The 60,948-nt window shown below is 41.8% G+C and overlaps 6 protein-coding genes and 1 pseudogene across 8 annotated transcripts; 2 read left to right on the top strand and 5 right to left on the bottom strand.

Moving 5' to 3' along the window:
* The first annotated feature begins 666 nt into the window (after window positions 1–666).
* Window positions 667–7,095, top strand: mcm6 (minichromosome maintenance complex component 6). Its single transcript, XM_086272846.1, has 18 exons — window positions 667–1,026; window positions 1,199–1,345; window positions 1,491–1,601; window positions 1,848–1,935; window positions 2,028–2,189; window positions 2,269–2,434; window positions 2,526–2,674; window positions 2,762–2,912; window positions 3,020–3,161; window positions 3,310–3,451; window positions 3,569–3,676; window positions 5,189–5,344; window positions 5,485–5,613; window positions 5,707–5,871; window positions 6,058–6,184; window positions 6,270–6,464; window positions 6,575–6,714; window positions 6,817–7,095. Exons 1-18 carry the CDS (start codon window positions 929–931, stop codon window positions 6,925–6,927), a joined length of 2,487 nt encoding a protein of 828 aa, XP_086128972.1. The 5' UTR covers window positions 667–928; the 3' UTR covers window positions 6,928–7,095.
* A 305-nt stretch (window positions 7,096–7,400) lies between these two features.
* On the top strand, window positions 7,401–10,988 carry LOC147308900 (uncharacterized). Its single transcript, XM_086271586.1, has 3 exons — window positions 7,401–7,459; window positions 7,671–7,911; window positions 9,690–10,988. The coding sequence occupies exons 1-3, from the start codon at window positions 7,417–7,419 to the stop codon at window positions 9,859–9,861; spliced, it is 456 nt and encodes a 151-aa protein (XP_086127712.1). The 5' UTR covers window positions 7,401–7,416; the 3' UTR covers window positions 9,862–10,988.
* Window positions 10,009–20,379, bottom strand: LOC147308899 (protein lifeguard 3-like). The gene is made up of 12 exons (XM_086271585.1): window positions 20,071–20,379; window positions 16,710–17,021; window positions 16,261–16,328; window positions 13,989–14,053; window positions 13,853–13,906; window positions 13,712–13,762; window positions 13,573–13,612; window positions 13,062–13,099; window positions 12,884–12,971; window positions 12,689–12,784; window positions 12,547–12,600; window positions 10,009–12,427 (listed from the first exon to the last, which is right to left on the bottom strand). The coding sequence occupies exons 2-12, from the start codon at window positions 17,014–17,016 to the stop codon at window positions 12,278–12,280; spliced, it is 1,011 nt and encodes a 336-aa protein (XP_086127711.1). The 5' UTR covers window positions 17,017–17,021; window positions 20,071–20,379; the 3' UTR covers window positions 10,009–12,277.
* A 1,228-nt stretch (window positions 20,380–21,607) lies between these two features.
* On the bottom strand, window positions 21,608–28,677 carry casp8 (caspase 8, apoptosis-related cysteine peptidase). Of its 2 annotated transcripts, none has more exons than XM_086271241.1 (12): window positions 28,303–28,677; window positions 27,432–27,573; window positions 27,122–27,297; window positions 26,932–27,037; window positions 24,289–24,418; window positions 24,126–24,190; window positions 24,003–24,045; window positions 23,805–23,869; window positions 23,599–23,710; window positions 23,317–23,444; window positions 22,509–22,894; window positions 21,608–21,874 (listed from the first exon to the last, which is right to left on the bottom strand). In XM_086271241.1, the coding sequence occupies exons 2-12, from the start codon at window positions 27,540–27,542 to the stop codon at window positions 21,739–21,741; spliced, it is 1,458 nt and encodes a 485-aa protein (XP_086127367.1). In that variant the 5' UTR covers window positions 27,543–27,573; window positions 28,303–28,677; the 3' UTR covers window positions 21,608–21,738. The 2 variants fall into 2 exon arrangements, with proteins under 2 accessions (XP_086127367.1, XP_086127368.1); XM_086271242.1 differs by having other exon boundaries at window positions 24,132–24,190; window positions 28,303–28,672.
* Window positions 28,678–28,836: 159 nt separating this feature from the next.
* Window positions 28,837–32,385, bottom strand: LOC147308897 (ciliogenesis-associated TTC17-interacting protein-like). 2 transcript variants are annotated; one of them, XM_086271245.1, is made up of 9 exons: window positions 31,958–32,385; window positions 31,629–31,811; window positions 31,484–31,539; window positions 31,286–31,372; window positions 30,882–31,049; window positions 30,669–30,793; window positions 29,518–29,594; window positions 29,356–29,423; window positions 28,837–29,255 (listed from the first exon to the last, which is right to left on the bottom strand). In XM_086271245.1, exons 1-9 carry the CDS (start codon window positions 32,073–32,075, stop codon window positions 29,067–29,069), a joined length of 1,071 nt encoding a protein of 356 aa, XP_086127371.1. In that variant the 5' UTR covers window positions 32,076–32,385; the 3' UTR covers window positions 28,837–29,066. The 2 variants fall into 2 exon arrangements, with proteins under 2 accessions (XP_086127371.1, XP_086127370.1); XM_086271244.1 differs by having other exon boundaries at window positions 29,356–29,426; window positions 31,958–32,382.
* Window positions 32,386–35,045: 2,660 nt separating this feature from the next.
* LOC147308896 (caspase-8-like) lies at window positions 35,046–41,797 on the bottom strand. The gene is made up of 7 exons (XM_086271243.1): window positions 41,525–41,797; window positions 36,922–37,077; window positions 36,453–36,796; window positions 36,336–36,352; window positions 36,108–36,210; window positions 35,482–36,025; window positions 35,046–35,393 (listed from the first exon to the last, which is right to left on the bottom strand). The coding sequence occupies exons 3-7, from the start codon at window positions 36,787–36,789 to the stop codon at window positions 35,255–35,257; spliced, it is 1,140 nt and encodes a 379-aa protein (XP_086127369.1). The 5' UTR covers window positions 36,790–36,796; window positions 36,922–37,077; window positions 41,525–41,797; the 3' UTR covers window positions 35,046–35,254.
* Window positions 41,798–54,010: 12,213 nt separating this feature from the next.
* Window positions 54,011–56,253, bottom strand: LOC147308895 (uncharacterized; annotated as a pseudogene).
* Window positions 56,254–60,948: the final 4,695 nt, after the last annotated feature.

Below are 60,948 nucleotides of genomic sequence, written 5' to 3'. Positions count from 1 at the left end.
ACAGCATGAGGTTGTGGCAGAGAAATATGTGAGGGTGGTGCAAGACATGTAAGACAGCAAGAGAGGGGTGAGAGTGACAGATGTGTTCAAGGTGGGGGTGAGATTACATCAGGGATTGGCTCTGATCCCCCTCTTGTTTTGATGAGGTCAGGCAGGAGTTTCCATGGAATATCAAGTTTGCAGGTTTGCAAGTTTGCACTGGGACAGTTTGTTGGGATTTTCACTGGGAGTGACCAGAATGGACACGATCAGGAATGAGTATATCAGAGAGGCAGGGCGGGTTGATCGGTTTGGAGACAAAGTAAGAGAGGCAAGACTGGGATATTTTGCACATGTGCAGAGGAGGGAGAGCAGATATACTGGGCAAAGGATGCTAAGTATGGAGGAGGCAAGCAGAAGGAAAACAGACGATTCATAGATGAAGCTGGATGATCCAATGAGGAAGAAAGAAGGAAGAAGAAGAAGATGATGATGATGATGACGACATACTTTTAAATTGCCCAAATATTTTGGCCGGAAATGGCTCAAGTGCTAAGTTCACTGTGACGCTGTCAGCATTCTTCATTTATAGCCTATCTGTTTAACGCACGTGCTCGACAAAGACACGCGCACACTGAGATAACAGCTCGGTCTCTCCCCGGGGTCTACAGCTTAGAACAGGAAGCGTACCGCGGGAAAACGGGCAGCAGGGCTCCGCGTCAATTTACGTTTCCGCTTCTAATTGGCTACGAACTCAGAGATATTTCCATAACGTCGCACATTGGTCGAAAGCGGCGCGCCAAACATCACGTGGTCTCACTTTTCGCGCGAAACCGGGCTCTGTTGTCCGGAGCTGAGCGTGCTGTGTGTCAGAGAGGAGCAACTCGTGTCTGTTTTGCAAACTTGTTTTTGTATTATTTTTGTTGTCGCAGTTTGACGGACTTGCAGCATGGATGTCGCCACAGCCACCGCGGAGACTGCCGGGGCGATGGTGAAGGACGAGCTGGCCGAGAAGTGCCAGAAGTTATTCCAGGCTTTCTTAGAGGAGTAAGTGAGGCAGCAGCGACGGGGTCGTATTGTTGTCGGCCGAAACGTGCTTGGCTTGACATCGCTCTTGTAATCAGCAATTATAAGGATCGAGTGCTACTTTGATCGGCTGCTATTGGTGTCTTTTCACTGCTTTTCTTAACTCTCGCCCGATTCCTGCGTCACCCTGCAGATTTCAGAGCGGGGATGGGGAGGTGAAGTATGTCCGGGAGGCCGAGGAGCTGATCAGGCCTGAGAGGAACACCCTACTGGTGAGCTTCACCGACTTGGAGGGTTTCAACCAGGAACTGGCTACCACCATCCAGGAGGAGTACTACAGGTGAGCAAGCCCACCAAGTCATAGGTGCTTCCATCATATCTCATCTAAATACTGAGGTGGGAGAGTGCGCTGCTGCATTTCAAACCATCAGTTCAGTGCTGTGGAAATAAGCTGTGGGGTAACCTGAAGGATTGTCTGTTTCCAGAGTGTATCCCTACCTCTGCAGAGCAGTGCGCAACTTTGCTCGGGATCACGGGAACGTCCCCCTCAACAAAGAGTTCTACGTCGCTATCGAGGAGCTGCCCACCAGACACAAGTAAGACACTGTTAACCAAACCACCATGTACATCTCCATTTATCTGGTCTGAGCTGCCATTTATGCAGCTAGATTGCTTTAGTGCAAAGATGGTTGTAGAAATTTCTGCTTGGCTTGAATCAATTGGAACAAAATGGTGTTTAAGTTGTGGTGCATAAAGCAGGAATGATGCATCTCTCACTGGTAAATGTTAATGGGAATGAAATGCCAAATCTGATCCTTTTCCTGTGTTAAATAAATAAATAGGATCCGTGAGTTGTCCTCCATGCGTATTGGCAGCCTGGTGAGAATCAGCGGTCAGGTGGTGAGAACGCACCCAGTCCACCCTGAGCTGGTGAGATGTTTATATCAGTGAAGAAGACACAAAGTTCAGTTGCGTTACGCTTGTCTTTTGTCATTAAACCCATCCTGCTTCCTTTGGTGCAGGTGAGCGGTACCTTCCTGTGCATGGACTGCCAGGCAGTGATCAAAGATGTCTCTCAGCAATTCAAATACTCTCCTCCGACCATCTGCAGGAACCCCGTGTGCAACAACCGCTCCCGCTTCCACCTCGACACGCACAAATCCAAGTTCATCGACTTTCAGAAGGTAACTGTGATAAAGGATGTCTGTCTGCATGGATGAATGAGTCTGATTTTGACCCTGTGTACCCTGTTTGTGTATCCAGGTGCGTATCCAGGAGACGCAGGCGGAGCTGCCTCGCGGTTCGATCCCACGCTCTCTTGAGATCATCCTGAGGGCAGAGGCTGTGGAGACGGCTCAGGCTGGAGACCGCTGTGACTTCACTGGGACCCTGATTGTCGTGCCGGATGTCTCACAGCTCAGCACACCTGGTACTTTTTAAAATTTTAACCATTTATGGTCAAAACTATGTCTTGTGGTGTTTTGTTTTGGTTCTCATGACTGTATGGATGTTACTTCCAGGTGTGCGAGCAGAGACCAGTACCCGTATAGCAGGAGGTCCTCAGGGCTTTGAGTCTGATGGTCTGAGAGGACTGAAAGCTCTGGGAGTCAGAGAGCTGTCATACAGGCTGGCCTTCCTGGCCTGCAACGTGGCGCCAACCAACCCACGGGTAAGAAGCGCTCGCCCATGTGTCTAAAAATGCAAACGGCTACAAATCTTGCTGTGTGATTACAAATGTGTGCCGTCTTTATCACAGTTTGGCGGTAAAGAGCTGCGGGAGGAGGAGCAGACGGCTGAAAGCATTAAGAGCCAGATGACAGAGAAAGAGTGGGAGAAGGTTTTTGAGATGAGCCAGGACAAGAACCTGTACCACAACCTGTGCACCAGCCTCTTCCCCACCATCCACGGTCAGTGATCGAACCCCCCGTCTAGCCTTTTTCTCCAATGGAGGACGCTCTCGTAGTTCTTTATCAAAGCTGTGACTTGTGAGTTAAACGTTAACGTGATGGTGCAGGTAACGATGAGGTGAAGCGCGGCATCCTGCTGATGCTCTTTGGAGGCGTTCCCAAGACGACCATGGAAAGGACCTCGCTCAGAGGAGACATCAACGTGTGCATTGTGGGAGATCCGAGCACTGCCAAGAGCCAGTTCCTCAAGTACGTTCCACAGTTTCCACCTTCATTGATTAGCTTTGCATAAAGCTTTTCTTTGTTCCATCTTCTGGCACAAACACTTTTCAGTGCTCTCTTTGCTGTAGACATTTGTTGTACAGCAGTGTTGATTTGAGTGTGTGTGCCTGTGTAGGCACGTGGAGGAGTTCAGTCCCAGAGCGGTGTACACCAGCGGCAAGGCCAGCACTGCTGCAGGTCTGACGGCGGCCGTGGTCCGAGACGAGGAGTCACATGAGTTTGTCATCGAGGCTGGAGCTCTGATGCTCGCCGACAACGTGAGTGTCATGAGTTCTGAAGAACAGTGAACAGTGTATTGTTATATTTAAAAAAAAACAAAAAAGTTTCTTTATGTAATTAGTGCAAGTAAAACTTGTTAACTGGTTTGATTTCAGGGTGTTTGCTGTATTGATGAGTTTGATAAGATGGACCTCAAAGACCAGGTGGCCATCCATGAAGCCATGGAGCAGCAGACCATCAGCATCACCAAAGCCGGAGTCAAGGTGACGCTTTCAAAGCTTTGCGCTTTAACCCCTGGAGGGTCTTGGGTCGATTTGTGGCTATTTTTCGGCTATTTTCAAATTTTGATTACCTGCCATTTGCACAGTGTTGAATGGAATATAGCGAAAGTCTGCAAAAAAAAGTTTGGTCACATTTACTGTTAAAATTTCAGTATGACTTCCGGAAATTAGCTTCAGGGGCTAAGCTAGCGATAAACTTACGCTATTGATCCTAGGGTCGATTTGTGCCCCATTGAAACCCATTATAAACGCTATTTTTCACGGCAAAAAAAATACGGTCAAATCGATCTCGATCGGTAATGCTTCCGCTTCCGCTTGCAGTACTGGCCTTGGAGTTGTAATTTTTTTATTTGTCCACCGGGTGGCGCCCTTGCTCCACATTTGACCCGGGGCTGGAAAACAGCGGGCTGCTTAAAGAGACCTGCGGGAAATGACGCCTCTTTTCCGGCGTGCTGCAGCGGTTTCGCCCGCTGATCGGGCGGGACAATTTTCGGCCCCAGGACCGTTTGAGGTTGGATTTTTTTTTTAAATCAACAGGAAATGACGTATTTGTTGTGACGTGGTACCGGATGTGTGTGTTGGAAAAAGAGGTCCGACGCAACATGCCCCGGTCATCGTCGCGAGTCAACCCGGGAGCATGCACCGATTCCGGGCTAGAGGAGGAGCATTTGCCGCCTGGAGACCATTTTCTGGTCCTGAAAAAAAAAATAAAAGGCGATCGAAATGACTGTTTGTGCCAATCTTTAGTCCATCTAAAGGCCTAATTATAATAACAATCAAATATTACTTCAAATGTTTTTTTGGGAAAATATTTAGTTTTTTAGTTTTTTTTTTCGTTTTTTTGTAATTTAAAGGGTTAAAACAACGAAAATATAATTAAAACTTTATATGAATATTTCAGGGAGAAGTAGTTTTAAAAGACTGACCAATTTAAAGTGAAAAAAAAAATTAATATTTAATATTTTTATTGCACTTTTTGGGCGTGGTCGATAGTGTGCATTTTATGAAATGCGCTCCTGGAAAAAAAATAAAAGGCGATCGAAATGACTCTTGGTGCCAATCTTTAGTCCATCCAAAGGCCTAATTATAATAACAATTGAATATTACCTCAAATGTTTTTTTTGGAAAATATTCAAGTTTTTTGTTTTTTGGGGCAAAAAAAGCAGTGCGCTCATGTGACGAAACCGGGATATAAAGGGTTAAAATCCGCGAAATGTAATTAAAACTTGACATGAATATTTCAAGGAGAAGTAGGTCTAAAAGATTGGCTAATTTAAAGTGGAAAAAAATATTAATATATAAATTTTTTATAGTGCTTTTTTGGGCGTGGTCGATTTGTGGCTCTAAGACCAATAGTGTATGCATTTTTCTAGGACCCTCCAGGGGTTAAACACTCGCGTTTATGCAGCACAAGCGGAAGTTACACTGCTATCATATTCGATCGTTCGTCTCTGCAGTAGAATAACCAGACTGTTCCTCCGCTTCTCTCCTCAGGCTACCCTGAACGCTCGCACATCCATCCTGGCTGCTGCTAACCCTGTCAGCGGACGCTACGACCGCAGCAAGAGTCTGAAGCAGAACGTCAACCTGACCGCTCCCATTATGAGCCGCTTTGATCTCTTCTTCATCCTGGTGGACGAGTGCAATGAGGTACATGCAAATGAGCGTAGTCTGAGCATCCTGTGCTTACTGGTTGTTTCTATTCATGTCTTTTATTTTGTCCATTTTTTTTTTTTTTAAATATGATAATTTAGTTGAATACTGCAGCTAACGATTTGCACCTGTCATAGGTGACAGACTACGCTATCGCCAGACGCATCGTGGATCTGCACTCCCGTGTGGAGGAGTCTGTGGACAGACTGTACTCCCTGGATGAGATCCGCAGATACCTGCTCTTCGCCAGGCAGTTCAAACCCAAGGTGGGTGTGCTGGTGTCCCCACACGCCGACACCAGCGACCCAGTTTTTACTGTTTAACACATTTCCTTTATATTAACTTCTGGACCTCCGTAGATCTCCAGCGAATCAGAAGAGTTCATCGTCGAGCAGTACAAGCGTCTCCGCCAGCGTGACGGCTCAGGGGGCGTGTCCAAATCTGCCTGGAGGATAACTGTGCGACAGCTGGAGAGCATGATCCGCCTCTCAGAGGCCATGGCACGTATGCACTGTTGTGATGAGGTACGTGCGAAGACACACAAGCTTCATTCATGCAACACTCGATACTGAGTGTGGTTGATAAAATTTAATACTGCAAAACCACCCTGAGTATCACTTTAACCAAAATGAGGGGAACAAAAAGACATCCTTTCAAAATAAAAGGCCAAACTGTGAATTAACTCTTGCCCTTTCATCCCATGCTTCTAGGTTCAGCCCAAACACGTGAAGGAAGCGTTCCGTCTTCTGAACAAATCTATCATCAGAGTGGAGACGCCAGACATCAACCTGGAACAGGAGGATGAAATGGAGGAAGAGGAGGAGCAGCAGGAAGAAGGTACTATCAATATAGAGAAGATGTGAAATGACACCATGCATCACCGCTGTTTATTTAACGTAAACTCTTCTCTGCATCTTTGCAGGTAACGTCCCGAATGGAGTAAATGGAAACGTGGATGGTGTCATTGGCCTTACTAATGGAATTAATGGACACGCTGGCGGTGTCAATGGCCACGGCGAGCCTGGGAGCCAGTCCAAACCATCTCTTCGTCTGTCTTTCGCCGAGTACAAACGCATCTCCAACCTGCTCGTCCTGCATCTGCGCAGAGCAGAGGATGGTAAGAGATGTTCCTCCCTCCAGTCTGTTTTCCATCTCATTTCCTTGTCTGTTCTGTCACTGTTCTTTTTCTTTTTCTTCTCACATTTTTCTTGCTAATCTGTGTTGCAGCTGAGGAAGAGGAGGATCTGAAGAAAAGTGCAGTGGTCAACTGGTATCTGAAGGAGATCGAGTCAGAGATCGACTCTGAGGAGGAGCTCATCAATAGGAAGGGGCTGATAGAGAAGGTCATCCACAGGCTGGTGCACTATGTAAGTCTACCATCTTAAAATGTGAAAAGATAATGAGTCAGCGATTCTCTAAGTGCAGACATGTTCATTTATACGATCTCCCACACAAATCTCTTCCTCAAGGATCACATCCTCATCCAGCTGTCTCAGGCTGGGCTGAAGGGCTCAGAGTCTGCGAGCACAGAAGAGGAATCTGTTCTGGTTGTAAACCCCAACTACATCCTGGAAGACTAAACTCCTGTCCTCAAATTGATCCCTGCTTCTTTGTGGCAAACAAGAGTTATTGTTCATAGTGTGTTTAATGCTCATAATGGTGGCATTGGAGATGTTTCGCTGCTGTACAAAGATACGAGGATTTATCTAAATATTCTTTAGATTTAAAAAGATAAAACAAAACAAAAACAGATGTAAATATACTGGCCTCTTCTCCAGCTGTTTATTCACTTCTCTTTGACTTAGTTTATTGTTGACTTTGAATAACTGTATATTATAAGCATACAGCATGGTTTACGTCCATGGTTTAAAGTGTTTTTGTATTATAATTATGATTTTGTGAATGAAATGTTGGAACAATAAATAAAATGTTGAAAAACACAAATTTTCTTCATGTGTCTTTGTGTTGCCTGCGGCATTAAAATAATACAAAATCTAAATGAGTACCACTAGGTGGCAGCAGCTCCCGTTGTTGCGACTGCGCATGTCCGTTTCAATTACGCAACAAACATGGCGGCGTCCACAGTGAATACAGTCCGGACAACACTGAAAGGTTTAATTATTGGCTTTATTCGTTATAAAAAAGGTCACAATTAAGGGAATTATATTTTTTTTCTCGGCGGCGATAAGTTGTTTATTTTAATATAGTTATTTTTTGTAAATAACCTTTTATATGCTTTAGTTTAGCACTAAGAAGACTTCATATCGACGTGGTCGCAAATGAAGTAAGATTTTTAAAGTACTGGTGTAATTTGTGTCAACAGGTATGCACCTTTTCTCCGGCCGGTGGCTGCTCAGACAGAGCAGTCAAAGCCGGGCAGTGTGTCCGAGCCTGCGGCTGCACGTCTCCCCTGCTGCCTGCTCCAGGATGGAGACGCAGAGGAGCGAGCAGACCCAGAATACCGACAGAGGCAGAGCCCAGGAGGAGGTAGAGGAACCAGAGGGTCCTGAATACATCCCCAAGAGAAAAGCCAAGAACCCTATGGTGAAAATCGGCTTTGCCTGGTAATTTCTCTCTTTTGACCAAAACCCGCGAGAGAGATATAGAAGCTACAGCACTGACAAATCAAGTCAGAGGTGTGTCAAAGAACGATTAAAAAGATTAGAAATGACACGCTTTTTATGCAGTCCTCGTTTCCAGAGGCTCAAATATAATTGGGCTAGCATGATAATAAAAATGTTTATTTTTGATTGTTTGTTTGACTGCCTGAAGCCTACAGCTAGAGCATGGGTGATTGGCCTTTACTGCAGTTCTTCTGATTGTAGTGCATGCTTGGTTGCTTGTTCAAGTCAGCTGCTTGACAAATGCAGAACTTTTCACTTTTCTTCGAAAACCTCTCGGTTTTGTTCTGTTTTCTCAAAGAAAACGTGCTCTAGTGCTAACTGCAAAAGTTTACAGTAACTGTGTGACAGTGAAGTGAGGTGTTGATGGGGGTTGGAAAAGTGTTTTTAAAGTACTTGAATAGTTCTCAGTGAATATCAGTTAGTATTTCTGCTTGAATTGCTCACCTTTCAAACTGATCTTGCTTTTCTATGCAACACCTAATCTGGCCTTTAAGTCCCTGAGAAAATGTGGTTATACCAGCTGGACATTTGTCAACACTGGGAAGGCACCTGGGGTTAAATTAAGTTAAGGCTTAGCTCATGTTGTCCATGAAACCAATTTTGAGTCCACTGGCCAATTATATTTGGTCCCTTGAAAAGAGGTGGCTGGCAATTAGAGCAAATATTATTAGAGCACTTACTAAAAACTTCCTGTGTCTTTAAGTTCATATCTATTAGGTAACTGTAATGTCTGTGAAGGCTTTCAGTCATCCAGGTCATCGTAGTCTAAAGAGCTTGGAAAGAAAAGCGTCTGGACTTCTTCTTCATATTTTGAAGACGTTTCACCTCTCATCCTGTGAAAACAAGGATGCCAATGTTCACATTTTGGACAAAGAAGACAGATGGTTTGAAAGTGTTAGGAGCAATCTATGTCCACTGTGAACAACCATCTTTGAATAGAGGTGGTGGCTTACGACACCAACTGTCTGCATCTATAATCCAGTTTTGAGATCCCTTCCCAGACGCCCTAACGCCCACTCACATCTTGGGCCATTTGACCTCAGTAAATCATGTGATAGGGAAGGGCTAGGTTTCGCAATGGGTTCATGCGAAAACCTTGGCTCATTGTGACCCACACCCAGGCTCATGTGATTAGACGGAGGATCCATGACGGGGTCCATGTCCCTCTTAGGGTCACTCCCATAGGGCTTAAAATCTGTGAATCTCCACCAATTACTCTTCGAACTGAAGAATCTTTGCGGATGAGAGGTGAATCGTCTTCAAGAAACTTAAAGAAGTCCAGATGCTTTTCTTTCCACGGTAATTTTAATGTTATGTTTTGGTCACCTTCCTGTGTTGCCTGCATGTTAATGTTACTGATGTGTCCTCCTCAAGTCCCAGAAACACACACAAACAATAACAGTGAAACAATTGTTCTTCCATATAACGCTACTGTGGCTAAAAGAGAAAACTTTGCACAATTTTCCAAAAGAGAGATTCACTATCCAAAATACAACTTGGATGAATATCATCCACACAGGCTACTACTACATTTTTTTTTTTTTTTTTTTTAAAAAGAGCAAGATATATTAGGTGCAGATTTGTCGTTCACATTCAGCGCAGTCACTGGGGAACCACCAGTTTTCCCGAGCTGCGTAGAACTTGCTGTCCTGTTATTCTCTAGTGTGACAGAGCCATCAGTACTGTATAAATATTTTGTCTCTTTCCTCTCTGTGCAGGATTATCGGTCTCCCTACAGGAATAATCAGCTTCTTCCTGGCTAAGAGACAAGTGGACAAAAACAGACTGAAACAGTTAAAGATCAGACAGAGGATGAAAAGATCAAATGAAGGCGAATACGAAGGGAGTCGCTACCACCATCATGCAGTGGATGTTAAACTCGACCAGTAATTTATGTTGCAGCTGTGATTTGCATCGTATGCACAGTATCCCACACAGAGACTCTTGGATAAAAGACTGATCAGAACACTGATGTAAAGTTCACCCATGTCAGAGGTAAATGTATATTTGAATAAAATCATCACTGGTACAATCACATTAAGACTAAAAGAAAACTTTATTTATAATGATAAGCAAATAGATTTTCTGTAGCACTGATATATTTACAACCCCCTCTTCCACACTAACCATCCGTGGTGTACAGTAAACATGTATGCCTCTGTTGATTTGACTCGAGGCTTTTATAAACTTTCAGCTGTGCTCTAAATTTGTCATTAATGGTCTTCGCTGATCATCTCAGGAGAAACATTTGGACAATGAAAGACTGGAGTTCAGAAATGTTCCAGTACTTTAACAACATGGCACCGATAATGCTGTCCTGTGTGGAAAAATCCCGCCCTGCCGGCCCTCGCTGTCTGACCCACATCTGACTAACACAACTATATTTACAGGCACACATATAATAACTCTATAAAACATATTATAACCCTGTATTCTGTAAAGTCAAAAAAAAATTTAAAATAACAGACATTGACACGGTGAAGGCACTGAAGTGATATAAAGGAGTACAATTCAAATAAAGTGACCTATATAGCAGAGCCGTGGCTGCCATTAGTGGCGCTGAGCTGTGCTTCAGGGGTGGACATGTCCCAAAATACTGACTCTGCTCATACTTGAGTAACTGAGATCAAATGTTGTGGCAATGCCCACCCCTACTGTACTTCATAATCTCAGAAAGTTACACTTTAGGATTTGCCTTGTTCTTGTAGCATTTAGACACATGGGAGAATTCATTTGTAGCTGTACATGTTCATACACAGAAGAGAGATCAGACACTTTCTGCATTAAGTCCAGTAATATGGAATAAATGTTGCAGATGGGATTCAAGTGTCTGTAGATAGTTAGGTAATAGTATTCGTCATAACCACCGATAAGCTGTTAAAGTATATAAAAACAAATATAGATTTCATACAAAGTGCATTTTTGGGTGATGTAAACTAATGCTCAGATTTTTGGGGGGCATCACTTTAAAATATCCTTACTTTGCAAAAAAATAAAAAACCCCGGAGGAAAAAAAAACCCCCAAAAAAACACTTAACAAGGCATGATCAGAGATATTATACAAACAAAGATAAATGGAATTATTCTAGGGCTGTCAACATTAACGTGGATTAATCTGTCGTCATGATGAACACGATCAAAATTTTCAATGCAATTAACCCATTTGGAGCGAAAATGACTCAAAATCCCTGCATGCATCAAGGCAATTTGGGCAGTTTGCACAAAGTTTGTCCATTCTGCGCTCCAGGTGGCTTAATTGTGTTCAAAAATTTAAAATTGCGTTAATCATGATGACGGATAAAGCCGCGTTAACATTAACAGCCCTAAAGTAGTCATAACTTTTTTTTAAAAGGTCTCCTTAGTACAGCTCTCTGAAACAATGGTTCAGTCCACGCCTTGACTTTTCTGTTCAGGGGATGAAAAAAAAATAAAAAAATCCAACAAATAACAAAAACAAATCATTAATTTTTACCACAGCTCTGATCAGCTGGTCATGGCTGGATCACAGAACAAGAAAATAAATGTTATTATTGTAAAGTCATCCAGTTAACTGAACATTTAAACATTAGCTTACTGCAGACTAGCATGCTTTAACACCTCCACATGGATAACACAGTAGATGGAACTCCAATACAATATATATGGTGGGAAATTACATCATAAACACAGAAGCCCACTTTCATGGCACACCATGTTACTTAAATGCAAGTTTTTCCATGTAAAAAGACTGACCATGTAACAAGAGCTGAGAACAGATTAAAGAAGCTAATCATTTACTTAGCTGATTGAAGCATTTCGTGTGATTATACTAGATTATACTCTAACTATACTAGAACGCTCCTTTATCAGCTTTCAGCTGTGTTTGGAAAGTTTTTTTGTCTAGGGATCAATAAGCCTGGTCCCGTGATAAACCTGCATTAGGTAACACAATACACCTCAGCAATACAGGAGGGAAAATGCTGAAATTGACTCCAGTTTTCTTATGAAAATCCCAAACCATAAATTTACATAATCTCACATAATTTGGACATTTACAATTAACTGTCATTAACTTGATCAGATCATTTCTGATCAAGTTAATTTGTTATTAGATGAAAGTTCTTCCTTTCAAGAAAAGGGTATATCAGCGTGACCCCAAACATTTGAGCAGCAGTTTAGGTTTAATCTACAATGTAAAATCTCATATTCAGCCCTTAGACATTTTCCCTGAAGAGCACCATGGTCTTAAAAATCTTTTAATGTCTATTGGAAAAGTAAAGCTTTTCAAAAGCATGGAATGATTTCACTACACTGTGCCGCTGGATTTTTATTTGGTGGAAGCACCAATAATTTGCAACAGGAAAAGGAAGATCTGGATTATATCGACGTAGATGGAGAGTGCAGCGAACACGTACTCCTCTGGACTAATGGAGTGCTTTCTGTTTCCAATCAGTAGCTGAGTGTGATATGCCAGGAACTGCAAGACACAAACAGTTACAAAAAAACTGAGCACTATATCAACAAATACAATGAGGGCTGCTGTAAGATTTAAGGTGACTTTTCCACTTCTTTGTAACTTTAAAGTGAAATACTTACCAGAGTGAAAACTATGGCTCCTATAGCCGCATAAAGCATGTGAAGCCAAAATATCTGCAACAACAAATAGTCATTAAGATAACAAGAAAACCCAAGAAGGTGTCAGGAAACAGTCACAGTCTTCACAACAGCAGTAACTCACGTATTTGAAGGACAGCACGATGGCTGTAATGATGCCAGTCACGAACACGACGATACCGAGGACACAGAAAAGGCCCTGGCACTTGGTGAAGTCGACCTACAAAGAGAAATTGACAGCAGGCATCTCAACGCGTGGCCATGAACAAACACACTGTGGAGATTTAAAGCTGATAAGCAGAAACGTGCACGCCCCTACCTTCGTCTGGAAGCAGAACACTGTGACGGCGATGCAGACGACAGCTGTGATTCCCAGCGCAAGAAACACTGCTTTTGTGTCATAGTAACTAAAACCAAAGCGCAACACACAGTCAGCAGTGAGGAAACCATCAGAATCTTTTTATCACATGAAAGGGACTGTATATATATTTTTTTACCTGGATATGGTTCCAGTCATATACGACAAAGACAGAGTCTGTTTCACAAAAAAATAAAGATCAGATATAACTACAATGAAACACTTCTTGTCCAACCACAAACAGCATAATCTTGACATGCGGTCTAACTCAGTGTCAACACAATACTGTGATAAAAGTCCCAGTGTCATGTGGGACTCCTACAAGTCCACGTGACAATTCAGGAAATAAGAATACAGAATAAAAAACCCACAAAACCTTTTATTATGTGACAAAATGCAGATCATAAAACAGCTCAGTCATGTTGCTGTTCGAGCTGATAAACTGAACACTCAAACGTATCAACAGGTAAAATGCAAACAAATGTGGTGACTCACAGCTTGGCTCTGATATCAAAATTACATTTCAAGTACTGTGATAAGGCTGTCATTGGATGGAATGTCTCGCTGACAAAGACAAAAAGGGTTTCAGTATGACTTGATCCAAGTCCAGGAAACTGCTGGTAATGACCACAACCACAAGTCATACTTACAAAGAGGCCGAGCAGAATCATGTTCCATGGGAACTTCCTCCTGCAAAATAAGTTGGCTTTCAGTACAACGTTGGTTTAACACTGTTCAAGTACAAGTATTTCCTCTTAAAACATAATAAAAGCAGGCAATCACACTCACCGGGGGCCCTTGCAGCAGACCAGCACGATGTGGGTGATGAAATACACCGCGCTAAAATGTAGAAATGAATCACAAAGGTACAGTTTTTATCCATGAGTCAGCACATCACTTCGAATGATGTTACCACAGAGGGAGACTTACTATGATGCCCAGTACACAGCTGAGTTCTGCCTTACAAAAGATTTGACAGGTTGGCTGTAACAAAGAGAGGCCCAGTTAACACCAGGAAATGCTCACACGCAAAGAGCCTGAGAAAGAACACAATCTGTATACTCACACAAACGTGAATATGGCGACAATGGCTGTGGTGACCAGGAGCTGACACGCCAAGATCAAATACACCTTAAAAAGAAAAAAATATTCACATTATTTTATACTCTGAATACAGAAGCTATTGGATTGGTCCAGTTTGTGTCTGACATATCTTTGTGCTCATTTGCGTATGATACAAAAACAAAAACAAACTAGCAGTATGTAGTTATGAATTATACATTTTCTCAAAATATGGTGGAATCTTTTAAGCTACAATGTCACATATAATTATTTATTTTATGTGCTTTTGTTGTTCACTTAAAATAAATCATGCCAACACTGAGCAGGTTGGAGCTCGTCAACAATAAAAACTATACAAAACAAAAGACTATGTTGGAATCAGGATGTAGCAAACCAGGACACCAGTCTGGGAAAGCACGTTGGGGGAAGAGATTTGACACTCCACCTTTTGAAGTGGCAAAACAGTCAGTGCCAAGAGTAAAGTCAACACAGCCATTCATAGCTATCCAGTTACAAATGCATCACAAAAACTCATAGGAGACGAGATCTGGTGACCACGCATATTTAAAAGTCTTAAGACACTCCCTGGTCTTTTTCTTCAAGCAGTTCTTTACAGATTTACCAGTGTTTGAGCTTGTTGTCCCACTGCCAACCGGACTCAAGTGAACCCAGGATTCGTACAGCAGTCGCTAAAGACTGGAAGACAACATTAGTGAAAACAACCCTGTGCTTGCAAACCAAAACAAATGTGTCGCACGTTCACACACTATCCATTTAACTTCGAGCCAGAAAGGTTGTGTACAGGAAACCCAACAAAACAACACTCAGTGACAGCTCTCAAGTTCAGTGCCAAGTAAACTTAGTTTGGCTGTTCTCCTATGCTTTCTGTTTCGCTGTGTCTTCATTTAACTGCCCTACTGTTACAGATGAAGAAGGCACATAAGTGAAATCCTTAAAATACCAGAATCAAAGCAAGGCTGCACTCTGCCTTCTAATATCTACACCCACTTTCATCTGTTTCTAAACAGTTTAAGGGTTATCAGTTTTCAAGGCAGGGACTCGTGTAGACTAGCACACACTTGTGGACCGGCAAGCAACCAAAGCACTGACCAGAGAAGCTGAGACTAAAACACACACACAGGTTAATTCTCTTGTAAAGCTGTCATAGCTCCTGTGTATCCTTATATAGCAAAAGGCCGTCTCCTGTTATATAGTATGTATAGTACACAGATGTATAATTATTTACACTTATTATCTAATGTGCTTACAGTACAAACTGTGAAGCACTGGGTGTTTTTAAAAAGGCCATACAAATAAAGTTATTATTAGAATAACTCATCCTCTCCCCAGTTTATGCTCTGTCATTGACCTTTCAGTCAGTGTCACAAATGTCAAATTTGGATCTAACAATAAACAGAACCTCTCACCATCATACTCTATAAAATGCTGCATGTCTTAGCCAACCCCCCCCGTGCTTGGTTTGTTTCCCCTCCACAGAAGTAGTTTAGAGACTGATGCTTGTCCTCTGAGACTACTAGAGTTCTTTATTTGGAAAATTCTGCATCTGTGATGAGGCTACTTTTCTGTCTCAGTAAACAAAGCTGGATATAATGATCTTTTTCTGGTCTGCTGCTGTGTATGTGTTATCAGAATCAGAATACTTTATTAATCCCGAAGGCTTGTATATTCACTTATATAGTCCCATGTACTAGTCCATTAGAAAACCTCATCACGAGTCAAAGCTCATCCAACCATTCAAAACACATGAACAACAGCTGCAAGGCTAAAATCACTCTGGCCAGTGTTGCTGAACACATCTCAAAGAAAATTTGCCATTTTGCATAAAGAAATACATTCTTTGTAGCGCCTTGAGGCACCTGTTGTTGTAATTTGGCATATAAATAAAAATGAATTGAATTGAATACATTCTGCCAAAATTTGACTGTTAACCAGGAAATGATGTGGATTTTTTTCAAATATACATGTAATTTTCCTGACAATACAACTTTTAGCTGATAAGATAGCTCTAGGTAAGGAAAGCGTACCATCTTGGCCTACGCAAGATCTTTCCTAATGAGCACTTTCCACTTTGTTTAGCCTGCAATGACATGTCATAATTGGTGCTGTCAATCTGCCCTTTTCTTTTGGGTGTGGGTGTTGTAATGAGTCTTAAATGATTCTGAAAGTAACTTAAAAGTGTTATTAAGCACTCCTCTGGATAAATTATTGCACAGGACAGTAAAATAGGTAATTTCATGCAGATTGTGGTGCTTTACCTTTCTGATGAAGGTATGCCGAATGCTCAGACTGTCCCAATCGCTGCCACTTGCTGCAAACTCATCACCTGTATCATCAGTAGATAGAAAAGCAATCACTGACTACAAAGAGCAACAAGAAGCATTATTCATTAGGTAAACTTTATTACAATTAAAATATGCATATTTTGTTTTATTTATTAAAATTCACTTGATAGTCCACTCACAAGTGTAAAAATGAAACAAAGAAGCTCTAATGTATAACTCTATGAGACTAAGAACTCCTATAGGTGGATTTTGTTGTAATATTCCTTAACCTACATCATGCACTAGCTGACTAATGGCTCTAGTTCAATACTGGAATGATATCATTGTTAGGTGTTGTGTGAGCACACAGCAGCAGGATGCTTTCTCCTTTTATTAAAAAGATAATGTCATTAGAGGATACACGTTACAAGCCAGAGTCTTACCAGAGCTCAGGACATCTGATGGTATTGTAGGTGGAACGACAGGAGGCATGGGAGGAGGATTCGGGTAGCGAGATCCTGGATGTCCAGCAGGCTGTGGCTGCCCTGGATAAGGGCCTGGAGGGTAGCCAGCTGGCTGGCCTGGGTACAGAGGGGCATTTGGACCAGAAGGGTATGGAGCAGAGGGATAGCCTGGCTGTGAACCACCATATGATGGGAATCCATATGGAGGGGGTGGTGGGTAGTTCCCACCCTGAGGTCCATACAGTGAGCCATGAGATTCGTCGTACCCTGGAGGGTAGTGTGACATGATGCCTGTGCGGAAGGGAGGGGAGGAAATACAGTTCACAACATGCAGGGACTGCAGGGAGCAGAGGTAAGACAGTCGGAAGTATCACCAACATGTGCTCTTTAAGTCAAAGGAGCTTGCAAAGAAAAGCGTCTGGACTTCTTTAAGTTACTTGAAGACGTTTCACCTCTCATCCGAGAAGCTTCTTCAGTTCTAAGGTCAAATGGTGGAGAGTCCCAGATATAAGCCTAGTGGGAGTGATCCCCCACACTGTGCTCTTTAAGGTTTTGCTGTACACTGTCATCGTCAGTAAAAGATTTATAATGCACATTGAAAAAGTCAGGAAAAAGGGAAATAGGTACAGCAATTTATTGAAACATGGGCAAACATACAAGGTATATAAGGCCGATACGGTTTTTACCTGACTTATGACCACCTTTATTCTTCATCACAACCTGAATTCTCTAAGGCAGCCTTCTTGTAATTTCACATTACTTCATTACTGTTGAGGTCCACACTCTGACAATGTCCCACTGTGCGTTTTTCTATCCAGGTATGGTTCCACTGCACTGGCAGTGTGTTCAGGATCACTGTCAGGATCACTTTTTCACTTTTTTTTGCGTTATGACATTAGCAAACTTAGGTGTCCACGCTGCCCTCCCGCCTGCCTGAAAATGCACAGTTGTGCCTTTGGCGACAACAACAGAGCTCCATTTAGCTTTAGGGCTCTGCATGGAGCCACTGTTGGTGTGCGTGCACATTAAGGTCTGGGTAATAGCTGGGCTTGGGCTCCTGCCAGAGTAATTACCATGCACCTTACTGTACACACTTGGGTGTGTATCGGGTTCACGGAGTAGAAGGATTTGCTCAACACTGGTTCACAAAACCCACCACATACCCAGGAACCATCACACGGGCCCCAAAGGGAAATTTCTAATAATAACCACATGCACGCTAACATCATGCAACAACATGAGGCCCAAGTATTCCATGCTGCTGAAAGAACTGAGATGGTCAGTACACTGGGTTCTTGAGACCTAAGTGTACCTACTTTTTCAGTGTGAAACATAAAGAATTAAAAGGGCAATTTACTTCTGCTGATTTTACAAAAGACACCAAACTGCTATCTTAAAAGGCTGATGTGTTTCTAAGCACAATACAGTTTGCTCAGTTATTCTGAAAGTGCTGCATTTTCAGTGGGACTTTTAGGGAAATATACGCAGTAAAGGAATTCAAGAGCTGGCTCCACCTCTTGTTGCCATTACCTCACATACTAAGCACCAAGCAACAGGACAGAAAACAATCAATGGAAAAAGTGCTTCAGCTGATCCTTGTGGAATGAGGACAAAGCTGATTGCTTCATAGTCACTGAGACATGAGAAGGCAGCAGGTTCATATGTGTGTTTGAACAGGAGGGTGTAGCTCTAATATTTACGAAAAATACACTCATATTCAATGTAGTTCATCCTCCCTTCAACCTCAGGTCATCATGTGGTTGTGGTTATTACTGTAACGTATGTCGTCTGAACACACTAACATAACTAGTCTGTTTACATTCATCTGGCATGGCACAAACACGTCACTCAGAGCAAAGCCCTGTGACTCAGAAATGCTTTTGTTACGTGAAGCCTGTCATGCGGATGGACACAGTTACAGAAGCACCACACAAGAACACTGAGAACCGGTTTGGCAAAGCTTTTAATCACTCCTTTTTGTTGAGCTTCATTATTTCTGCCTGGGCAAGAAGTCATGCATTTTTTTTAATGCTGCTGACTCTTTCTAATCCAATACGCCTGCAACAGACTTTGTCCTTTACATTCTCGCACATGCTTTCCTGCCAAATCATGACATTTTACATTGTACACAGCAGTGAACTTTAACCTGAATGCTAACTTAAAACCTGTTTGTTATTTTATCCTGTTTTTTTATTATCAGATAAACAGATTTTTTGCATACTTCTGCTTCATTATTCTCTACATGTACAGTAAACATCAGCAGATTATTAAAATGAATTGTACAAAAATAATTAATCGAGGATGTCAGAAAATGGGAATGCTGTTGTTCAGTATTATTGAGTATTGCTTTCATTTGGTGTTCCTTTTTTGTGGTAGAACCAACATCCAGTTACTTATCCTATCTATGAATTTATGCTGCATTTAAGGTTTTATTTGTCATATCAAAAGCTGATCAAACACCAGACACCAGGGAGGGGATTTGCAATCTAGCTTAGGCTAGATAAAGCCTGTTATGCGTTTCCTGGTTCTTATAACACATTTGCCACTAAACCTAAAATTAAATGTAACATTTGGTTGCTCCCTTTTGACCCCCCACAACAGTAGATGACTAACACTGTGTAAAGGCTGGTCAGATGAAACCAGACACACGGAGATGTCATCATACATTTGGGCAACTGTGTTGGGCATTTTTCAATTTAGCCTGTTTGTGTTTACATGTTTACGGTCAACTTCCGCAAAGCAAAACTCAAGCTTAAGCCCAACCGACTCCCAAAACAATATTCATCGGGTATAGTCCTGTTGAACATCAGCCACTTATTATTTAACTATAACAGACTGTGCACAAGTGTGTGTGTGTGTGTGTGTGTGTGTAGACTGGCACACTGACTAAGAACTGACACGACGTCTCACACGACTCGACAGGACATCAGCGAATTAGAAATCATCAAGAGCTCCGTTGCCTTTAAGGGCGCACTCATTAACGTTATTGCTAACAGCTGTCTTCCCCGCTACGAGGGCCGCCTTTACCCGCCCTGTAACTCATCGCTGACAGCAAAAAATAAGCAACGATGTAACATTCAAAAGGAAAAAGAAGAAAACTCAGCATCAGCTGTGTCTCGTGTTTAACATTTCAGTTTTGTCGACTGAACTGAAAAAGAAAGATGGCTATCCTAAAAGCGTCTACACACAGACCCACTCCACCCAGTTACCAAACCTCCGCTAACTCCCCCCAAAAAAGCTTTTCCAGGTGTGTGAGCGAGCTCAGCCAGAACACAAACACCACCACCTTCACCATGAGCGGTGTTTCTGACAGAATGGGAAGAATATAACAACATCTTACCAAATTACGAGACGTCAACCTCGTCGGTGGCTCTCAGTCCCAGAGAGAAGAGCGATATCCTCCCGCTGTCACTCACAAAGCCTTAAACTGTCTTTAATGCTGTACTCCAAGTTTTAGTGTGGGGTTGTTTTATGTTCTCGATGTTGTTATTCAGAGAAGCACTGGCAGAAGTGGGCAGCTGTGAAAAGTTTTTTTTTTTCCTGGAACTGTGGAAGCAGGGTGTGGTCCGGAGGAATCTCTCTCACACACACCCACATCGCGGACAGCGGGGCCCGAAAGGCGCTGACTCATTTTCAGCACTGGCGGTGTCACGTTACTGAATGCACGCGCTCTCCTAAAGTGCCCTCTGCTGCTGGCGCGCGAGTCTTCCACACTTTGCAGAGTTCTGACTCCTTTCACCTGATATGAGCTGTTATTTGGACTCTGTAGTAAACAAGCTCATCAAGTGTGCTGAACTTCTCTCAGGCTGATGAAGGCCAGCGTTATGACGTGAAAACACGTTTTATAGGCGCCCTCTGCAGATACACTCATACACTTATTCTTCTTTTTTATACTAAGTTAATATACTGTGTTGTGTTGTTTGTTACGTTGTGATGTGTCATATCGTGTCGTGTTGTGTTATATGTAGTGCCGACGTAGGACAGTTTTTCCAATTTCATTGTACTACTGTACTATGTATGACTGTGCAATGACAATAAAGAGTTATCTTATCTTATCTTATCAGATAAGCTCATTCATGATTTGACAGGAAAAAGATATGCCTGTTTAAGTATTATAGAGTACTGTAAAAATTCTCTAGTCACTCTTCATTTCTTTATGTTTTGCTTCCAAGGAACCAGAATTTGCTTCTTCTTTTTTTCAAAGCGGTCTTAAACAATAATCATTGGCTGCTTCTTCAATCATTTTTAGTCCAATTCTTTTATCTGATCTGAGGATGTTTTTCCTTTATCTTTAGGCACTTTCCAAAAACACATTTCTTCAAATTTATCGGATACATACTGTCAGTCCCTATAAAAGTAGTGGACAGAAGACGATGTAGCAGGCCTTTAAAAACTATCTACAGCAGGTGAACAGTATATGAAATTCATGTACCTAATAAATATGAAGAAAATCTAGCACCTGAGAGATCTGGCCCTTCAGTTTATCCAGCTACTGTCCACTTAAGTCTCATCAGACAAGGTCTTCGTGGAAGGGTGGCTGTCAACAAGCCATTCTTAAAGGGAAACGGGAAGAATGGGTTGAGGCATTCCAGATTACACAAGACCTGCAGTGAAATCAGTCCAGCTCTTATGCAGTGACGGATCCAAATGTAAAACTTTTGGTGTGTGATTCTTATATAATGCTTTTTTCTTCTTTGAGCGCTCAAAGTGCTTTATGCAACCTGTTGCTCAAATGTTAAGAAGTGGTGTAAGAGTGTAAGATTTGATTTCATGATTCTTAGGTGAAAATCAATTTTCTAGAGTTTGGAAAACACCAAATAAAAAAAAATCCTATTTATATTTGAGAAATGACAAAAATGTACCATTTCATTTGCCACTGTGGATAATTTTTATTCAGTTCATAATTACAAAAATCACATTTATCAAACCAAACACACACACAGTGTAAACTGTAATGTGAATCCGGGAATTGTGTAGACATGCAGTGTTGTATTTGGTCACAGTCGGGTCATACAAATTTGAGGACGAGCTTCTTGGTGAGAGTGTAGTTGGGCTGTGGCATTTGTTTGTGGGATAAATACTCTCCTTTGCTGACCTCCCTGTTCACACGTGTCAGGACAGTGAGGATATCGTCCATCTCCTGTCTGGAAGGAACACACGTGAAACAAAAAGGATTCATCTTGGATAATTTTAACAAAACACGCAGCTCATGCCAACACCATGTCTGAAACCACCAAAAGCAGGAAGACAGAAATGTACAAAGATTTGATGCATTTGATTTGTCTTCCCTGATGACTTTTGAGCCTCAGAAAATGGGTGCAACTTCAAAACAGTTAAGACTGTGCTTTTTGTAAAACCCCTTGAATAAAAGCACAAGGTCTGATTGTGTGAAAATGTATTGAGGCGCTCTACAGAGGAAAAACTACAACATTTGTGTCTTTGTCCATAATTCTATGGACCGAACTGTATATAACAGAAATTACATTTAAAAAAATCTACTTTGTAGGAAACTACTGCACTATGACCTTCCCATATGTCAGTAGTACATATGGGCCAGAGGGGCCGATGGCGCAATATGGCAGCCTCGCTTCTGTCAGTCTGCCCCAGGGCAGCTGTGGCTACAACTGTAGCTTGCCTCCACCAGTGTATGAATGTGAGAGTGAATGAATAGTGGAATTGTAAAGCGCTTTGGGTGCCTTGAAAAGCGCTATATAAATCCAATCCATTATTATTATTATAGTATGGTCTGCCATAAAGAAACTAATCAGTTCAACTCACCTTCTTGCTGCTATTGTCAGCTGCTTGCACAGCTCCTGGATGTAGATAGATCCCGTAACTGTGTTTCGAAATGATTTGAATTCCTCCACAGTGGCCATGCCGATCAGAAAGTCTGCTAGTTCAGGCACTAGCACTGCCTCATCAGGGATTGAAGCGTCTGATTGCAGTGCTCCTTTGTTTTGCTTCTCGTCCTCTCTGCTGCTGGGATAGTATCCTTTCTGGTATTCTTCACCTTGACAGGCTTGAATGAAGAAGAGTTTGGGCTTCCCTGCCAAGGTTGAGGCTCTTCCACTTGTAAAGGGGTCCGTCAGCTCTTTCAGGAGCACCTTTCCCCCATCAGTGCCAAAGACACACCCCTTTTCTCCATGTGAAAGAACGCACACCACCTTAAATCAGAGGTAGATATATGTTTTATTATTTATACTAACACTACTACTGACATTGTCGATGTAGCTGCTGTTACAATCACAGAGATATGCACTACATGGTGACATTTTCAGAAATGTGCTGATCCCAGCTAAGACCTTTTTGAGAAGACAGATACCACATATCTGCACAGTAAATATGAAACAGTAGCTGGCTCATTTACTAAAGAAAAAAATGTAAATGTAATATTAATAAGTTAGGGTTTTATGGTAAAGTATTTGCAGGTTACATTTAGCCTCAGAGCCTGCTGCTTGTATTCTGTATGGCTGTGTTGCCAATCTTCTCAGATATCTCTTATTTAAAAAAGAAAAAAATTCAAAATAAGTGTAAATGTATAAAATGCATGAAGTACTACAACTCTAAAAGGTGTGTGACTACACACCAAGGCATCATGATTTGTAAAATTAATCCTGCCAAGATCATTTATTTTCTTCTTCATCTGCTCTGCAGTACAGTTGTTGTGTATCTTCACTTGAAAACCTAAGCGAGTGAACACTTCTGTCAGAGTATCTGTGTCAGACAGAAAAGAAGCAAAAGAAGGATTATAAGTACATTACATGGTCATGGCATACGTATATATGCATTAATTGTTACAGGGCTCAGGAGCTTCCAGATAAAACAGTCATAGATAAATCAGGTCATTGTTTAAAGGCAAGAACTGTACCTGCATCCTTCTGAGTTCCTTTTCGATTACTCAGATGTGTTGCTGTAAAGATCTCATTGTTGAAGACCACGCACAGACCACGTGGGTTATGAATCAGTGTGTAGTAGTCTGACTACAGGACACAAACACAGCAAACAGGCCGATCATAAATGTTACTGATGTGACAAAAGAATGAATGAAAGCATGAGAGCCTGTGAATGGATTACCTGATCAGGAAGAGAGGTGGGATTTGTTTCTAGTTGTGCATCAGTGTTAATACTCTCTCTTCGATCTAAACAAAACATTACAACAATGTAAACTTGTATATCAATCATGAGTATGATAAAAATAACAAAAAACATAAGTGTGACAACAGAAGGTTTAACAAATAATAATCACAAATACATTTTAATAGAGACACCTACAGTTGGGCTGAGTTTCAGTTATAGACAGTGGCTCATGGGTCCTCTGTGGGAATAAAACAAAGCAGTCAGCAAACTGACAAACTGCAACATTAACTGCTCAGAAACACACATTTACAGACACACATAGACCTCAATATCCATGCTGACATCAGGGGGTAACGTGAACTGCTGCCTTTGCTGACGGCCTCCTGTAACGATCACAATCATTTGATGGTGTTACCAACACATTCAATTTCCACATGTATGTATATGTACATGTGCGGGTATATGGAAGTGGATCCTATACCTTGTGTGTACTCCTCTAAAGTAATTGCCAGTTGTTGATCACACTCTTGCAGTGCTTTATGTAGCAAGCTAACATCTGTCTCTGATAGTAAAGCAGATTTTTCCATTTCTGCAAACACGTCCAGCGGTGTCTGGAATGAAAAGACAGAAAGTTTTTAGTTCACAGAGGCTGTTTGTGGGACAGTCATCATCTCTGGTGCCATCAAATCCACAACACGGTTTCCATTTGCATCAAATGCAAAGCACAGAAAATAATGGCTGCATGCCAAATATCCTTGGGCAAGATACTAACCCCGTGTTTGCCTACTGGTGGTGGTCAGAGGGCCCGGTGGCGCCTGTGTCCGGCAGCCTCGCCTCTGTCAGTGCGCCCCAGGGCAGCTGTGGCTACAATGTAGCTTGCCATCGCCAGTGTGTGAATGTGTGTGTGAATGGGTGAATGACTGAATGTAGTGTGAAGCGCTTTGGGGTCCTTAGGGACTAGAAAAGCGCTATATAAATACAGGCCATTTACCATGTGTTACACTACAACATGGGGATACAGAAATATGCATTAGAACTCAAACACTGGGCCTCATGGCCCAGCACCATGACAACGGTGGTTGGTTGGCAGCATAATGGTGGCAGCAGGGAGATCCCATAAAGACTCTTTTAAATAGAGCCAAATGCACAAACAAACTTGGAGACAACGGCATACATCCATCACGTACAAACAGGAATTTGGTAGTACTAGTATTCTGATTAGGGCTTGGAGCAGGGGTAACCATCTCCAGCCCTCTAGTGCCAGTGTTTTAGATGCGCTCTACAAATGCAGGCAGGCCATAATACTTAGTGGAGATTTTAATTGAATTTAAGAAAAATACAAAACAGTGAGATTCCATATTACAGAAATTCAACCAAAGTAATAGACATTATTATTTACAAATAATCTATGCTGAATTCAGAAAGTTACTTGTGGGACTCCTTAAAGTTCAGTGCTCAAACCTAAACTGTTCAAACGGTATGTCTATAAATTTATGTTGTTCTGGGATAAAAAAGTGAAGCAGCGTTTCAATACAATTTAAAGGGAATTGTAAGTTTTTAAATATGAATAAATTATCACTAACCTATAGCAAAATAAAGAAGAAGGATAATTATATAATAACAGGAAAATTAAATAACAAATTCCAAATAACGATGAATAACAGTTAAACAAAAGAGGTGTAAATAGATGGAAATTGACACCACCAAAAAAATATATCTTCAATTACAAAATTAATTGTTCCTTGTTAGTTTCACATAGTAAGGATGTCAAACTCATTTTGATTTCAAGTGGGCCTGACCAGAGAAACACACCTTTCTGTCAGTGAAAAGACATTTAACTAATTTCAACAGCATATCTCAGTTTTTCTACACGACACAGAAATGCTGCTGTGGTAAACTTTCACCATGACTGTTTGGGTTTAAATTCTAAAAAATAAATGTGTCAATTTTCAGAGAAAATTCTAATAGTTCGTTGCCTCGTTGCCCTGACTGGCCTGTAAATAGGAAACAAGAAATGTGCTTTTTTGTGTGGACGCACAAGAAAACAACATCCAAAAACCTTCCATCTTTAACATTGAAAAAACAGGAACTTTTCTGTTTTTTAAAATAATGTAATTAATGTGGTGTACCAGGGATGGTCACCAGAGAGATGTGTATGGGTAGGAAAAGCCGAAAAATATATTGAATTATAGTTAAAAAGAATTTAGGCCTTGCTTCACATTTTCTAAAGCTGCCTAATGGGCAGGATTGGAGTCTTTTCTCAGACTGATTCTGGACCTCAGGCTTTGCGTTTGACACCCCTGTACAACATCAGAATAGTTAGAGGGATATCATGTGTTTGCTGATATATTCATCTCAGCATTTATGCATTTATATAAAAAAATAAACAGGAGAAACACCCTTCACCATATAACGATGGCTGATGTTATATGTTATATGTTAGTTACACACATGTTGTGAAAGCTGCAAACACAACAACCAGCTGATCCAAGCAAAAGTTGGGCAGAGTGTAAACAAGTAATCCATGACCTCTTATGACAATAAAAAAATTAATCTGATTTTAGCAAGGACTGTAAATAACTACATTTAATAAATAGTATGGAAATCTGTTTATGTTTCATGTGTCTGGAAAGAAATCCGCATTGGTTGCACTTTAGCTGCATGCAAAAATAAACAAATCCAGTTTTCCTGCTTTTACTTTTTTCCCCTCTTTAGAAGAAAACTCTTGAGAATCGATTAGTTTAAGCCAACCAACAGACTTTCAGTAAACTGCATGCTTTTATGATATCACTGATCTCAACTTTGCACTGATGATGTACAAAGCACAAAATAATAAACTGTATTCAGAGGCTGGTAGTTTCCACTTGAACTTCAGTGTGTGAAAAGCCACTGTAAACAGTACTCAGTCTATTTGACAGAACATTTCAAAGTAAAATTACCAGTTAACTACTCTTAGTAGTGGAAGCGTGTTCTTTACTGTGCTTATAAAATGAAAGGAAAAGTCGTTACATGCTGATCACAGTGAAAACAATCTAAATGTCAACTGTACAGCTAGCCTTTGATGTTCAGTAAAAAGCTTCTCACTCAAAAGCAGAAATGAAAAGGTGGATTGGTGTGTTCTCACCTTGGACAATTCCATTTGTCTCCTGCCCAGCTGGTCAGTCAGTAGAAACTTCAGCTTTTCAAAGTTCTCTGTAGTGAAGCCATTGTATATAGAATACAGGGTCTTCCTAATGGTCAGAGAAAAACTTTTGATATATTACTATTCCTATGCTGCATGCTGTACTATTAAGATAAAAACCGAAAGCTTTTACCTGTAGTCTGACAGGACAGGACTAGCATCTGTTTCCTCTGGCGGTCTGCTGTCTGTCTCCAGGACCCTGAGGAGATCTGCTCGATGGATGGTGTAGAGCAGCTGCCTGAGGAAGACATCGTTTTGCAGCAGACCTTTTTCCTCTAATCTCAAGAACAGGTCTTTTGCATCCTTAATCTGTAGGGAAAAAAACCCACTCTTGAACATGCATATCCTAGGGCGTCATACTGTCAACGTGTTATTTAAAACAATTTCCCACAAACATGCTAACAAAACAAGTGTAAACACATTACAAAATTTGCTGTGCTCACGTTCTCCAGGCGTCTTCTGGTGACTACATCACGGCATAAGAAGCAAAGTTCTGCCACTTCAGAAGAGTCCAGGCCCTCATCTATGTGGGACAAAGTCAGCCTGTCCATCATGGCCTGGTCCTCAGCTCACAGCGATCTGCAGCTTTTATTGTTAACAGAAAACAAGTGTGCATGTTTTGATGGAGCAAAAACTGAAGTATTCAAAAACTTCATGCATTGCAAACAAGCAGTTTTACATTAATGACTAAAGATCATGGCTAGAATGTTAAAATAACGACAACAATAATAATAACACCACACCATACACGATAAGATGCCATTACTGCCCTACGTAGAAGCATCGCTATACTGTATGTTTTTACAGGGAAACACAGTAAGATGACTACATAGAGAACTTTGTCTTCCATCGCTGACCTTTCAACAGCGAACTGTTATCTTGATCATTATTAAATGGCACAGAGCTTTGGATGTTAGGCCACATCACCTCTGACTATCCAAACAAACAAACAAACACCTGCAACATTTAAATGTTATTTACAATTTCCTATGAAAGCCTGGTTTTAAATTGTGTATTTGCATGGCAGCTTATACGTGACGCGGTGTCTTTCAGTCCTTCACGGTTTACTTTATTTCATGTTATTTTGGCCTCTCAATGCGTTCCTAGTAATCCCGTGTAGTCCCATGAAAAGACATCTGCGTGATACGACAGAGTGACGTCACTAACACTACCCACCCCGCCCCCCGCCGCCAGTTTTGTTTCTCTTGACAAAAACGAACATTAAAAAGTTTTAAGTCAATGTTACATAACGTGGCCCAGAGTTTACGCTAACAGTTTACGTCAGGTGAACTAAATTATGACGCTGAAACTTACCGCCGCTGTCTCTCGCTGTTAGTTTACAGCTCCTTAGCGAAAAGGGCGCGTCTTGTTAAATGCGAGGAAAATAACTTAAACAAATGAAAAAAAAAAACTTTTTGGGAGCGAAAAAAATACTGAAATATGTTTCAGTGGCTTTTATTTCCGCTTTCTGTTAGAGCTGCAAATTCTTTCGTTTTCGGAGCAAGCGCCTCACGTAACTGGATGTGACGTCACGGTATAGGAAGTTGAAGTTGAGTGTCGGGTGCTGGGTAGAAAATTTTAAAAAATAAAGGCCACATAGGCCACATTCACACACAAACTGTAGCGTTAGTGAGCTGACCAATATATTTTTCGCTTCACACTTGGCTACATGAGTTTACTAAGCTCAACTACAGCACATACTGGCACGTCTTTCATAATAAAATCCGTTTGTTTAGCATTGTAAACCTTTATTTTGAAAACTCCCATGCTTCTTTTTTTTTCTTAAACACATATTTATCGGCAGAGGGCTTTGCCCAAACGTGTACAAGAAACCCAAACTACTGAAACTGAAAAAAAAAAACCCAAACTTTATTTATCTGTCTTTTACTGGAAAGATCACAACGTTTGAGTTTTGATCGTTTGTGTTCCTCTCCACCAAATGTCCACAGATACAACTAATAGTCAGTCACTCGGAATAAAAAACAAAATAACTTTCTAAATGTCAGTGAAGAATATTCTCATGAACAAACATATATGAATCTTATAAAGAGACAGTTTGTGAGCATGTGATAATGTGACTAGAGGGACTGGGCTTCCTGGTCTGCGTCTGCAGGATGATTGGAGGCAAAAGGGGTGAAGTACTCTCTGGCAAACAGAAAGACGTCGTCTGGTTTCCTCAACAACAGCAACTGCAGGAAGTCAGATATTAGTGCTCGAATCTCTGGATGCTGTCTCAAGTATGAGGAGTGGTCGGCCTTAAGCTCTTCCTGCCAAAACAAGACATAAACACACATTCATTTTCTGCTCAGATGGTCAGTAGAGTAATGGAAGTCTAGTATTAATCTCCTGTTGCACATGACCGGCTACCTTTCTGTCCAGAAACTTAGAACGCATCTGCATGTCTTCCTCCCACACAAGGGGGATCTTCTTGAAATCTACTGTAAAATTACAAATACACAAATATCACTGAATCTTTCATTGGAATCATACCGCTTATGTGTGAATATGTGTGTGGGGGATGTGTGTAACCTTTTTCTGCCTTTGATGGCAACTCTAGAAGTCTCATGGTGACTGGTGACCCCACCTGAACTCTGGTCACCAGATGCCTGATCAGAGAATATAACGAGTCAAATTGAAAGCACTAGTGTAACACATAACAACAATAATAGCACTTACTTGTTATTCAGAAACCGCTTGAGTTAAACCAGAAAGTCCTCATGTATCACCAATATTCTTTCGCATACAAAAATCAGATGTGTCCTATTCCGTAGGTATATCTACACTTTATGGGAACCTTTCCCTTCAAAATGATCATTTTTAGAAACTGAATAGTTCCTAAGATGTCAAGGACACAAAGCAATTAACTATTCTACTATAGCTAATGTTATAGTTTGGACCCACAAAGAAGAAGCATCAATGGCTCCATTAGCAGTGGTTAATAGTTTTGGCTAACATGTGAAAGATCTCTAGTTTAAGACCAGGAGGTGACATAAATCACAAGCAGGGTTGTACCAGGAAGGATGCCTAATCAAACATGTGGGAAATAGTAGAAATTCTTCTTTTATTTACCCCTTTCCCTGTTTCATCCACACCTCTTTAACCTCACTTACTGTCGGAGTTTTCTTATCACTGGTGGGCTCCTTTGTTCCATACCTGAACTTACCTGGCACAGAGTATATAATGACTGCACTCCCTTCCACCTCACTCTGTTTGCTTCTGGACTGGGAGCAGCTAAGGTGAGTTAGCTTAATTTACTTATTTAGCTTTAAGTCAGTGACTTGAAATCTAACCTTGTTGGTCTTTTTAAGAGATTGCTAGTCCATGTGTGGCAATCTTTTGTGTAATTTAAACTACCTTTTTCTACAAGTTAAATAAACCCAACCACTGGGGAATCACTGATGGTTCATTCATACTGGTTGCCCATGCTGATAACAGTCCTCTCCTTTTAACCTCCTAACTAATGGATCCCTTGTGATTAAGGGAAGCATTCAATAAGTAGTGCTATTGTGTGATTAAAATGATTTGTTGTTTAGTCTACATTAGTGACCTCCTATCAGCAGTAGGTAATATAAACATGAAACTCAACAGTGGGCAGCTGCAGTCTGTCTGGTGCACAGAGGGAGGCAGTAACACAGTCCAACATGTGTGGGATGATGGAGAGGTACATATATTAAGCTTACCCATCATCCAGGAAGTAGCACTGCCAGGTACTGGGGCTGCCCTCCATGGACTGAATAATCCTCTCTACCCCAAATACATCCAGGAGCTCACCCCCGACCTCTAGCTGCCTCTGATCCAGCTCTCTCTGAGCACAAAAGAGACCACAATCAGAGCTCAGTACTCAAACAAGTTACTGATGGACCAGGATGTCTTACACAGGCATAAAGACTTACAAAAGAGGTGTTAATTATGTGTAATCCTGGGTCTAAGGAGACAAACGTCATGTTTTCTGGCATCTTCCTCCTCAGAGCGATCAGGCGCATCAACAGCAAGCTAGAGCCCTCAGTCACCAGCCCTCTCAGGACAGACATGGGGTAGGACATGCTCTCTTCTGTCACCTCCTGTACACACACACACACACACACACACACACACACACACACACACACACACACACACACACACGCGCGCGCGCGCACACAAATGACAACATGCAGTAAATGCACAACAGTAAGTAAAGATTTTGTAAATACTGGACTAACTCTTGCAAAGAGAGCGTGGAAGTTGCTCTGAATGACTGTGGTACTGTTTCATTAATATATTAGTGAGTTGACCTATAAAGCAGTGGTTATCTGACCTCTCCCACAGTCGTAACCTTATGGATCACCATCAGCCCGTCACGCTGCACCATGTGACACCTCTTGTCCACACTATGGCCCTCAAGCTGAGGAGAGAAGTATAGAAGCACATCAAAGGTGCAATATTTCCACTTAATGCATCTGCTGAGCTGAGTCAATGTAAAAAGAAACAGCCCGGAAAGGATTCAGCGACTCACCTTGACATATTCATGGTGATCTTCCTCCAGCACCTCTAGGTCAGTCGTTAGGTAGGCTTAAACAGAGTAAAGGGTATGAAGAGAAATACTAACAACAGGAAACAGCAAAGATCAGTTTGTCCTAGCATCCTCTGCCTGCTGTCACCTGTCACTGCTGTCCCACAGGGGCAGTCATCAATGGCTCCGTGGCTCTGAGCATGAAGCATCATGCATGGCTGCTCTCTCCGGGCAAACTCCACCATCACACTGAACTCCCCCAGCTCTCTCCCCCCCTCTGATACAGTCACCAGCGAGTCTGCAAACACACACTTCTGCAGCTCGGCAGGCTCTGAGAAGCGAAGGGACACAGAAGGTAAAGCCAAAGTGGACAGATTCAAATATCTGTAATGATTTCACGGTTTTTTGCTTTTCAGGTAGTTTTGGACTCAGCTGTTTCCTACCGACCATATTAGCCTAAATTGGATGCGAACTCACCGATGCCGGACATGAACGTGACAGCTTCGTCAGAGGCTTCCAGCTCCTGTCGCTGTTCAGGTCCTTCAGTCCCCGCTGAAAAACCTACAGCAGTCTGTTCACCCAGCGTGGCTTCCATCTTTAAAACAGCCTGAAAAGTGTGTGGGAGCAACTTCACAGGACACTCGCCTGCCTCGACAGACAGTCTGTCTGGGTAATTTTATGCAAAGCAGTCTTATCCCACACTTTTCCTGCTTAGCATTTTTCTGCTACGGAAGGGAAGCTGGCGACCAAATCTCTGTTGGCATGGCAACGACGCTGGAGTACCGTAAAGACCATTGTATGTGTGAATTGTAGGCTGACTATTCACCACCAAATCTAGAGGAAGGAATTATACAAAAATAGAGGCGCTGTACATAAGCTAATAAAAAAACAAAACAAAGAACACTGATTACTATTCCTCCTAAAAACCAGCAAATAATTTTTGTGAATTAATTTACTTAAGTCTGAGATCTTTACATCAAGCAAACAATTATGCAATACAATATATAATAGTGAATTCAGATCATAATTCTGATTGCAAAAGCTGCTAGACAGAACAATCTTAAAAACAGTCCTACTGTACTGTCAGGAGGACATCCTGGGCCACATTTGTGGGGGTCAGTCTAGCAGGCAACATGCTTGCTTTTCAAAATGATGGCCATTTCACATGTTATAGCAACAAGGGAGCTTAAGTGGGTTTTTTTTTAAATTTGATCATTTTATTTTTTTTATTTAAAAGGGACAGTGCAGTTTAACATATTTCAAGTGCAAGACATGAAACTGATGTGCCGCACACAGGTTTATAGCTACTGCTAATTTTCAACAATTGCCCCTTGTTGGGCTTACAATCTAAATAGATACATTTGTAGATATTATGTTTCTGTTGCTAAAAGTCGATTTTTTTTCATTCAATATTCTTGGGGATTCTTATTTTGAATTTAGTAGGACTTCAGAAATGTACAGTAAACCTATCCCACTTAACCAATTGTTACGGCCCTAGCAGGGCCTCCTCCTGAAGGTGCCTGTGTGGGCGTGTCCCACCACCTCTTTTGCCTGAGGTGCCACCTTTCCCTGTTACACAGCTGACTCACATCAGTAATTAAAAGTATTTAAGCCCAGGGAAAGGTGAGCTCTGGGCCAGAGTGCCAGTAGTGTGGTTACAGCTAGTGAGCTGAGTGGGTGTTGTGTTTGCAGCTAGTGAGCTGTGTTTTTGGTGGTTTTCAGTAGTGATGGGCAGATGAAGCCCCATGAAGCACTGGAGCTTTTCATCCAATTGGTTCACCCCAACGCGAAGCTTCATGAAGCTTCATTTGCTCTAGCAGGACACCTACTGGACGTAAAAATAATAGCTGGCATGAATTTGAAGAGTGTGGCATTTTGCACACAGCCTGTAAATGTCAACAACAAAAGGAGTGTGTAAAACATGTATATTGTAGTGATGGCAGTATACTGTGTATATTTATGCTGGCAGTATGGAAAATGATTATTTGCGGCAAAGTTCGAACCGCTTCATGAACCAGTCACGTGGTACAGCCGGGCAGCGAGGCTTCGGACGTCATCATTTTCAGCTCCTCCCATAAATGAAGCAAGCCTCGATACGCGCTTCGCGGAAACGCCCCCTCCATTACTCGACACACGCTCCGAAGCCTCGATACAGAACGTCCCATCACTAGTTTTCAGCTAGTGAGCTGCTCTCTTTCTTTTTGGCTTACGTTTTACTTTATTGACCAACACCTAAGTTTTGTTTGTTTTCTTAAATGGTGATAGCGGCTTGTCCGTCTCTTTTACTTGGTATGAATTGAGACTTTAATACTCTTTAATTTACCCTTTTGCCTCCTTGACTCCTTTTTCTGACCCGGTCACTTTTGTTACTTCCCCCTCCCCGCCTAGACCCCTCAGGGGAACGTAACAAAATGTTTGATTCAGTGTCCTTTGTAGTGGACAGCAAGACTCCCACATTTTCAATCTGTGTCCACACTTCAGGAAGCAGAGGGCTGAGTGATGTAGAGTTCTTTTAAATTCTGGATTTCACTCAGTCAGACTTGCATATAGGATGAGGCGGAGGAGTGCAGGGAGGTGAGAGTCAGAGGGCACACCAGCTTCTGAGGAGCCTGAGAAGAAAGCCACTGTCACTTATGGACAAGCGTGTAACCAAAGGTGTTTTTTGGCTCTACCCGTTCTTTCTTTATGGATTCAATTTCAACCCTATTAACACTGGGTTGAAAGACTAACAATAAACATGAAAACAGGGCAACTCTGTCTATAACCACCATGACTGGAGGATCAGTGATCAGACAGCCAGGTTCTTGAAAGTGTCAAAGCACACAAACCAAAGGGAGATGCTCATCTCTGCAGGCAGCCCAAACATTTATAAGCTGCATATCATACGTTAATATCTATGACATGACTTGACTCTGGATATATTCAGTACTATTTATAGCAATTTCAATGCATATAGACAGATTGTTTAAGACTGTTACTTTCCAGCACTGACAAGATGACTTCAATGTGTGATCAGACGATAGAAGGCCAGTGCAGATGTTTCCTACAGCACTTACGCAATACCTATTAACCATAATAGGCTTCAGCTGTGGTCTCTTTGCTCCAGCATAGACTACTCAAACACTGGGATGTTCTTCTCTGAACTTCACCTTCCTTTTTTTTAAATCAAGTATTTCCCTTCATCTAACAGTTCAGAGATCCACATGAAAAAAAACAAAACAAAATGAGGGACAGAATAAAATAAACAACATTTTTGAAAAAAGGTTTTGCTGGAACATTTTTCTTTCAACCACATATGGTAGCCATGGTAACTTTCAGGATTTGTGGAGGGAGAAATCAAGTCAAACAGTTCTGAAGCAAACTGATGTATTCTGAGAGAATTAAAAGACATAACAATTGTTACTATCAGGAGACCGTTGTGAGATTTGTTTGAAATAAAAGTAACCTTTTTGATTGATTAAGTAATGTTACTAGGTTTAAGAATGTAAAGGCTCAGTTTAGGAAAAGCACCCGTGAAGCTCTACTGCAGCACATGTAAAAACCTCCCAACACAAATAACACCAGGTGTGTTCCCAGTCTGAGATTTATTCTTTGATATAAAACTGCTACAGTATAAAATGCAGCACCTCAATGCGAGATTCAGATTTAGAAAAATAAAAGATTTAAAATGATGACAGAAAGATGGAAAATATAAAGGAAACATTTTAAGAAACATAATAAGTAATCATGCATCCCTAGTTGCACAGTAAGATGTGCTGTATTTCCATGATGACTTCAGGTGCGCTGAGGTGGCAGCACAAGTTTCTTTCTCAGGGTGAATCTCACTTCAGGCATCTGCTTGGCCAACGAGGAGGTCTCTCTATGTGCTACATCATCGTTCACGTAGTGGAGGATGGAGACGATGTCTTCGCCCCTAAGAGCATTTATAGAGATACAAAAACATGTTACTACTACTGTCAGGGTCAGTGTGCACATGTGTTTGGTGATTTTAAAACAATTACCTGGGACAGCGCTCCTTCAGCTGCTCACAAAGAGACTGAACGAACCAGCTTCCATCGACTATATGTCGATGTGCAGCATGATCTTCAACAGTGGCCATGGCAACCAGAACATCAGCTTCCTCAGGGATGGTCAATGGTGAAGTATCATCATCAGTCTCCATCAGCTGCACTCCATGCTGTATGTTACTTCCTTGGCAGGCCTGGATCAGGAACACTTTGGGCTTACCGGTGAGGACGGACTGGTCACACCCCCTGAACTTTCGGGTAATTTCTTTAATGGGGAGGGGGTTCCTGTCAGTTCCCAAAACTACACCCTTTTTTCCGTGACTCAGAATAGAGCAGATGAAAGCATCACCGTGCTCAAGGACCTGCTGAGGATCAACAAAGCTGCTGCCATCCCACTCTTTTAAGTTGAACTTCTGCAGCTGAGACATGTCTGCCAGGGAAGCAACAAACGTCAGTGCCTGATCCATCTGATCCTTGTTCAGGTCTTCACACATCAGCACTCTGAAGCCCAGACACCTGAACACCTCTGCCAAGCTTTCTGCAAAAAATGTAATTAGAGAAAAATATTTAAGCACCAGATACTAACAAGAAAGAATAAAAAATCTGCCCCTGAAACTTACGGGCGTCTTTATCTGTTCCTCTTCTCGGTGAACCATCCTTGAAGTTCTTATTGTTTATGATCACGCAGAGGCCGACGGGCCGGCTAATGATTTGATAAACATCCTAAAGAGTGGACACCAAGATTTTACATGTGTTACTACAGGATGCGTAACCACAGAATCTCATCTACATATCTGCCTCAAGCAATGTCACAAGTGTAGGAGGCTGTTTCTGCATCACCATCTTACCTGTGACATATTCCCATCTTGTAGCAGAACATGTGAGGGAAGAACAATAAAACTGAGGTAAACAACCAAACACAACAGGAGACACAGTGTTTCTATACTGTATTACGTGTGTGTTACCGTGCTGACATGAAGACACTTGGACAGGCTCGGATAAAAGGGGGGTACAACTCAGCTGTAAACTCGCCAGCAGAGGGAAAGTTTCTTTAATGCCGCCATCGGTTTGCAGGAGGTTCAGGAAGTCTTTGCATTTATCTTCTCCTTTATTCATGATCGTATCCACGAGCTCAATGACGTGTGTCTCCACATTTGCACTGTTGATGCTTTTAAGATTCTTGTACTCCCGCTGAGTGATCAGGTTATTCTCATAAACTTTGCTGAGAATTAGCCCGTGGTCTCCGGACAGAATCTCATGAATGGCTGTTTTATTGCTCCTTATTGCATTTTGGGCCGACATGCTGAATCTGCGCAAAGGAAAGAGTCAGAGGTGATCCTAAAAACTACTGTCTATGAGAAGGAAGTGGTTTACTACAGCTTACTATCGTAATAATAGCTGCACATTATATTACATAAAACGTAATTCTCTTACGGTCAGTTGGAACTTCTGCTGTCCTTGAAAACGAAACCTCGTTCCTTCTTTCAAATAACATTGAGCTCGAAACTCTCCCGCCTTCTGAGAACAGACTCGGAAGTGACGCAGATCCTCCAATAACGACTACACGCTATACAATAGCGCCCTCTCCTTCTGGACAGCAGGAATAACAGGTTTACAGCCTTTGGTGTAGCACTGAGAAGAAGCTGTGCTGCAGCATCCCTGTCGCAGCAGAGAGTATTCCCCACAAATCCCCCACCCTGCTGCAAAAACGCACAGTATTATTACACAAACATAACATATTTTGTAAAGATCTCACAGTGAATTTCACACTGAATTTATCCGTGTGTGCGTGTGTGTGCACGCCCATGTGCAACTGTACATTGTAAATCATGATTAAAAGACATAAAAGCTGCATTTTAAGAAATAAATTTATGGAGCGCATTGTAGTTACCATGATAATTTATTTGGTGAAGGCAGACCCTTTGTATATGTGGAAAACAAACCACATATCTGCCAACCTGCTGCCTCAGGCTCAGGTGTTCCACTCCCATTGCCCCATTCCCACACACTGATATCTGAGGATGGAGGTTAGTTATTTTATGTCACAAAACAAGTGGAATTGTGTAAGGAAAAAAAAATCTTTCCTTTTTGCTAAGGCATATAGGATTCCCATGATGCATTGAGTATTTCTTCCTCAGTCACATTTCTCACTCACTGTGTGTTAATAGACCTCGCTGCATTGAATTATTAATCTTCAGCTCTCTTCCACAGCATGTCTTTTATCCTGTCTTCCTTCCCTCACCCCAACTGGTTGCAGCAGATGGCCGCCCCTCAGGGCCGTGCAGAGAGGTTTAAAGGGGCGGGTGCTCAAAGTTAAAAAGGGGCACATTGAACCAGGCTGAATAACAACAACACACATTCATCAAGAATCTAATATGGGAAGGGCAGGGCTGTGTTGATCTGAGACTGTAGACATTAAAAAGACTACTGTAGACTACGTACGACTCTGGATACTGTAGCTCCTGTGAAAACTAAGGCCTCAAATCAGAAGTACCTGACTCCGTGGTATAATTCTGAAACACGTACCCTAAAGCAGATGACTCGTAATCTGGAGAGGAAATGGCGTGTCACAAATCTAGAGGATCATCATTTAGCCTGGAGAAATAGTTTGCTGCTTTATAAGAAAGCCCTCCGCAAAGCCAGAACATCTTACTATTCATCACTGATTGAAGAAAATAAGAACAACCCTAGGTTTCTCTTCAGCACTGTAGCCAGGCTGACAAAAAGTCAGAGCTCTTTTGAGCCAACCATCCCTTTAACGTTAACTAGTAATGACTTCATGAACTTCTTCACAAATAAAATTTTTATCATTAGAGAAAAAATTACCAATAATCATCCCACAGATGTAATATTATCTACAGCTACTCTTAGTACCATTGATATTAAGTTAGACTCTTTTTCTCAAATTGATCTTTCTGAGTTAACTTCAATAATTACTTCCTCCAAACCATCAACGTGTCTTTTAGACCCCATTCCTACAAAACTGCTCAAAGAAGTCCTGCCATTAATTAATTCTTCGATCTTAAATATGATCAACCTATCTCTAATAATCGGCTATGTACCACAGGCCTTCAAGCTGGCTGTAGTTAAACCTTTACTCAAAAAGCCATCTCTAGACCCAGCAGTCTTAGCTAATTATAGGCCAATCTCCAACCTTCCTTTCATATCAAAAATCCTTGAAAGAGTAGTTGTCAAACAGCTAACAGATCATCTGCAGAGGAATGGTTTATTTGAAGAGTTTCAGTCAGGTTTCAGAGCTCAGCACAGCACAGAAACAGCTTTAGTGAAGGTTACAAATGATCTTCTTATGGCCTCTGACAGTGGACTCATCTCTGTGCTTGTCCTGCTAGACCTCAGTGCAGCGTTCGATACTGTTGATCATAATATCCTATTAGAGCGATTAGAACATGCTGTAGGTATTACAAGTACTGCGCTGCAGTGGTTTGTATCATATCTATCTAATAGACTCCAATTCGTGCATGTAAATGGAGAGTCCTCTTCACACACTGAGGTTAATTATGGAGTTCCACAGGGTTCAGTGCTAGGACCAATTCTGTTTACATTATACATGCTTCCCTTAGGCAGTATCATTAGAAGACATAGCATACATTTTCACTGCTATGCAGATGACACCCAGCTCTATCTGTCCATGAAGCCAGATAACACACACCAATTAGTTAAACTGCAGGAATGTCTTAAAGACATAAAGACCTGGATGGCCGCTAACTTTCTGCTTCTTAATTCAGATAAAACTGAGGTTATTGTACTCGGCCCTGAAAATCTTAGAAATATGGTATCTAATCAGATTCTTACTCTGGATGGCATTACCTTGGCCTCCAGTAACGCGGTGAGGAACCTTGGAGTCATTTTTGACCAGGACATGTCCTTCAACGCACATATTAAACAAATATGTAAGACTGCTTTCTTCCATTTGCGCAACATCTCTAAAATTAGAAATATCCTGTCTCAGAGTGACGCTGAAAAACTAGTTCATGCATTTATTACTTCCAGGCTGGACTACTGTAATTCATTATTATCAGGATGTCCAAAAAACTCACTGAAAAGCCTTCAGCTAATCCAAAATGCTGCAGCAAGAGTCCTGACAGGGACTAGAAAGAGAGAGCATATTTCTCCTGTTTTGGCTTCCCTTCATTGGCTTCCTGTTAAATCCAGAATTGAATTCAAAATCCTGCTCCTCACATACAAGGTCTTAAATAATCAGGCCCCATCTTATCTTAATGACCTTGTAGTACCATATCACCCTATTAGAGCACTCCGCTCTCGCTCTGCAGGCCTACTTGTTGTTCCTAGAGTATTTAAAAGTAGAATGGGAGGGAGAGCCTTCAGTTTTCAGGCCCCTCTTCTGTGGAACCAGCTTCCAGTTTGGATTCGGGAGACAGACACTATCTCTACTTTTAAGATTAGGCTTAAAACTTTCCTTTTTTCTAAAGCATATAGTTAGGGCTGGACCAGGTGACCCTGAATCCTCCCTTTGTTATGCTGCAATAGATGTAGGCTGCCGGGGGATTCCCATGATGCATTGAGTTTTTCCTTTCCAGTCACCTTTCTCACTCACTATGTATTAATAGACCTCTCTGCATTGAATCATATCTGTTATTAACCTCTGTCTCTCTTCCACAGCATGTCTTTATCCTGTCTTCCTTCTCTCACCCCAACCGGTCGCAGCAGATGGCCGCCCCTCCCTGAGCCTGGTTCTGCCGGAGGTTTCTTCCTGTTAAAAGGGAGTTTTTCCTTCCCACTGTCGCCAAAGTGCTTGCTCATAGGGGGTCATATGATTGTTGGGTTTTTCTCTGTATCTATGAAGCGCCTTGAGGCGACTTTTGTTGTGATTTGGCGCTATATAAATAAAATTGAATTGAATTGAATTGAATTAAAAAGTCCATAGGAGAGATGGTAGCTGATTAAACAAGTGTCATGAGATAATAACAAAATGCAAAGATTGGTGACAGCGCTTGGAACCATAAGGCAACAAAAAACTGTGAGAAATAATTTAGGCTCTGCCTGTGAATCACTCTTTGCTTCTCTTCTTCCATCCCATCATTTCATATATCACTCTCCACTTGCTATGTGAGAACAAGGCACAACTTGCTATTGCAATAAACTATAATCTAATTATCCACACCTAACAACTCCTGCACTTAATCTATAATAAAATGATGACAGAAAAATGTTATAGCACTGCCTTTAGTAGCCTCACACAGCTCCTACTGTTTCCTCCTCATGTCCTTACCAGGCATGTCTGGACAATGTTATATCATGAGTAATATTTTTTTTTAAACTCCATCTAAATAAAACACACACATGCACACACAGGGACATTTTAGACCTTCTTCAGAATACTGTACTATGGGCATCATGGTGCTGATCCAGAATCCTTACATTATTATTTATTACTAGAGCTACAATAATAAAGCAATGAGGAGGGGGAAGTAATAAATATGAAATAATGTATTTATGATGATTCCATTTGTTTCACTATCCACTCTGTGCAGGGGCAAAGCTTATTACTTTTTTAAACTGTAGAGATACAATCATTTTACTGCTGTAAAATCCAAATTTTGTCTTATTTAAAATATAAATCTAATATAATCTGCTTCTTAATGTATGTTCTTTAAAATACAGCTTGTGTTTTTTAATATATTATAATAATTATTATGTGGACATGCATATTAGACCGTTTTTTAGTGAAATATAATCCCTCCAGAAAGGCAGGAAAAGCCCGGAAACTTACTTTAAAACTAAATATGTTTCTAAATACTTTAAAACTAAATATGTTCCCTAAAACGGTGACAGAGCTACAGACCCATGAAAGCCTTACACAGGTAGCCAGCAGCTATGACCAGCACTACTTGTGCAGTTAATAAAAGGACAGGTAATGTTTGTCGCGCTGTTGCACACACAACACGCTCGTTTGTTTCAGTTAGTCAGTTGCCACAAGACAGCTTACCAACGTGTACGTAATAAGCTAATACTCCTGGGTGCTATACACTACAGTTTACGCTGTACACCTACTTACTGGTTTTGTCGCATCAGTCTGTGTCTCTGAGTTAACTTGTGTTTCTCCTACAGCTCCGGACCGCTAAAAATGCGCGTGCTCTTTGTGAGCTCGTTCCCGGCTCGTAACCAGCGCGTTCTGCCGTCAAGGGCGATCATTGGTTAAATGTGATCATGTGACTGATGCAAGCCAGATCCTTTTATTTAGCAAAACTGTGATTAATAGTTAAATATTATTGTTGAGGGGCACAGACAGGACTCCGCACGCACACACACATAAAAAAAAAAAAAAAAAAAAAAATTGCCTCAACAAAAGGGCACTTTGGGCACCCATCAGGAAAGGGGCGGGTGCTCAAGCCCCTCTAGCCCCCCCCTCTGCACGTGCCTGCCGCCCCTCCCTGAGCCTGGTTCTGCTGGAAGTTTCTTCCTGTTAAAAGGGAGTTTTTCGCTTCAAACTGTGGCCAAAGTGCTTGCTCATAGGGGGTCATGTAGGGCTGGGTATCCTCACTGATTTCTAGAATGATTTGATTCCGATTCACAAGGTCCCGAATCGATTCGATCCACGATTCGATTCGATTCAACACTCGCAAGACTTTTTCAAAGGTGTGAGCATCACAGCAGATACCTTTGTGTCAAAGTAGCTGAAGATAAAACACAGAAAAACATGAAGGTGATTTTCCTGTCCGGGATTTTATAAAAATATTCTGCAGTACATCAAAAACGAAAGAAAACCATTAATCAACATATGAACATTACCTCTGAAGTTACAGAGGTTTTATTAGAGACACAGCTAAGTGTTTTGCATTTTGTATAATTTTAAAAAGTTTAAATTTGTTCAGTAGCCTATTGAACGACAGAAATTAGGTTTTCTAAGTAAAAGGGAAAAACAACAGTAGACTTGTGCATAACAAGCAAGCGAATAATGCAGAAAAAAGATTTTTAGCTGGGAAACTGTTCTATACAGAGAGCGCGAGAGAGAGAAAGAGCTGTGCATGAAGTGTGATTTTTATCGTGGTGGAAGCAAAACAGCAAAAGTCAGAGGGAATGCATGACGATGTTTATGTGAAGCGTAGTTTGGATCTTCTTTTGCTGCTGGTTCGGTCAATATTGTTTGGAGAGAGATAAAACTAACAGCTTTAGAATCAACGCAAAAGGGGCTTAAACATAAAGCGCGACCCGCCGAAACATCAGAATCAGCGAGGTGTCGGCTTTCAGCCCCGACCGTGTCCGTGCTGTCACTGATTCTGATCCGCTTTGTGTTTACGTCTTTGTGCAGAATCCGTGTACCTGCTCTCATTTACTGTTTTAGCTTTTGTGTGGATTAACCTGAGATTCTGGCATTTCGGGCAAAATTAATTTATATTAAAAAATCGATTCAGGATTTTAATGAATCGATATCACGTTATCCAAGCCAGAATCGATTTTAATCGATAAATTGATTATCAAAACCCACCCCTAGTCATATGATTGTTGGGTTTTTCTCTGAATGTATCATTGTAGGGTCAACCTTACAATATAAAGCGCCTTGAGGGGACTGATGTTGTGATTTGGTGCTATATAAATAAAATTGAATTGAATAGAACAAACAGCAGCCCGATATCAGTCAGAGCTGCCATTAAACAGAAGCTATGAACACAGCTCTCTTGAGTGGGCAATTGAAGAAGTTTGTTTCAAGTTTTAGATTTAGGTTGCTCTTCATATTGTTTTGATGCCACCAAAGAAGACTGTGTTGAAAAGCTTTCAGTAATGAACCGTTTTTCAGTACAAGCTTAAATGCTTCAGAAAGCTTCATTTAGCCTGCAGAAACACAAAGTCCATTGAGCCAAAATGGAAGGAAACACACGGGCAGACAAAAAGTACAACACAACAGAAAGCTAGGACAAACCGAGACTTTATATACAGACAGATGGAGCATTAAAAGAGAATGAGTCACATCTGGGGGAAAATAAGAAACAGGTGAAAATAATCAGATAACTAAACAGGGGAAGCAAAAACGCACAGGAGACAGACTAGAAAAATAAAACAGGAAATGGCGACTAAATAAGATATGGATGAAACACGGGAACGTAAAATAAACTTAACCAAGGAACAGAATACGATCAAACTAGAATTATGAACAGAACACAGACTACAGGTAAAAAGGCCTGAGGATATAGACATAATGAAACCAGCCATACTATAAAAATAAAAATTGCATAATTACAACAGACTAAGGGTCAAAGAAAAACCTAAAAATAACAGAAAATGAGCGCAGGAAAAAACAAAACACACACACACACACACACACACACACACACACACACACACACACACACACACACACACACACCAAAAACAAAATCAGTATATATAGTATATAGTAACAAAATAAAAATAAAACAAATGCTGTTGTAACTGAACTAACTCCATAAAGGTTTAGTTTCACCAAACTAAAGAAAACAAGAAAACACCTGCAAATATTTTCTAAAAGTAGTGTTTGTTTTAAATTTAAAATATTGTACAACAAGACCAAGCTGCAAACGTGAACGCAATTCTTTTTCTCAACTGAAGCCTTTAATCGAACAATCAAACAAACAAATTGCCACTCTCTTATGGCCAGACACGTGACAGCTCTTCTGCTATCATTTTGTTCACATTTGAAATAAAAATGCAGACATAAGTGTACACATTAGTTTTTGAGTGCTAGTGAAAAGGGTTTTCTTTTTGTTTGTACTCTCTTGAGAATTTTTCTCCTCAAAATGCAACATTTGTACTTGCAAAAATTATTTATGTGCGCTTAGAATAGAGGCACATGATCTATAAGTCATTTCTAAATGTTAATGTTTGGTTTATTTCGGTGTTTTATTGGTTCCTGACTAAATCAGTTTGGCTTCATAACTGGACCGTTTAATTTAATATTGAAGCCTTACTCTGAGAGCTGTCAGTGTACTTTGAATTTCACCCGTCATATCCCCCCCGATGTAAAATCTTCTGTTCTTATTTAAACGGCTGACTGTGAATTGAATTTAACATTAAAATATATTTTAATACAAGAAGAAACATTTTCACCGGGAGCAAAAATAGCATGTTAATAAGTGGACATCCTGAAGATTGTATTTTAAATATTGTTCAGTTCTCTTCCAAACCCCAGCAGCTGTGTGTTGTAAGTTTTGAGTGTCTATTAAAATGAAAATAAAAGCATTCTAACATCTCACCTGTTTGTCTTTATTCAGGCATACATGTGTTTATTAATAGAGAGATTAAGCTTGTGTTTCTGACATGTAGTGGCTTTGCTTAACCGTATGAAGCTTATTAGACATTATGAAACAGATGATACGTAAAAGCAAATTTTGCCAAAGTGCTTAAGGTACTTTTTAATTATTTTTTTCTTAAAAAAAATCTACTACATTATGTGCATTTTTTTCATTTCATGTGTAATTTCCAATGCAAATATTAATCACAGTTACATTAAGAAGGAAACGCAGTAAAAACTCAGGAACGGAGATGTCATCACGTACACTGCCGTCCTCGGGAAGTCAGGACTCCCATGTGAATCGACAAAGTCCGGACTGGCGAGAGAATTGAGAAACTGCCATTATTTGTTGTATTTCGTCACTGGGAGCCTCCAAACATAAAAACTTGAGCCTAAACAGAAACACGTGAAAGGCAGTCCTGCTCGTGTATTCATCACCAGGAGATATCAAAGACATGAAAGGCAAAATCGTGTGCCATAGCCAGGGGTTAAAATGGGCCCGTGTTTTTATTTATTTATTATTGCAATGGTGGCTGATAATGAAGTCGTCAGCAAAGAACAAGTGACTTTTAATGAACGCAGCACATAAACATAGTTGAATGTAGTACAGCTTACATGTGTGTTTATCAGTTAGCCATCTTAACTATATTCCTGGACAGCATTATTCTTTGACAGTATTCCACAGTGGTGCAGTTTGGTATGTAGCGCAGTGAGTTTTAGGCCTCAGTAATGCAGTGCAACGTTGTTATTGTTAAGTGTGATTCATCACTAAGCTGTCAATCACTTGAGTTGACCTCATTTAAATCGATAATAAAATATAAATATTATACATATAAGAAACCCCAAAGAATAAATTCGAAACCGAATTGGTTAAGAAAGAACAAGCCCCGCCTCCCCCTGCTATTTACGTGCTCAGATGCAGCCTGAACACACACACACACACACAGGTACTGTTTAAAGTTTAGTGTTAACCTGAGTCACTGATCATTTACAGTATTAGAGAGTCTGGCAGTCTTTGCATGATGTCCACGTTACTGTAAGTTTCCAGCTGACTCTCAGCTGTGCCAGCAGGAAGGAGGCTCAATAAACCTGCATCCTGAGGTTTGTCATGCAGGATTAAATGAGGCAGACTTTGTTCAGACAGCTAGGATTGTATTTTACACTGACCCTAGATCAGTATAAGTATCATACAATGTAAACGAAGCACTGAAACTTGCACATATTTTTATAGATGCATTGAAGCTAATCGGGATATTTACTGTCAATCTGTGGCTGCGATTAATCACTTTACTGGAAACTTTATTAAGTAGTAACTCATTACTTCATCACAGAGGCTAATATTTCTGTCCTAAAATCGTTTAATCGTTTAAATAGTAACAGCCAGTGGCGGAGCGGGGGGTGGCTTAAAGTTAACAAATATGTTTTTTATATTTATCAACCTAAAAAAATAAACATTTAGTCTGATTTGATGTTACAATTAAAAAAGTGTTTGTGTTTTTGATCTGAAGAGTGTGTAAATATCTGGTTTCAACTGTATATTTGATGATGTTGATGTTTGGCTTGATTGTCAGCACAAAGAGGGAGAGAGAGGAACAGAGAGGGAGAGAGAGGAACAGAGAGGGAGAGAGAGAGAGAATGAGGACAGAACAGAGATGGAACAAGAGCAGGTGACACAGACATGTTAGTCAAATGGTTGTTTAACAAAAGTATCACCGTATCATAGGTACTCATGTATCTTGTACCTAGTGTTTCGTTTTAGGTTTGTTATTTTTCAAATTCTATATTTATTAAGTTATGCAGGATTGTTTGCACAACAAGGCTAAATAATTATATAAACTTTCAGTGTACTAAATAGTGGACTTTGGTAGAATTAAAAAAATAAGTGTAGTGCAGGTCTATGAAGATTTTTCGTGCTACTATCATCTAGTTCTGATTCTGATTCATGCATACTACCCTTTAGGGCTAAGCCCCGGGTGTATCAAATGTCTGCCTCCGCCTCTGGTAACAGCCTTATTGTAATATAAGCTAACCTTTACATCGTAATGTTAAGCTAGCACCATAAAGACAGTAAAACACATAATAATATCTAGAAATGCATCTTAAAGCTGTTATATTAGCACTCGTTCTATTACTAACGTAACCACATTAACATTATTGACACTCGCTGACTTTCCATAGTCGTTGATAAGTGAAGCAGATGGAGCCTGACCCTGAGTCGCATATTTGATGAATTAAACCTTGTGATCCACAAAACAGCAGCGGCTTCGCTCATGCGCGATTCATTTGCAGTTTGGATGCATAGGTGTGAACATCTCCTGCCCTGATAGCAGCTGGGGGAGGACTATCCTCCGCCCATGAGCACTTTGGCACGAGTGAGGTGCCCACGGCAGCACCGCTGCTTGTTGAGAGCAAGAGTGATACGTGTTTTCATGTCAAAAAGTCGTCATAAATAAGTCTCCAATAACACCAGAATAAGTCTCCAGATTTTCTAGTCGCTTTTTAGGGGGAAAAAAGTCGCTAAGGGGGTCTGAAAACTCGCTAAATATAGCGACAAAGTCGCTAAGTTGGCAACACTGGTTAGGAGTGAGCACGTGTTGCAATGTATATTTGTACGTGTGATTTGGCTCTAGAAGAATGTACAAACAGCAAATGTGAGTTTCACTTGTCATTACACTTCAGCGGAAGTATCAACAGTGCATGCATTAACCTGGACATGGACAACAGCAGAGGTGGGCAGTAAAGACACCCAGGTGTCGTCCACATATCTGTACCAGTGGCTGGGTACTCTTCCTTTGAAAGAGCCAAGAGCCTTCCTTTCCACTTCCTCCATGTAAAGGTTGGCTACAATAGGTGACACGGGGGAGCCCATGGCACAGCCATGTTTTTGTCTGTAAAAGCCTTCGTTGTACTTGAAATATGTAGTGGTGAGGCAGAGGTCTAACAGTGTGCAGATCTGATCGGGTGTGAAGTTGGTCCTGTCCTCCAAGGAGCTGTCTTCTTGTAGTCGTTTTCTGACAGTCTCCACAGCCTCCGTGGTGGGTATGCAAGTGAAGAGAGAGACTACATCAAAGGACACCATGGTTTCATCTGGATCCAGGGTAAGTTTCTGGACCTTGTCGGTGAAGTCGGTGGAGTTCTTGATGTGGTGTGGGTTGTGTAGGTTCAGGATGAGGAGTGTGTGTTTTTGAAAGCAAGGTGTGAAATTTCCTGCGTTGTCTTTTAGTATTAGTATTTATTTATTTATTGTCATTGTCAAGAACAATGAAATTGCGTTTGGGGCTTCCATACAACCCCCAAAAAAGAAGAAAATAATAAATACCCCTTAAAACCCAAGTGTACATATTTAACCCAGTGTGACTCCAATGCAATAAGACAATCCTTAGCAATAATGTTCGTAGAAATTCAGACAAAGACCTGAGAAACATGACAAAATACAACAATGCAACCCATTCAATATTATTGTACTGTGAGATATGATATCAGATATGATAGTTATCTATTTAAGAAAGAGGGGGGGGGGGGGCAGGAGGGGGAAGAGAATAAAGATATGATGCACCAATGCAGACCAGTTCATTGCTATTAAGAAGTTGGATATGGTTATTGTCCGTGAGAGGGGGGCAGAGAGTTCAGGAGCCTCACAGCCTGTGGATACAGGCTGTTGGCCAGTCTGGATGTTCTGGCCTGTATAGACCTGTACCTTCTCCCTGAGGGCAGCAGATGGAAAAGGTGGCGCGCAGGGTGATGTTGGTCCCGCAGGATACTGTGCACCCTCCTCAGACAGCGAGTGGGGAAGATATTACTGATCTCTGGCAGACTTGTTCCAATAATTCTGCCAGCTTCTTTCACCACCCGCTGGAGTGCTTGCTGATCGGCCTTGGTGCAGCTGGGGAACCACACTAGAAATCCATACGTCAGAACGCTGCTGATGGCACAGTTGTAGAAGTTCAACATCAGAGATCTGGGAATGTGTGCGCTCCGCAGTCTCCTCAGGTAGTAGAGGCGCTGTTGGGCCTTCCGTACAACTGAGGTGATATGGTTGCCCCAGGACAGGTCCTCGGTCACAGTTACCCCCAAGAATTTAAAACTGCTCACCCTCTCCACCGCCTCACTGCCAATGAAGAGAGGCAGATGGTTGTTATGACCCCTCTTCCGGAAATCTACAATGATCTCCTTGGTCTTTTTGGTGTTTAAGACCAAGTTATTGTCGTGGCACCATGACTCTAGTTGTTGCACCTCTGTCCTATAGTTTGTCTCATCGTTGTTGGATATAAGTCCGAGCACTGTAGTGTCATCGGCAAACTTAACAATGAGATTGGACGCGCAGGAGGAAATACAGTCATGGGTGAAGAGAGTGTATAGCAGAGGGCTCAGAACACACCCCTGAGGGGCACCGGTGTTGACCACAAGGGTGGAAGAGGTGTTCTTACCCACTCTGACACTCCTTTAGAGTGTTGGGCCCGCTGAGCCTTGTCCACAAACTAGTAAACCCCTTCTAAGATTGGAGAGGGTAGAAGGATTTCCAGTTCCTGCAGGGTCTGGCTGATCTTGATCTGGAGGGCATCTATGGTGAAATGGACCTGTCTTATCCTTTCACTTAAAAGGTGATTTTGTGCTCTGTAGAATCAAGTCTGCTCTGTATCCCCTGACAGTGGATCCAAGGCGCAGGCTCTTAGGAACAACTCTGCTTTGTCTACATCTTAGGTTGAAACGGAGATGGTTCCTATAATCCGCTAGTTTCCTCGATTCCCTTTCATACTCCCGCACCAGTTGAAGGGTGTTCCTCCCAACATGTACGGCAATATGGCTGTGAAGGTTCTCAGTCATCCAGGTCACCGTAGTCAAAGGAGCTTGCAAAGAAAAGCGTCTGGACTTCTTTAAGTTGCTTGAAGACGTTTCACCTCTCATCCGAGAAGCTTCTACAAAACGCGACTACAAATGTTGTGGGTGCTAAATAAACAGAAGAAATTGATCCCTGTTGTCTTTGCTTACTGATTGTTTTTAGTGTTGACAATCCACATTGCCGGGATTGTATCTGTCAACATGTTTGTGGGTAGATCTGGATGTACCAGGGGTTAGTGCAGCCACTCAGCCTCTACTCAATGTGATCATACCAGCAGGTGCAGATGTGTCACAAGTTAATCTAGTAGTAGGCTATGGTACTTGGCCACAGGTGGCAGCAGTGGACTGACCTCCATTGGAGACTGCTCCAGCTGCTGTGTGATAGTGGATCTGCTACAAATTGAAGATCATAAGCAAGTTTTGGAAATTAACCCTTGTATTAAGTTGAAGAACAAACAATTGACATTGATTTTGTTGCGGGTCATTTAGATCCGTACTGTGTAAATCCACTCAGAATTATCCAAAAACTGCAATAAAACAATAGCAACTTTATTTTCCATTAGATAAACATGTAGAACACAGACATACAACAGTTAGACTTTCCATAACTATTTTAGGAACAATTTGGTTTTTCGTTCTTACAAACACATTTCTTTTGAACTTGCCCAACGTTCTCAGTTTTTCAATGCTCAACATTTTCTATTTTGTCCACATGATGGACAGAATGTAACTGTGTGCTTTCTGCAGATGTACTTCTTGCATTTCTCACAAAGAGTCCTTGTTTTCAAACAGGAACCTTCCTAACTAAGATTTAAAACAAGGGATTTCTACGTCTCCTCCAGTCTCACAAACAGATGACAAACCAAGCGACACACCTGAGTCACTGACTTTCTTAAATCCACTCACTCTCACTGGCTGTTTATTACTAATCACTGTGTAACTGCTGTGAATTCACAGTAACTGCCATCTCCTTACAAATGTTTATTAGATTAACCACACTTATAAAGACTGTATATAACAACCAACTCTAAAATGTTTGTTCGCAGAGAAAAGACACAGGCAGACTACACTAACGACATGTAACGGAGGCGGAAGGCTGGTTTTACTTCCACAGTGGGTTTTGTGCGAAGGAAGAAAATCTTCCTCCAACCGGATTGAGCAGTGGAGCCGCCAAGGGAAAGCACACGATTAAAAACTATATAATTAAAATATAATTTATTATATTTAAATAGTTAAAAATGTAAAATGAATTAAAACAACCTTGGCCAAGGGGTAACACAATAAAAATCAATAAAACACAACATTAAAAGTCCAGTGGCCTGCGCCACGACCTAAAAGTCCCAGGGAGCTAAGAAATCCGGCGAAGTAGTATAAAAAGGGAAACCCAGCGGAGTCCTCTCCTTCCTTTCCGCATTCGCGTCCCGATATGCTGGAGAAAGGGAGGAGCGGCAGTCACTATTCTTCTAGACAGTTTTATTTCATAAAAAGGGATAAGTCAGAGACTTACCCCGGGTGGGCAGAGCTCTCAACTCCGCCCGCCGCTTCTTTAAAACTGCAAATCGGCACAGCCGTCTCGTGCCTTCCGCTGGTGCTGTCTCCACTCTCCCCGCTGGTGTTGTCACTCCCCGCTGGCGATCTGCGCGCTGGCCCTCTGTGCGCTGGTCCTCTCCTCAAAGTCAACTCCAGCCGTCTTATATGTCACTCTGTAAATTATCTTGCCTCCCTCTCAGGTGTGTCCAATCAATAAAAACGGGGAAAAGGCGGAGTCTCTCCAGGACAATTTGACGGTATAACGAAAACATGCAACATAACCACTGCACAAAACATGACCGATACATGCAATATAAAAACTAAGTAAATACACTTCATATTAAAATATAGCACAGCAAAACAAAATCCGTCCTTCCCTGAATGACATCCCCCCACATTGAAATATTAGCAGTCCCTACTAATGCTCCATCTCCCTATAACGCTCAGGTGGAATCCCATGCGTGGTCCTAATGGGACATACCTGAATCACTCTGTTGAGGTGACACACAGTCAGTAAGGGGTAAAAACCCATAAAACACTGGCGCTGGGAAATCCGAAGGGCCTGTGGTCTGCTCCTCCGTAGGAGGGGTAAAGTCTGTTTGAGGAGCAATGCGCATTTTTAAGGCATTCCTATGTAAAGTTTGTATATTACCCCCCTTTTCTGGTTTGACCTTATACACTAAGCCTGTATCCCCCACCTGTTCTAACACCACATACGGCTCAGGAGACCACCAGGGACACAACTTTCCTTTGCCCTGTCTGTTTCGGTCACGTACCCAGACTCTCTCCCCAGGCAACAATGGAAGGGTACAGCCTCTTTTCTCATACTGGCTTTTGTGTTGGGAGGCTGCACTACACATCTTCTGCCCAGCCAATCGATAAGCTAGGGAGAGTTTCTGATGATGGGAACACACCCACTCACTCAAACCCTGCCTCGCCTGTTGGGGACCCACACCTAACACCACATCCACAGGCAGATGCAAATGCCGACCAAACATCAAGTAGGCAGGTGCGTAACCGGTGGAACTATGGATAGTGTTATTATAAGCGTGAACAAGTTCCGGCAGATTTCCTACCCACTGGCTCTGCCTAGCCGATTCTAGTGAGCGAAGCATGTTCAATAATGTCTGGTTAAAACGTTCTACGCTACCATTCCCTGCAGGGTGGTAAGGTGTCGTGCGGCTTTTAGTTATACCATAAGTGTCACAAAGTTGTTTCATTAATGTGGATTCAAACTTAGGCCCCCGGTCGGAGTGTAGTCGGCCGGGGCAACCAAACGGCTGTAGCACATATTTCCACAGAGCCTTTACTGTGGTCTCTGCTGTTTGGTTTGTTGTCGGGATAGCCCAAGCGAACCGCGTAAACAGATCAGTCATTACAAGTATATTTTGGTAAGTGTCAGTTGGTCGACCTAAGGACAAAAAATCCATGCCTACAACCTCCAAAGGGTATGAGACCAAAATAGGGTGCAGTGGAGCCCTAGGTTCCGCCCTCTCCTTTTGTAGACTACAGGGGACAACCCGAATGAAACTGTCGTACCTGCGCTTCCATGTTAACCCAGTAGAACCGCTGCCGTATCCGAGATAGGGTTCGATCTACCCCCGCATGGGCAGCAGCCTCATGGATCTTCCTCCACACCTCATGGCACCTGGAACTAGGACACACAACTTGATAACGAGTCTCCTGGGTATATTCGTCCAACACTTTACGGCACAGTACTCCGTCTTTAATAAAAAGCCTTTTTTTCTCCTGTAGGAGTCGCCGCACACCATGCGACAATGCCTGACGTTCTGACTTTGTGGGTGCGACCTAAGCTTCCAGAAGTTGTTTTACCACTTGAATATTCGGATCACGAACTTGTGCTTCTGCCCAGTCGCTCCCCTCTAGTTCACAGGTCAATTCAATGGCTGCTGAAGTAACTTCTCGCTCTGATCCAGCCCCTTCCAGGTGTTCTGCTGGGACAGTGGGGAATCGAGAAAGGGCATCAGCATTAATATTGCTTTTCCCCGAGCGATACTTAATCTCATAGTCAAAAGAGGCCAGCTGACCCACCCAACGTTGTTCTACTGCGCCCAAACGGGCAGTCTGTAAATGGGCCACAGGGTTATTATCAGTATACACAACGAATCGTGCACCAGTCAGATAGTCTTTAAACTTTTCGGCAACTGCCCATTTGAGGGCTAACAGCTCCAACTTGAAGGAACTATAGTTCGCATCATTCCGTTCTGTGTGATGTAAACTTCTGCTGGCGTACGCTATTACCCCTTCTTGACCTTCTTGAACCTGCGCTAGAACGGCTCCCAACCCGCACCCACTGGCATCAGTATACACAATAAAGGGAAGGGAGTAATCTGCGTATGCTAAAACAGGTGCTCGCGTTAATGCTGCTTTGAGGGCCTCGAATGCCGTTTGACATTCTGGGGACCACTGTACTTTACGACGGTCTGTCCTCTTGTTCACAGGGACCCCTGTCAATAATGCGTTTAAAGGACGTGCGATTTTAGCAAAGCCGGCCACAAAACGTCTGTAGTAACCAGCCAGGCCCAAAAAGGATCTGACTTGTCTGATGGTATCAGGGACCGGCCAATCCATCACTGCAGAAATCTTATCAGGGTCTGGTCTTACACCATACTTATCCACTACATGCCCCAGAAATTTCACCTCCTGTTGCAGGAACTCGCACTTGTTCGGCTGTAACTTCAACCCATGACGCCACAGCCTCTGAAACACTTCATCTAGATGCTGTAAATGAGACGAAAAGTCAGGTGAATAAATGATAATGTCATCTAAGTACACCAATAAAGACTCTGCAATCTGTCCACTCAAACAGTGCTGCATCAGGCGTTGAAATGTAGCGGGTGCATTGCACAGACCAAACGGCATCCGCTCGAACTCAAACAACCCGACTGGGGTAGTAAAAGCAGTCTTTTCCCTGTCCGTCGGGTTCATTTGGACCTGCCAGTATCCACTGGCTAAGTCCAGAGTGGAAAACCACTGCGCCCGAGTAAGGCTTGTCAATGTCTCTTCTATTTGTGGCAGGGGGAAAGCATCTTTATGCGTCACCGCATTCAATTTTCTGTAGTCCACACAGAACCTCCAGGCGCCATCTTTTTTTCTCACCAAAACAATGGGTGCAGCCCACGGGCTACAGCTTTCCCGGATAACTCCCTTTGCCATCATATCTGCCAAGAGACTCCTCATTTCTTTATACATTGCAGGGGGCAAAGGACGATACCTCTCTCTAATGGGAGCTGCATCACCTGTGGGGATACAATGATGCACCAGGTCAGTCCTCCCAAAATCTTCGTCATCTTTAGAGAACACCTCCCATTTAAGCAATAAAGCACGTAGCTCGCCCTGTTGCAGTTCAGACAGATCAGGTCTTTCAATCAGTTTACTCATCTCCTCAGGTAATCTCTCCTCCTTCGTGGGGGCGCCACTGTCGACCAGAGCCACCTCCACCACGCCGTCCGTCCCAAGGGACAGGCTCAGGTCCTGTGAGCCATGTACATCGGCTTCATCCACGCAGGATAGCTTTCCCAGTTTCTGGTAGCGACCTATAAAAAGAGGATAGGGGTGTGGGTTACAAATCCTCACTGGCACTCTCTCGGCCCTTACCATGACAAGGGTCCTCGCCACCCCCACATCAGGAGTTTCAGGCAGTGCCTCTACCAGGGCACAATAATCAGTTCCTTGCGGACCCGTCTGAGTCCGGCCCCACACCATTATTTCACTCCTCGGGGGAACTTTAATTTTGCGTCGGCCAGCTAGCCGTACATACCCCACCATTCCGTCCTCCACTGTACTTGCTTCTATCCGTCTGCATGTTGCGAAGGCAGTCCTCCAGGCCTGTTGATTCGTTAATTGCTGTGGGACAGGAGCAGTCTTTTCCGGCCACTTAAATACATTCCAACAGGCAGTCACAACATTCATCCCAACAATCAGTGCAATGGTAATCTTTTACCACCACAACCCCGCCTTCTATTTCCATGTCCAGGACAGCATAGGTGGTATAGGGAATTTCCAGACCATTGGCGGCTCTCAGCTTAAAGGCGGTTGGAGTTTTCTCAAGCTTAGCCTGGGAAAAATGCTCATTAAACAAACTCTCCTGTATCAAAGTCACTTGTGATCCTGTATCCAACAAGCCTTGAAGCTCCACCCCCTCGATCACTATCTTCACTGTTGGACACTGCCCAATAAATGTTTCTGTGGCCCTTAATTCCTTAGGTGAACCAAAAGCCCCCGCCCCTCGGACCTCAGCAGCAGGGTCATCTAGTTTAAACTTGGCTGGGAAGACATGGAGGTCTGGCAAAACCTAGCTATATGTCCTGCTTGTTTACACCTCCGACAGATAGGCCGCCCTTGTGCATCCCAGCTAGCATTTGATTGTCGCGGTCTTCTCCTAAACTGAGGTGCAGGCGGAAGAGTAGCTACAGCTGGCTGAGTGGAGCCTCTAATTTCCCTTACTAGCTCTTGTGCCAATACTTTAATTTGTGCCTTAACATCCTCCAGTATCTCCTGCTTTAACACCTGTCTCCAATCTTCTTTCTGTTCAACCTTAAAAGGAGCATGAGACTTATTTACAGACAGGCAGGTTACCTCAGACTGGGGCTGTACATGTTCTGAGTCTAGGAGCAGTGCCTCCTGGCGTATGGCAGCAAAATCTTGATCTGGATTACACCGCACATAGACCTTCAGTGCCTGACTTACAGGGCCCTCCTGCAATCCTAGCAACAATTGATCTCGCAGGGCTGCATCAGAGGGGAGATTATCTGGATCATGCTTTCGCAACCTACAGTATAATTCTCTCAACCGCAAAATAAATGAAGATACGGTTTCACTTGGGTTCTGAGTGCAACTAAAAAACTGACCTAAGAACTGGGGTGGGGACACGATCACCATATAAAGAGTCTAAAAAAGGAAAAGATTTTTTGTACTTGGTCTCTTTCACTGGTTTCAAGAACACTGACCTGACGTTTAGCCTCACCTGCTAGCGCTCCCAACACAATAGCAACTTTCCTCACTTCAGGCAAATCCTGCGATCCCAGCAGCCCCCGCATCTGCTGCTTCCAATCCTGATATTGCACATCCTGATCAGGCCCTTTAAATTTCAGCAGCCACGGGGCTCTGGGATATACAGGCATCATCATCTTTGCTATTCCCCTGACTAACCCAACTGCTCTTGGCCAGATCCTGTTGACAACGCCAATTATGTAATAGAGGCGGAAGGCTGGTTTTACTTCCACAGTGGGTTTTGTGCGAAGGAAGAAAATCTTCCTCCAACCGGATTGAGCAGTGGAGCCGCCAAGGGAAAGCACATGATTAAAAACTGTATAACTAAAATATAATTTATTATATTTAAATAGTTAAAAATGTAAAATGAATTAAAACAACCTTGGCCAAGGGGTAACACAATGAAAATCAATAAAACACAACATTAAAAGTCCAGTGGCCTGCGCCACGACCTAAAAGTCCCAGGGAGCTAAGAAATCCAGCGAAGTACACTGTTAAAAAAAAAAATTCCGTTATAAAACGGAAAAAGTGCTGGTAATTAATTACCAGCACTTTTTCCGTTATTGTACGGGCACTTCCGTAAACCTTAAAACGGATATTTCTGTAGATTTACCCGAGTTTTTCTGTACCATTGACGGACATTTCCGGCAAACCTAAAATGGAAAATTCCGTATTTTCCATAAATTTCGGCGTTATTGCACAGACAATTCCGTAAACCCTATAACAGATATTTCCGTAGATTTACCTGACTTTTTCTTTACCATTTACGGACAGTTCCATCAAACCTAAAATGGAATATTCCGTATTATTTAAGTACTCAATCCATACCATTTACGGACACTTCAGTCATCCTAAAATGTTTAATTCTGTACCATTCTCTATACCGTTTACCATCAATAAAGCACAAATGTAGAATCACAGCAATTATTTATTTCCTTTAACAGCTGCCAGTGCTTTAAAGTGATTTCACTTTTTGTGGTGAATGATTTGCAATATTTACATTACAACCATTAAAACATTCAGAACATCACCTTCACATTCAGAAAAATTTTACATACATAAACCAGCTGTTCTCTCAAAGAAATACAGCCATGTCCTTTAAACAGGGAGATGCCAAATCTAGCAACTTTTTAGCATCCACAGGCTGACAGGCATTAATAACAAATTGATTTGTTAAAGACAATGACAAAATAAGACAATAAAACTGCCAGCATTGCAGTTGCTGTCTCACCTGTCAGTGCAAAATGAGGAGCCCCCTCCAGGAGGATGCAGAAACCTACACCTCCAACTCCACATATCACACCGACAGGCAGAGCTCTGCAACCAGTGGCTGACCTTTCTACAAAAAACAAATAGAACATTAGAAGTATTACATTATACAACTTTTCTATAAAACATCAGTGCAGCAATAACAACCATGACCTTAGAAGGATGACTGTGCAACATGCCATAAAGAGATTTTTAAAACTCTTAAAACAACTTAAAACTAAAAAATCTTTTAAAACTTACACCTCCATCTCCACAATGACAGGAAAAGCTTAACTGGAATGACAAATATCACCCACCTTCCCTCCCCCTTAACATGGGGGATTTGAAACTGCAGCATGTGTGTTGTGGGCATCTAGTTAAAACATCTGAACTCACCTAATACTGTAAAAATCTGTATTTCTACTCCCAAGCCCCATGTTTTTGGATTTGCCTGTGTGTGTGTGTGTGTGTGTGTGTGTGTGTGTGTGTGTGTGTGTGTGTGTGTGTGTGTGTGTGTGTGTGTGTGTGTGCACATTCAGTCCAAAAAGGTATTTTCTGAGCTCTGAGAACAGCTCAAATGGCCCATTCAGATTCCTTCTGCTTGCATTCAAATTCCTTCAGCTGAGAAACCAGCTTGCACACCTGTGGAGGAATGAAGTGCCGTTTCTTCCCCTTCTTCTCTGCCTTGGAGCCTCGCTCAGGATTGACCCCAAAGAAAACTCTGAGGAAAAAAAACAAAACAATAGTGATATGCAGACAAAGTTTGCACATGTAGTGTGGCTTGACAGGAGTGGAGCAGTTCAATAAAATCCTACATTTGTTTTCTTCAATATGCCCCTATGTGTGAACCTCTCTATCATTCTAGTTGACCATCTGTCTAGAACCCAATGTTGTTGTGGTGCTGGTGCCAGTGGCTAAGCTTATCTCTTCCTTTGTCTTTTCAAGACACATGCATTCACACTGCACATATACAGAAATGTTTGCAAGGGTGAGAAGTCTGCTTATCACCAACACATGACAGCATGCATCCTCAATGTGTATGCAGGGATATTATAAATGCACAGAACACAGAAGGGGATAGAAAACACAGTTGACATTGTCCTATCAAAAGGTGTAACAGCACATTTGAACACGGACTGTCCTGGGGGTTATTCAAACATGGAGTGGAGAAACTGTGACATTCAGTGCACGTTACACATCAGTACAAGTATTAACATTTGGGCATGAATCCACTATGTAGTATTTTTTAAATTAATATGTTTAGTCTTTCCTTCGGGGGGGGGGGGGGGGGGGGGGGGGGGGTCCCTGAAACAACATATTTTGAGTTTGGGGTCTGCAGCCAAATAAATTTCAGTTTGTGTGTCTTTGACATGAAAAGGTTTGACCACCACTGACATAACCTGGTCTCAGGTGCTAATGGTTTTAAAGAGATAGCTCAAATGAATTTTGTGTGAACAAACCATTCTGAGAAAAATATGGTTTTGCTCCATTTCCCAACTAGAATCATGTTATGTTTGTTTTGTTATTGATTGACTTAGGACACTATTTAAAGCATGTTACCTGCCCTTTAAAAAGATATGACACATTTATTCCAACAATAGTCTTCAACAGGGAGCTACAAAATCTCCGAACAAATCCATATTCAGGGGGATCATAAACCAATAACAGCTGATCTAAAAGCTCACAGCATGTGGCGACACATTTTGAGCTTGTACATCTCAGACAAACTGGTTTAGTGTAGATTGACAAAAAGCAGGTCAGGTGCAGAAAGGCACGGCAAAGTCACATTTACAAAGTATTTCCAAACAATGAGTGCTTACCTTTGCATGAATTCGAGAGTAAAAGCCATCTCCGGTGGGTATTGGACGTTGCAGACATAAAACATGGAGAAGACGTAGCTCAAGGCCACAATGGGAGAGGTGATGTGGTCATTGACAAGTAACCCATCAACAGCAATCTTGAATTGCTGGTCACCTTAAACACAGATAAAAACCATGTACCATTTACCAAAAAAAAAAAAAAAAAAAAAAAAAAAAATCCTATATTTTAAGGCAAGCAAAAATTTCTTTAATAAATATGACACAACAGCTTATAACAACAGCTTGCTGGGATACAAAAAAAGATTTAACTACAAACCTCTGATTAGGATGCATGGGGTCACTGGGAGTTCGACTTCAGGATCTGCAGAGATCTGTTTTGGTGACAGACATGATACATGAATTAATGTTTCCAGTGCACACAAACCTGCTGGCAAATTGACTATCTGCTAGTGTCTTCATCAGACAGAGGTAGCCATTATGCACAAACATTAATGTAAATAGTTTATAGATAGAGAGTTTATAGAGAATATCAGCAGCACAATTAGGGGAATCTATACTTCCTACTGTGGTTGGTTACTTGGTTCACCACTGGATGCAAATAATTATCTTGCACAGTTTAAAATCTACAACATCTACCTCTTTTTTGTGGAAGAGTTTATAAGAGTCTTCCTTGAAGTATTTTGAAATGCCACAGATGAGCTGTATTGGACCTTCGCCCGTCTTCATCCCTTTGGAGTCAAGGAAGTCATTGATCCCCTTTTTTTTTGGAAAGTTCCTGTTCAAGGTGTTAATTTTGTACAAGTACATAAGACTAACACTAATTTTCGTTTGGAGCTATGGAGAGAATTTTGAAAAAAATAAAAATGAATTATTTCATTTTCATTTGCAACCTGTTCTGTTTTGATCTCAAATGTCCTGCTTTTTTGGTTGTCACTTCCTGATTTTTGGTCTCAAATCTATTCCATTTGATTGTTCATCCAAGTTATTCTATTTGATTGGTTGCCAGTTTATCTTTTTTGGTCTCAACTCTCTTTTTGGTTGCAAATCTTTTTTTGATTGATTAATAAAGACAAAATTCTCTCCATATGGAGCAGCACAGCACAATCATAATAATAACAATAAAAACACACCTGTGCCAGCTTGTTTTGTACAGAGAAGCCAAGGAGTTTAGATGCATGATCAAACAGGTGAGGAACTTCAAACAGGAACGGCCACTCGTCCTTTACAACGGCAATAGTGGTATCATCATCGTTGAGGATTTCACGCTGAATGGGATATGTTTCAGTCATCAATTTTCGAACAGATGACTCCTAAAGATACAGTGGGGCAAAAAAGTATTTAGTCAGCCACCGATTGTGCAAGTTCCCCCACCTAAAATGATGACAGAGGTCAGTAATTTGCACCAGAGGTACACTTCAACTGTGAGAGACAGAATGTGGAAGAGAAAAAAAAAACAAAAAAAAAACCCCATGAATCCACATGGTAGGATTTGTAAAGAATTTATTCGTAAATCAGGGTGGAAAATAAGTATTTGGTCAATAACAAAAATACAACTCAATACTTTGTAACATAACCTTTGTTGGCAATAACAGAGGTCAAACGTTTACTATAGGTCTTTACCAGGTTTGCACACACAGTAGCTGGTATTTTGGCCCATTCCTCCATGCAGATCTTCTCGAGAGCAGTGATGTTTTGGGGCTGTCGCCGAGCAACACGGACTTTCAACTCCCGCCACAGATTTTCTATGGGGTTGAGGTCTGGAGA

Source organism: Aulonocara sp. 'chitande type north' Nkhata Bay, linkage group LG18 (assembly GCF_057382095.1).
Source record: "Aulonocara sp. 'chitande type north' Nkhata Bay isolate Kocher_YH1m ecotype deep benthic linkage group LG18, A_spYH_male_GT1.1, whole genome shotgun sequence".
Taxonomy (NCBI): Eukaryota; Metazoa; Chordata; class Actinopteri; order Cichliformes; family Cichlidae; genus Aulonocara; species Aulonocara sp. 'chitande type north' Nkhata Bay.
Note: the sequence above shows the minus strand (reverse complement) of the source record. Positions and strands in the feature narration are given on the sequence as shown.

Excerpts from the sequence above, each read along its gene's own strand:
- LOC147308897 (XM_086271244.1), bottom strand. The coding sequence starts at position 32,075 with ATGGAAGCCACGCTGGGTGAACAGACTGCTGTAGGTTTTTCAGCGGGG. Across the intron at positions 31,050-31,285 it reads AGGTTACGACTGTGGGAGAG|GAGGTGACAGAAGAGAGCAT; the intron begins GTCAGATAACCA and ends GTGTGTGTACAG. Across the intron at positions 29,595-30,668 it reads TGCTACTTCCTGGATGATGG|GCATCTGGTGACCAGAGTTC; the intron begins GTAAGCTTAATA and ends TTCTCTGATCAG.
- LOC147308899 (XM_086271585.1), bottom strand. The coding sequence starts at position 17,016 with ATGTCACACTACCCTCCAGGGTACGACGAATCTCATGGCTCACTGTAT. Across the intron at positions 14,054-16,260 it reads GGCATACCTTCATCAGAAAG|GTGTATTTGATCTTGGCGTG; the intron begins GTAAAGCACCAC and ends TTTCTTTTTAAG. Across the intron at positions 12,601-12,688 it reads TCGTGCTGTCCTTCAAATAC|ATATTTTGGCTTCACATGCT; the intron begins GTGAGTTACTGC and ends TTGTTGTTGCAG.
- LOC147308896 (XM_086271243.1), bottom strand. The coding sequence starts at position 36,789 with ATGTCGGCCCAAAATGCAATAAGGAGCAATAAAACAGCCATTCATGAG. Across the intron at positions 36,026-36,107 it reads AGGAACAGATAAAGACGCCC|AAAGCTTGGCAGAGGTGTTC; the intron begins GTAAGTTTCAGG and ends CATTTTTTGCAG. Across the intron at positions 35,394-35,481 it reads CTGAAGGAGCGCTGTCCCAG|GGGCGAAGACATCGTCTCCA; the intron begins GTAATTGTTTTA and ends AAATGCTCTTAG.
- mcm6 (XM_086272846.1), top strand. The coding sequence starts at position 929 with ATGGATGTCGCCACAGCCACCGCGGAGACTGCCGGGGCGATGGTGAAG. Across the intron at positions 1,027-1,198 it reads TTCCAGGCTTTCTTAGAGGA|ATTTCAGAGCGGGGATGGGG; the intron begins GTAAGTGAGGCA and ends GTCACCCTGCAG. Across the intron at positions 3,162-3,309 it reads GCCAAGAGCCAGTTCCTCAA|GCACGTGGAGGAGTTCAGTC; the intron begins GTACGTTCCACA and ends GTGCCTGTGTAG.
- casp8 (XM_086271241.1), bottom strand. The coding sequence starts at position 27,542 with ATGATGGACAGGCTGACTTTGTCCCACATAGATGAGGGCCTGGACTCT. Across the intron at positions 27,038-27,121 it reads CCTGTCCTGTCAGACTACAG|GAAGACCCTGTATTCTATAT; the intron begins GTAAAAGCTTTC and ends TCTGACCATTAG. Across the intron at positions 24,191-24,288 it reads TTTAGAGGAGTACACACAAG|GAGGCCGTCAGCAAAGGCAG; the intron begins GTATAGGATCCA and ends TGATCGTTACAG.
- LOC147308900 (XM_086271586.1), top strand. The coding sequence starts at position 7,417 with ATGGCGGCGTCCACAGTGAATACAGTCCGGACAACACTGAAAG. Across the intron at positions 7,460-7,670 it reads AGTCCGGACAACACTGAAAG|GTATGCACCTTTTCTCCGGC; the intron begins GTTTAATTATTG and ends TTGTGTCAACAG. Across the intron at positions 7,912-9,689 it reads GTGAAAATCGGCTTTGCCTG|GATTATCGGTCTCCCTACAG; the intron begins GTAATTTCTCTC and ends CTCTCTGTGCAG.